The sequence below is a fragment of the Olea europaea genome, chromosome 17 (genome assembly GCF_002742605.1).
Source record: "Olea europaea var. sylvestris chromosome 17, O_europaea_v1, whole genome shotgun sequence".
NCBI lineage: Eukaryota > Viridiplantae > Streptophyta > Magnoliopsida > Lamiales > Oleaceae > Olea > Olea europaea.
In genome coordinates this window covers 15,162,272-15,228,631 of record NC_036253.1, presented here as the reverse complement: position 1 = coordinate 15,228,631, position 66,360 = coordinate 15,162,272, and the positions used below count along the sequence as shown (strand labels likewise).

Here is a 66,360-nt window from a genome sequence, read left to right as displayed (position 1 = left end):
TTGGCAATCCTGGCCTGGGGCCTCTTGGTCTTTGCATCTGTAAATTCTAAAAGAGATAATCAATCATATTCTTTATTTTTAATTATTCTACTTAAAATATCTGCTATCTGATTATCACTACCTTTAATATGTTCAAAATTAATTACTAATCCAGTATTAGTAATTCTATCTATAAAATTTAACCATCTTCTTCTATTACTTCTTTTATTTTCTAATTTCATTTTATTAACAAAACTTACTATTGCTTCACAATCTGTTCTTAAAGTAATTTCTTTTTTAGAAATAATAAACAATTCAAAAGAATCTAATATATAATTAACTGCAAGTAATTCTAAGTCTATGCTACTTATATTACCTTTTTCTTTATAATTTTCAATATTATATCTTACAATTTTTTCACTATCTTTATCTGCATATTTATTGGGTTTTGCAATTAAAATTGCTCCCCATCCTGTTATACTTTCATCTGTTTCTATAATTAAATAATCTGTTTCTAATGGCATAGATAATTTAGGTAAATTTTTTAATTTCTTTTTTACTTTTTGGACTAATTTAATATCTTTTATATTAAAATATCTTTGACCTTTTGGTGAAGTTTTTCCATATAAAGGTCCTGCAATTTTTTCCAAATCTTTAATAAAGGGTCTAGCATAATTAACTAATCCTAAAAATTTTTGTAACTGTTTAAGGTCTTCAAGTTTATCTGGAAAATCTAAAGCTTTCTGAGCTATATGAGGTTGTAATTCTATTTTTCCTTTTCCTATATTTACTCCTAAAAATTCTATATATTCTTTAAATAAAAACATTTTCTTTTTATTTATAATTAAACCATGTCTAATAAATTCTGAAAAAAGAATTTGTAAATGACCTCTATGTTATCGCCTATTTTTACTAAATACTAAAATATCATCTATATAAACTATAATAAATTTATTATGTTTATTAAAAATACTATCCATTTTTCTTTGAAAAATACTAGGGGCATTTTTTAATCCAAATGGCATAACTAACCATTCAAAAAATGTCCTTCTGGGCTAGTGAAGGCTGTCAATTCTATTGAATCTGGGTGCATTTTTACTTGCCAAAAATCGGATTTTAAATCAAACTTACTAAAAATATTACAATCTTGAATCTTATTTATTAAAACTGTCTTATCTGGAATATTATAGACATCATCTATTGTATTATCATTTAATCTTTTATAATTAATTACCATTCTACTTTTTCCTCTAATAATTTCTGAATGTTTTCTAACTATAAAGGCTGCTGTTCTGTGTGGACTTTCTGATTTTTTAATTACTCCTAATTTTAATAAATCTTTTATATGCATATTAAAATCTTCCTGATCTTGGTTTGTAGCTTCAATATTTTTTGTCTTAATAATATATTCTGGATTTTTTATTTTTATTTCACAAAAAATTTATCTTTTTCCCAATATTTTAATATATTTTCTTCTAAAATTTCTAATTTTTCTAGTTTACTAATCATATTTTCTATGTCTTGTTCTGTTACTAACAGATTATATATTTTTTCAATTTCTACAAAATCTAAACATATTTCTTCTTCTTCCTTAAAGCTTTCATAATATTCTTCTAAAAAATTTAAATATAGGAAAAGGAAAAATAGAATTACAATCTCATATAGCTCAGAAAGCTTTAGATTTTCTAGATAAACTTGAAGACCTTAAACAGTTACAAAAAATTTTAGGATTAGTTAATTATGCTAGACCCTTTATTAAAGATTTGGGAAAAATTGCAGGACCTTTATATGGAAAAACTTCACCAAAAGGTCAAAGATATTTTAATATAGAAGATATTAAATTAGTCCAAAAAATAAAAGAGAAATTAAAAGATTTACCTAAATTATCTATGCCATTAGAAACAGATTATTTAATTATAGAAACAGATGGAAGTATAACAGGATATGGAGCAATTTTAATTGCAAAACCCAATAAATATGCAAATAAAGATAGTGAAAAAATTGTAAGATATAATAGTGGAAATTATAAAGAAAAAGGTAATATAAGTAGCATAGACTTAGAATTACTTGCAGTTAATTATGCATTAGATTCTTTTGAATTGTTTATTATTTCTAAAAAAGAAATTACTTTAAGAACAGATTGTGAAGCAATAGTAAGTTTTGTTAATAAAATGAAATTAGAAAATAAAAGAAGTAATAGAAGAAGATGGTTAGATTTTATAGATAGAATTACTAATACTGGATTAGTAATTAATTTTGAACATATTAAAGGTAGTGATAATCAGATAGCAGATATCTTAAGTAGAATAATTAAAAATAAAGAATATAATTGATTATTTGCAGATGCAAAGACCAAGAGGCCCCGGGCCAGGATTGCCAACAATTGGCAGTTCAAGTTCATCATTTCCTCAGACTAATTTAGCACAGACTCATGACAAGTTAAGATTTGGTAACGTAGAATTACTTTGTTTTCCAAACAGTAATATTAGCTTTAAGACATTATCTCATATTTCAGTTACAAAATCAGAAAAATGTATTTTAGATAATCTATGGATTTCTTATAATAAGAATCCTAAAGACCAAAAATATTTTTTAGCATGTTTAAATGCTCTTTCAGAACACTTTAGTCAAGATCATAAAAAATTTAAGTGTTATATTGTTTTACAAGGAAGACTTCCAGAAATTTATCATACCTGGTTAGAAGTTTCAGATTGTATAAAGAATTTTCCAAATCTTCTTTATAAAGGATTTTATTCAATTTCAGAAGCATTAGAAAAATGTAGAAAATTTTTAGGAATTAATTATTTTGTTGCCCCTTTTTTAAAGAATGTTTCAGATCAGCCCTTAGATTATGTTTCTAAATTTTGTGAACATTGTGAATGTATGACTAAGAATTTTAAATGAATCCAATCAGTCTTTACAACAAGAAAAATTAGTTTTACAAAAGAAAATTTCTGAATTAGAACAAGAAATCATTAATTTAAAGATCTCAAATCCAATTGTTCAGACACAAGCAGGTACTATAGAGCCCAAGAATTCTATAGCTAGTCCAGCTCAAACGGAAGCTGGTAAAGACTTATCAAATCCGTTTATGGTTCTGGGCTTACCAAAAGCTCAACGGACTCAGGGGACTGTTGATTCTCCTACTTTTCAATTTAATCAGACTCAACAAGCTGAAAATCCTGTTACAGAAAATAAAAATATTTCTGAAGACCAGACACAGCAGACTGGAAATTCTGCTACTAGACTTATTAGTCCAATGGATCTTAAATAGAAAAGTCCAATTAATTTTCCAGAATCATTTCAATCAGCTCAAGATCCAGAACAGATTTCTCAATCAGATATTAGAAGAATCAAATAAATGTTTGAGAAAATTGAAAAAATACAGCAACAAGTTAAACAAAGTACTACAAAGAAAAAGAAAATACAGATTAAAAAGAAAAATAAAGACAAAAAGAAAATTGAACAAGAAAAAGATTTGGATAATTTTGAAGACAATAATTCAGAAGAAGATGATAATCCAGAAGGATGTACTGACGGAGGAGACTCTTTAGACAGCATTGGCAGACACAATTATGAAACAAGATAAGGATTCATTCAGACATTTGACAAAAAGTTATGGTGATAAACAAGAGTTTGAAGACTTCTGTCCAAGATTTCAAGAAAAAATCAAGAATTATTGTACGAAAAGTAGAATCTTTACTGTTTTCTTTTTGAAAAATTTGTAAAAAATCTTACTGTTTGATAAAGTAAGATTTGATAGCATAGCTTTTTACTGTTTTTTTTTTGACGTTTTGAAAAAAGCAAAGATTCATTGCTTTTGAAAAACGCTTCCTCTCTCTTTTCTCCCATATATAAGGCGACCATTCTTTCATTTGTAAACACATAAGAAAATATATACAATACAAGTTTTGAATTCTCTCAAATATGTTCTAATCTTCTTTCTCTCCCGAAAGGGAAATTCTTAATTGTTCTTATTCTTAGATAGAATAATATCCCACAAAAATATGTTGTTTTAAAAACTATCGATGGATCATTCCGGTAGGTATGCTTTATAGTTCTAAGATATGGTGCTAATAGTTAATATTAGTTCCAGATCTTGTAAGAACAATTTCTGTCCATAAAATTTTTAATTTGTAAAAGTTTTATGATTTTTGTAAAGAATTTTATGCTTCATGCTGGGTATATGATAAGAGCATGTCTTAACTCCAAGTTAAAAGTTTAAACTGTTTTTAAAATAAGTCCTGAGTGACCTCTCAAAGCGTAAAGGCCCAGTGAAGAGGCTAGGAGACGCATAGAAGAGGGAAAGGGATCACTGTTTTAAGAATTCTTGTTAAGGGAGTGCCAGTGGTGTCCTTACAAGAATGGAGTTAGGCCCAAGTTCATATATCTCAGATGGCATGTTTTTAAAAAAAAAAAAAGGATATTATTTTATCAAAAGAAAAAGATATCTCAATTAAAAAAAGTACTGAGTAGGATTTTCATAATTTGTTTTAACAACCACCTACAACAGCCTCCAAATCCTTGAAATTCTAACCTTTTTTAGGGACCCCCCTCTTTTGGTATATATATATATTCTGGATGTTTTTATTTTTATTTCACAAAAAACTTTATCTTTTTCCCGATATTTTAATACATTTTCTCCTAAAATTTCTAATTTTTTAGTTTACTAATCATGTTTTCTATAACTTGTTCTGTTACTAACAAATTATATATTTTTTTATTTAAAAAATATATAGAATTTTTAGGAGTAAATATTGGAAAAGGAAAAATAGAGTTACAACCTCATATAGCTCAAAAAGCTTTAGATTTTCCAGATAAATTTGAAGACCTTAAGCAGTTACAAAAATTTTTAGGATTAGTTAATTATGCTAGACCCTTTATTAAAGATTTAGGAAAAATTGCAGGACCCTTATATGGAAAAACTTCACCAAAATGTCAAAGATATTTTAATATAGAAGATATTAAATTAGTCCAAAAAATAAAATAAAAGTTAAAAGACTTACCTAAATTATCTATGCCATTAGAAACAGACTATTTAATTATAGAAACAGATGGAAGCATAACAGGATGGGGAGCAATTTTAATTGCAAAACCCAATAAATATGCAGATAAGGATAGTGAAAAAATTGTAAGATATAATAGTAGAAACTATAAAGAAAAAAGTAATATAAGTAGTATAGACTTAGAATTACTTGCAGTTAATTATGCATTAGATTCTTTTGAATTATTTATTATTTCTAAAAAAGAAATTACTTTAAGAACAGATTGTGAAGCAATAGTAAGTTTTGTTAATAAAATAAAATTAGAAAATAAAAGAAGTAATAGAAGAAGATGGTTAGATTTTATAGATAGAATTACTAATACTGGATTAGTAATTAATTTTGAACATATTAAAGGTAGTGATAATCAGATAGCAGATATTTTAAGTAGAATAATTAAAAATAAAGAATATAATTGATTATTTGCAGATGCAAAGACCAAGAGGTCCCGGACCAGGATTGCCAACAATTGGCAGTTCAAGTTCATCATTATCTCAGACTAATTTAGCACACACCAATTTTAGCTCCTCAAGAAGCTATAACATATAAAGATTTACATGGAAGAATTAGTCTAAGGTTTGAAAATTATAGTCATATAAATAGAAATAATGATTCTGAAACAGAATATAATAATAATAATAATAATAATAATAATAATAATAATAATAATAATAATAATAATAATGAAGAACAACAAAAAACAGAAGAATTTCTTAATGCAGTAGAAATAGAAATAGAAGACAGAATAATTTATCCTAAAGAATTAGAAATGAAATTATCTCTCACAGAACTCTTAAAATTAGAAGATCACTTGTTTTTAAATAAACAAACAGGAAAAAAAGAATATTTATATTATGATAATTGTAAAAATATAAGAGTAGGAATTAATATAGAGGAAATTGATAATAAAACAGAAATTTCAGATGACAGTAATTACAAAGAATTAACAGATGAAATTATGCAAATTAAAACAGAACCAGAACAATATCAATATTTAGGTGGTCATCCTCCTAGAGTTTTAAACTGGATCTTTTAATAAAAGAGGTTAATAAATTAATTGGAGAAGTAAGTTCTTTAGGAAAAAGAATTTTTAATATTGAGAAAGATATTAATAAAATTTGTGAAAATCTAGATTTTATTAAAGAACAAAATTCAGCTATTTTAAACAAAATTTCTAAAGTAGAAGATAAAGAAAAATTTCCAGATCTTAAGACTACAGAAGCAATAGAAAATATAAATAAAAAATTAAATAATATAGAAAATAAACCAACTCAAGAAATATAAAATCTGTTCTTTTAATTCTGGATATAAATCTTTAGTTACTTGTAAGATAGAAAATAAATAATCTATAGATTTATGTTTTTCAAAAGAAATAAATTCTATACTGTATTCAAAAATCTCTTCTATTTCTTTGTAAAATGTAAAACTATAGGATATTTTTTCTAGATCTACAAGTAAAATTCTAAAAATCATAAAACAAGTAAGAATTTTCTAAAGATTCAAAGAATTATACCTTTTCTAAAATCTGAAGAAATATACTGAAATTACCAGCACATGAACAAAGGCTCTGATACCATGTCTAATAAATTCTGAAAAAAGAATCTGTAAATGACCTCTATGTTCTCACCTATTTTTACTAAATACTAAAATATCATTTATATAAACTATAATAAATTTATTATGCTTACTAAAAATACTATTCATTTTTCTTTGAAAAATACTAGGGGCATTTTTTAATCCAAATGGCATAACTAAACATTCAAAATGTCCTTGTGGGCTAGTGAAGGCTGTCCATTCTATTGAATCTGGGTGCATCTTTACTTGCCAAAAACCAGATTTTAAATCAAACTTACTAAAAATATTACAATTTTGAATCTTATTTATTAAAACTGTCTTATCTGGAATATTATAGGTATCATCTATTGTATTATCATTTAATCTTTTATAATTAATTACCATTCTACTTTTTCCTTTAATAATTTTTGAATGTTTTCTAACTATAAAAGCTGCTGATCTATGTGGACTTTCTGATTTTTTAATTACTCCTAATTTTAATGAATCTTTTATATGCATCTTAAAATCAAGAACCCAATTTTTTAGAGATACTAGAGAAGTATCAATTCAATGTTTAGATGGTCAAGTAAGACAATTATCATTAATATCAGAAGAATCTAAAAAAGAATTTTAGATTTATGCATCTAGGATTAATAGTAATAGGAATTAAATGATTAATGAGAAAAAATTTAGGAAATAAAGTTTTATTAACTATTTATGATGAAAGAATTCAAAATATAGAAAAAAGTATGATAGCTAGTACAGAGGTATCAGATTGTATAAAAAATTTTCCAAACCCTTTATATAAAGGTTTTTATTCAGTTTCAGAAGCATTAGACGAATGCAAAAAGCATTTAGGAATTAATTATTTTATAGACCCTTCATTAAAAAATGTTTCAGATCAGCCATTAGATTTTTCTTCAAATTTTTGTCAACATTGCGAATGCATGACTAGAAATTTTAAAATTTTAAATGAATCAAATCAGAGTTTACAACAAGAAAAATTGGCTTTACAAAAGAAGATTTCTGATCTAGAACAAGAAATTATTAAAATAAAAATTTTAAATTCGGATTTTCAGACAGTTTCAGGCACTATAGAGCCCAAGAAGTCTATAGCTAGTCCAACTCAAACGGTAGCTGGTAAAGACTTAACAAATCCGTTTATTGTTTTGGACTTACCAAAAGTCCAACAGACTCAGGAGGCTGTTGATTCTCTTACTTTTCAATTTAATCAGACTCAACAGGCTGAAAATCCTGTTACAGAAAATAAATTTACTGAAGAACAGACTCAGCAGACTGTAAATTCTGCTACTAGATTAATTAGTCCAATAGATTTAAAACAGAAAAGCCCAATTAATCTTATATCAAAATCATTTCAATCATCACAAGATCCAGAGCAAATTACTCAATCAGATATAAAAAGATTGAAAGAAATGTTTGATAAAATAGAAGAATTACAGCAACAAGTTAAACAAAAGACCTCAAAGAAAAAGAAGTTGCAGATAAAGAAGAAAAACAAAGGCAAAAAGAAAATTGATCTTAAAGAAGATTATGAGGATAATACAGAAGAGGACAATAATTCAGAAGGCTATACTGATGGAGGAGCATCTTTAGACAGCATTGGCCGACACAATTATGAAACAAGATAAGGATTCAAGAAAGATCTGATCATACAAAGAAAGACTTAGCTGGAAAAGAGACACTTGGCAAACTTTCAAAAAGATCAAAAATTATTGTACGAGAGACAAACTTTTTACTGTTTTCTTTGTAACGAATCTTACTGTTTTATAAAGTAAGATTTGATAATTAAACTTTTTACTGTTTTCTTTTTGACGTTTTTGAAAAAGCAAAGATTCTTTGCTTTTGAAAAACGCATTTTCTTTCTTTTTCTTTCCTATATAAGAAGTCATTCTTTCACTTGTAAACACACAGAATAGAGAAAAATAATAAAAGTTCTTTATTTCTTTGAAACATGTTCTAATTTTTTCTCTTTCCCGAAAGGGAAATTCTTAATTGTTTTTATTCTTAGATATGATAATATCCTAAAAAAAAAAAAATATTTATGTTTTTAAACTACTGATGGATCATTCCGGTAGGTATGTTTTATTGTTCTAAGATATGGTACTAATAATCAATATTAGTCCCAGATCTTTAAAGAACAAATGTTATTTATAAGATTTTTTGTTTCTGTAAATTCTTTGTAAAGTTTTATGTTTCATGCTGAGTATATGATAAGAGCATGTCTTAACTCCAAGTTAAAGTTTAAACTGTTTTTAAAATAAGTCCTGAGTGACCCTTCAAAGCGTAAAGGCCTAGTGGAAAGGCTAGTGAAACGCATAGAAAGGAGAAAATGATCACTGTTTTAAGAATTTTTGTTAAGGGAGTGCCAGTGGTGTCCTTGCAATAATGGAGTTAGGTCCAAGTTCATATATCTCAGATGGCATATTTTTTTTTTAATTTCAAATAAAAGTTTAAAAAAAAAGGATATTATCTTATCAAAAGATATTTCAATTAAGAAGAGTACTGAGTAGGATTTTCATAATTTGATTTATAACCTTCTTATAATATATATATATATTTTATATATATATATATTTTTTTTTTTTTTTTTTTTAAATTTAAGAAAAATTACATATTTGTCCTCAAAGTGTAGGATTGAAGTTGGAAGACACAAATTTGGCCCTTGTTTGAGTTCATTCTTGTCAAAAAATGCATTTTCGAATAATGTTTTAATGAAAAATGTGTGGTTAAAAAATAAAGAAAATTATGGATTTACGTATAATATTATTTTATTGAAAAATGTGTAGTTGAAGCGAGGTTAAATCATTGTTGAAAAATGTATTTTAATAGAAAAAATGAGGCTCAAACAAGGGCTCAATAGGATACCATTCAGAGAGCACCGAGGGACAGATCATTGCAAGTATAGTGTAGCACACAGCACTAGATTTTGCAATTCCGTTCTAAATATTGCAACTATGGATTTGGTCTACTGTCATTGACTCTCAGTTGAAATTCCCTTCAGAATCATCTATACAGGCACATCGGTAGGGTAATCTTGCCGGTGTCGTTTAATGGTTTCTCTAAGAGATTTCTCTTGCTCGTGAAGGTTCGATGGGAGATCATCATAGACGTCTGAAAACATTTCTGCAAGCATGGGTTTCTCCATTTTCTCTGCCACTTGAATTGCATTCAGTAGCTGCAAGCAGAACAATACAAGTTTGGAAATTACAATTCATTTCTGAACAATGCTATACATATAACGACAAATTGCACAGATGGGTTCGTAGAATGTCACGTGGCAACATTTCGTTGGATTTGGGACAAAAAACAAAGTTAAATAGCTAATCAGGTGCTGCCATTTCAACATCTGTAAAACTGTCTATGCAATATATCCGTAAAAGTTTCATTTCTGTTCACTTATTAATAATGTCTGGTGCTATTTAATCACTTTTTCAAATGTGTCTATCCAAATATGGAAAGATTTATTAAAAAAAAAAATATGCAGCATTGATATAATATTTGACCTGCTTCCTGATGCTTCCACGAAGCTCGGATTCTTCGTCGTCTGTCCACCAACCGTTTTTGTGAACCCACTTTCGAAATCTAGCTAAGGGGTTCCTCGCTGTTTTCCAGTGTTCGATCTCATCTACGGGCCGATATTTGGTGGAATCATCTGAAGTAGAGTGGTGTCTACTCGATAACTGAGGGCCTAATGATCCAAAAACGTAAGTAGTAGACGACTTAAAATTTTGTATAAAAGTTCCAGATGGATTAAGAGAAACGAACAATTTAACATCGAGAGAACAAAAGGGTTCCAGTTTAACCTCAACTAATACAGGCTTCTGCTCATGTATGACCATTTCCCGAGCTGCACGAATAGTATTATAAATAGCAAGTGCATCATTTCCATCGACCCTTATACTACGAATTCCGTATGCTTGGCCCTTTACGACTACACCATCGCCTGCCAGGTATTAAACGATAAAGTGAAGTCAGAATGGAATAGAAATACACAGCGCACACAAAAATTTTGTGTGGTTCACCCTCGAACGAGCTCAACCATTTATTGCTGCAAGTTTTTCATTATAATGAAGTGTCCTCGTGATCTCACGCCTCTCTCTCAATGACCTCCTCCAAATATTCCTACCATATGGCTTATGGTGGGAATATTAGGATGACATAATATATATATGGACTCTCCTAACTGCAGTCGACAGGATAAATTAACAACATAATTAGACTCCACATAGTACATTAAAAGATACTAAGCATGTGTGCTTTCGATATGCAATTAGTATCTTTCTTATTTGAGGGATGTATATGTCCATAATATATAGTATTCTAAATTTTGTTCTTAATAGTATAGGAGATCGAATGGCGAAATATACATACTTCGAAATTGTTCTGATATAGGGGTGCTAATGGCCCATCCATTGTTGCGGCAGATAAACAAAACCGGAGCTTCCATAACCGCTGCAAAATTTAAACCAGCATGGAAATCTCCCTGTGAAACGAAATATCTAGTTTTAGAATATATCAATTACGACAAAAATAAAAAGCAATGGCAGCTTTTTGTTTCTTTCGTTATTTATAAGATTATAGTCCCTGTTTGTTTCCCATTATTTACTAATTAAAATGAAAAATATGATCGTCATCCATCATATCAAGCCACCATAATTGAAAATCTATCTATTGTGTGGAGCTCGTAACGGCTATATTTTTCATTCTCATTCTTCTATTATGTGGCTCAAACGGGGCCATAGTATCCGTTCTAAATTTTGAAGGAGATTTACCTCACTGGTCCCGCCTTCTCCAGTGAAGGCTACAACACGCCTCCTTTTTATCCATCTTTAGAGAATAAGCAACACCTGCAGCTTGAGGTAGCTGTGTACTGACATGGAAAATCCAACAACAAATTTCTTGGACAATGAAATTCCGAAAATTGCAAAGTTTTAATAGGAAGAAGGAGCTCAAAACCTACGCAATAGGAGACGAAATGGTGAAGAAATTGTGTTTGTTAGAGCCATAATGTATCGGCATTTGCTTGCCTTTCCCATGATCAGCATTGTTGCCGAAACACTGGTTGGCGAATTCTTGCAGGGTGAAACCACGCCATAATAGAATTCCAGGCTCCCGGTACTGCATTGTGTAATAAATGTTTAATATTATCATTAATTTTTCTATAACAGAACCCCGACTTGGAAGATCTCTATGTTGATGTTACAACAAATTACCATTTCCACGTCGGACATTCCCTTATGAAAATGAACGGATTTTAATCAAGTGAGCAAAGTGAAATAAAAAGCAAGCTCCATTGATTACTTTGGAGCAAAACAAAGTTCAGAAACTTAGCGTAATAACTTAACAATACACTGAGTGACTAACCATTGGCATAGAAGACGAAGCACAGAAAATGAAGGTTTTAAGAACTTAAACCAAACGCCACCTTTATTGCATCCCGAGCAAGTCTTACCTGAGGTAATATAACATCGTCTGAAGTGAGAGCAGCTGCTGTCGCAATGTTAATAGCCTCTTCCCCTGTCGAGGTGAGATAGAAGGATATTCTCCCCCGCCTTTGAGCTTCGTAAAAGATGTTATCCATTATCTGAAGTGCAACCATGCTTTTGTACATCTTTACTGCTGTTTCTTTGTCCACCTAGTACATTTTGTATAAAAGTTAAAACTAAGGCGAGCATTGTAACAAAATCTTGTAATGTATGTGTAGATTTGATTCTCTCTTCAAACATGGCTGGTTTTCACTGGAAAAATATTGAGTTATTTGGAAGAGTTAAATACTAAATTTAAGCTATTAGATGTGATCTTTCAACTTGTACTGAATCATTGCATCAATAATATTGATATACTTAAAAGTAGATGGAATTCTATACCTGCTCGAATCTGCTGCCAGCAATTTGGATAGCCATCATCACTGAGGACGCGGTAACACGGTATTCTCTTATCTGCTGCCTCTGATATGAATTTCATCTCGTGAGTGAACGAGACTCGTCCACCGGGAAAATCCAAGGCCTACTTCATCAAATACTAATAAGGAAGTGCAAGAATTTTGACATTGAAATTTTGAAAAGTGGAATCTCTGATTGTGAAACTTCACCAACTTTATGTTTTGATAATTTTGCAGTATGCAGCTAGCAGAAAAATTATAATTAAAGCTAGTTCGTTTTCACTACTACAAGTTGTGGCATGAGCATCACTTACTCGTACGATTCGACAAATGAAGGATGAATGAAGTTTCGTTCGAAAAAGAAAACTTCATTGGTTCTACCTCCTATTTTTTATGTAGAGAATGAATTATTTTCTTGAAGGATCAGAAAAAATAGGTCCGACGAATCCACCTTGAATTTGATAAATGCATTGTTTGTCAAGTATGTGTTCGTGTATGTCCTATAGATTTACCCATTGTTGATTGGAAATTGAAAACAAATATTCGAAAGAAACGATTACTTAATTATAGTATTGATTTTGGAACAAGTTTTTTACTGCTCCACTCCACCAAAATTTATATGTATACATGTTTAAGGAAATTCTCATTATTTAAATAAACACAATATTATAAACAAACAAATTCGTTTAATAAAACACGGTATGTAATGTGTAATTACTAATTACACTGAAATCAAGGTGTATTTCGTAAAATTCTATTTGTTTTAAATATCCCAAGTCTCAGGGCACGATGAGTGTGACTCTCATTCAATAGACTCTTCTACCTAATGGTGGGCCAGCCCTTTGGGCTTTCTCATGTCATCATCAAAAATGAGAAACGACAAGCTAGTGAAAGGGTTGTTCCATTTTATAGTTTTTTATGCTAAAAATAATTAATTAAACCCTTGTTTGAGCCACATTATTGGAATTAAAATGCATTTTTGAATAGTGTATTGATGAAAAATGTGTGGTTAAGAAATAAGAAAAAGTTTTGAATTTGCGTGTAATATTATTTTATAGAAGAATGTGTGGTTGAAATGATTTTAATTCTCTGTTAAAGAATGTTTTTTTTTTTTCTCCTTTAAATGTGGCCCAAGGCCTAAATCACATAATTTTCTAGACTATTGGATTAGTTCAAAAATTTTCTAGACTATTGGATTATAGGTCAAATTCATATATTGGGCCCCTTTCTACCCATCATGCAAAAGTCACCACACTTGTCAGATGGGTCATTCTAGTCCAATCTAATTAACCATTGAAGAGGGCCCCATATGATAAAAAGATGGTGGCATTAATTAGTAATTATTATTATTATTATTTTTGAATTGATAGATGTAGATGATAATTAATAAGCAATAGGTCGGGTCGATTTCAAGTAGTCGATTGGCATGTCATAGACTTTACCCAATTGATCACTCCATTTCAAATATGAGTCAATCTATAACTCAACCTCAAGACTTCGGGCCTATATAGTTGTAAAATCATCCATCAGTGTATCATACATTCTCCCTATTTGGTGGGAATTAACATTAGTTTTTTAATAGACTTTGATAAAAAATTGTGGGTTTGCTGAAATATGTGTTTAAAATTAATTTTTGAATTTTTCTTAAATTAAAATATGAATTTTAGGGCTTTGTTTGCAGTTGGTTGCTCGTTTCAGCAGTAAATGTCTATTTTACCCTTATAAACTATATCAACTAGGCCATAGAATAAAGTTGACATGGAATTCGCCCCCCAGGGCATATCTAAGTTGGCGGAACAATCACATTGGGGGGCTCTGGAACCAAGCGTGGGGAGTTCGATTTCTGGTTGGAGAAGCCAAGTGATGTAATAACCAGAGGAATGGTTGGAGCAGCTTGGTGATGTAATAACCATGGAGGAGGCTTCCTTTGGGGAAGGAGTAAAAGTCATGTGGGAACCTGGGAACCAACAAGGGCACAACCTGCGATTTACCTCCCTGGGGGCCGAAGGTTCAGGGACGAGGATATAGTCTGGCGTAAGTTGGGACACCTCATTAAAAAAAAAAAAAAAAATTGACATGGAATTCGCACAATTCAATGAACCTATTTATTAGATATTTACTACCTTTCCAATCATCCCAGCTACTGTTCGTACCTGAACAAATGTTTTTGACTGACTGTAATAAATAAATCATGAAATAAAATAAGGCATGTTCAAAACCATTATTTCTTCATTAAAATGAAAAATATGATTGTTATCTATCACATCAAATTTTATATTTGATTTTTTATCTCTTGTGTAGAACTTATAACGATTATTTTTTTTTATTCTTATTTTTACAATAACATAGCTCAAATGGGGAGGCTAAATCTTCTTCTAAAGAAATTTTTTTATATTATCTATTCTGTAAAACACTAATTTCCTATAAGAAATTTTAAAATATTAAACAAGAATTTTCTTTCCAAAACTCACATTCAGTTTCAAATGCCTTAGCATGCCACATAATTTACACAAAAAAAAAAATAATAATAATAATTAAAAATTTACCTGGTTTTCATCTTCATGTTCGCCGGCTCTGGTGGATTCCGTCCGCCTCCATTGGCGGTTCAAAGCCGACATCGTGGCGGAATTATCAAGGAATACATATGGGCTTCTGATATTTTCACCACTCAAAGTTCCGAAAGAAGAAGAATTTACATGATTTTCATAAATTTTGTAGGAAAATTCTGAAGGTGCAATTTTTGGCTGTAGAAAATAAGCAATTTTTGGCTTTAGAAAATGAGCAATTTTTCTAGATCTTGATAACCAGATAGCCATGGAGAAAACTATTTTTCCCCCTCAGTGGAATGGCCAAGTGTGAACTGCTACGTATATATAGAACTGGAGTAAATTTAACCAATAATCACTGAACTTTACACTTGATTACTACTTGCTCACTCATCTTTCACAGATTACTAAATGTTCACTCATCTTTTTTCATATAATTACTCATTCACCACTCGTCTCTTCAAATAATTGGACGACTTTTACAGCAAATTTTCGACAACTTCCGACCATAAAGAATGTCAAATTTTGATACCGTTGGAAAGCCCGTGATATCCTCTTCAATTACCACCCAAAATCTCATTATAATTCCAAGGGATTCGATCGAAAAATTGCTTTAAAAGTTGCCCAAAAATTTTGAAAATCTGTCCAAATTTTCAGATTTTTTGGGCAACTTTTAAGGCAATTTTTCGGCAATTTTTGACCATCAAAACTATCGAATTTTGATACCATTGGAAAGCCCACAATGTCCTCTTCAATTACCATCCAAAATTTTCCCATAACTCCAAAGAATTCGATCGGAATAAACCCACAAAATCAGCATCTTGAAAAGGCGAAAATCTGGACAAAGTTCGGGATGCTGACTTTGTGGGTTTATTCCGACCGAATCCTTTGGAGTTATCGGGAAATTTTGGGTGGTAATTGAAGGGAACATTTTGGGCTTTCCAATGGTATCAAAATTAGATAGTTTTGATGGTCGAAAGTTGCCGAAAAATTGCCTTAAAAGTCGCCCAAAAAATTTGAAAATCTGGGCAGATTTTCAGATTTTTTGGGCGACTTTTAAGGCAATTTTTCGATCGAATCCCTTGAAATTATAATGAGATTTTGGATGGTAATTGAAGAGGACATCGTGGGCTTTCCAACGATATCAAAATTCAACATTCTTTGTGATCAGAAGTTGTCGAAAATTTGCCGTAAAAGTAGCCCAATTATTTGAAGAGACGAGTGGTGAATGAGTAATTATATGAAAAGATGAGTGAGCATTCAGTAATATGTGAAAGATGAGTGAACAAGTAGTAATCAAATGTAAAGTTCAGTGATTATTGGTTAAATTTACTCTATAGAACTATTTTGTATGTAAAAGTTCTATTTTTGTGGTCTTTAATAGTTACGGGTGAATAAGTAATTGTTCTACCAAAAATTCATCTCCAAAGGTCAAATCATAATTCGTAATAAATATTTTCGCTATTAAAAAAGTTATTATTTATCGATAAATAAATAATTTATTAATTTAACAATAACCTTCAAGTTTGTTAATTTTGATATTTTTTTCCCCTTTCTAAGGGATTTATCCTATTTCTTTTCTTTCACAGTCTACTTAAGATTAGGTGATTCACTAAGTTTGTACATAAATACTATTCAAATTCCTATATATGTCCGAATCTTTGAAAGAAGTCTTTCAAGATGTGGTATCTTTAAATAATTACATTTTCATAAATTTTAAAAAATATACATGGAATGTATGCAATGAAAAATTTTGGGATGATGTTGGGTTTGATTTGGTTTGAGTACAATGGAAACAATTTAGATGGATATTTTTATAAAATACTAGATTCAATAAATTAAATTTGTCAAAATAAGAAAATATTGTAAATGATCTAGAAGAAGAGACGATATGAATATGACACACAACCAATCCAATTTCTATCCATTATACTCACGGACTCGTCATAGCAAGAGAGGCAAGTTTATAGGTCTCCTTATTTTTGTGAGATGTTACAACCCACCTATAAAGTACTATTGTATTCAAAATAATTAAAACTTTAGCTTCTAACTTACGAAGAAGCAAATTCCAACCTTCTCTGAGTATTGCAACATTGTCAATTGTTAACACCAATCTCATCGGGCTTTTAGCAAACCAATGCCATAGGTCGTTTGGCAAGTTAACATAAACAGATTGATAGATTTGACTGAAATAAAAGTATAAATTATAATGAAATTGTGGGTTATAAAATTTAGTAATCCACCTAGAATTGTTACTTTCGCATAACTTCATGCAATAAAAATATAAAAGTTAGTTTTAAATAATAATTTATTTGCAAATATATTGAAATATGTTATTTTTCCTAATTAAAAAATTATTTGGAAAGTTACTTAATTACTCCTAAGGAAACTTTTTGTGTGTAGCCACACCCACACATGTAAAAACCAAAACAGAGGAGGTGGAAGGCAGGAGCTCTACTAGAAGGTAAGGTGTAAAGATGGAAAACGACTTGTTTGGCACTTTGGCAGATCAGTTGGGGGCTCTTGAACACTGGTCGGTTTAAAGCACAACTTGCGGTTTAACTTATCTGAAACTTGATGGGCCAAGGTGTAGACTCCAGGATTTAGTCACCGTAAGGTGAATACCAAAAAAAAAAAAAACAGAGGAGGGGGATGAGTTCAATTGTGATACGTTTTATCTCATAATGTTTATATCATTGACAACATAAGTGACGTGTTGTGTACTTTGTACACTTCTTCACATTTTATGAATGCATTTTTCCTTTGTTCGACATTTTAACATGTGAAGATTTCAATGTTTTAATCGATTTTAATAATTCTTGAACTTCCAAAATAAATTTAGTTTTAAATCATTCTACTATATGTTGAATTTCACGTGGTAATTTACACTTTATCATTTTATATTCTCGGTTTCCGGTATTCTTTTATGACTTATGAGCAAATAATCCATTCAAACTGAAAATAAGTGCTTTTTTATGATAGGGATAAGATTTATAGGTGTAATGAAAGGACAATAATTGGGTCCATAGGGATGGATCCATGTACCAAAGTAACAATTACGTGTCAGTCTCGTCTTGAAATTGAAATAAATGGGCCCACTCGCCTTTTGTCCTTCATGGATTCTCCTTTAGAAAGCGTCTTAAACAATTTTTTGTCAATAACTTCAGATCAACAAGCCGAATATTCAATCGATTTTACTGAAAAATTAATAGTAATATAGGAAGTAATTTTAAAAAGAAAAGTAAAAAAAGCTATTATTATTATTATTATTATTATTATTTTACCAGACACTGGACTCGAAAGATATGTGGCTAAGTTTATAATTAGTATGAACTCTGCTGCACAACCCAAGATTAAATCCCAAGTTTAAATCCAAGTCAAGGTGACGTGACCTCGACCCTCAATCTTGCAACACATGGGGCTCGCTCATACATAATCAACACATCGGCCTGTCAATGGCCCTGTTTGACCGGCAAATCCCAATTAGTGTAGTGGCAACACCTCTACCTGTCAATGGCCCTGTTTGACTAGCAAATTCCAATTAGTATAGTCAAGTCAGAATGGTTGGGGATGTTAATTTTTACGGTAAGTAAAGATGTTACGCAACGAGTAGTAGTACTATGGGGTCTATTTTTATGTCATTTGAACTACTACTTTTATCTAGGTGGCCGTATTATATGTTCATACTTATTATTCAGTACATTTATCTCGGTTTTCTAGTTAAGACTATCTAAAGCTGGAGTATAACACTTCTTTTTCCATATGTTGCTAGAGATTCTAGTATTTGTTTTCGCTTTGCTCCTCACATACTAATTATCGAAGTACCATTACCTAATGCTACAGCCAACGTATGTTTAAACATCTTTAGAAGTTAAGTAGATGTCCACCGTCCCCTTCTTAACCTAATCTAAAAGCTTATTAATTATTAAAATTTAATCTTCAAACAGTTTTAGTTAGGCAAGATGTATTTTGATACATTTGCACACAAAATAATTATTGGAGTATGGTACTCTGCATTAATTACGCAGCATATATATCCCATGCAAGAATGGTCCAAATAAGCATTAGTATTGGCAGGGGACCAACCAGTCATAGGCCCAGGTATTGTAGCATGTTCGATTTTCGTGATTTGTATGGATTCGTTGTTCTGGAGAGTATGGTGATCGTTAACGTTATTTCAGGAAGTATATTTATTAAGATTTATTATATATATATATATATATACTATATATGATTTATCATCTGAGTTTTGAAGTTTTAAAAAGTTTGTTTCTTAAACATGAAATGGTGAATAGTAGATGCCTGAGATATGTACCATTCCCATAATATTTTCTCCTATATAAATGGCACAATGAGCCTTTATTTTTCTTGGTGTACAGAAAAAAATAGAAAGCAAGTGAAATAAAATAATAATAAATAATAAAAAAACACACTGTAATCCTTCTTTGATCTGGTAAAATCCTAAATCGACAAATGGACATAACTATAGCGAGGATGAACTATTTTATTACTTTTGATTGCTCTGCTTCATAGTATTATTTATCCCGATGAGCAAAATTAAGTGTTTAATCCGTATTAAAGTTGGACGTGTGATTTTCAAATGCAGTATGATGAAATGTTAATAACTTGTTATTCTTTTCACCTAAACTAAATTGCTCGTAAATTAATTTAAATTTTTTATCATTCAAACTTTTCAACTAAAATGATCATTTTTAATGAATTATCATATAAGCTATAAATAGATTGGAATGGAAATCTAACTAATGTCTATTGCTAGGGGCGGCCAACCCACTCCACATTAGACGGTTCCAAAATCGAACTACAAGTTGAGAAAAAAAAATAAATAAATAAAAAATTGCACATTTTTTTACACTAAAAAATTGGACTGACATCTCAAAACAGCAATTAATTTCAGACAAGAATGGAACCTCGGCATTGAATATCTCGAAACAGCTTTCAAGTATAAAAATACAATTTGACGATATTTCTCTGCTGCAAGTATCTAACAGTTGCCATTAAGAAGGTTTCCAGACTTCCAGTAGAATTGAGACTACTGTTAAGGAAAAATCCCTGCAGCTTATTTACAAAAAATTGATCACTATGCAATCAAATAATAAACACATCGGCAACAAGAGTGAAACAATACCTTGGATTCTGTTGCTTGATTCAGGACTCCAAACAAAATTCTATGGGGGGTTGCCTATTTTTAATGGACCTCGCCAAAGGAGGGATTGGCGAATGACTTGTGCAAAGAGAGAGAATCGAGATGCCTTATCTCTGAAGGTGGTGGGATGTACAGCCTTGGCTATAGACTAAATATCAGAAACATGTAAAGAAAACATTTTTTTGTAATTGATTATACCAGATATCGTCAGTATATGAACCCTAACCTCTTGAGCCCGACCACCGCCTTCAACCCCGACCTTGGCATCACCTAAAACCACCAAAACCAGATCGGGTGTAAGAGGTCGGGGTACTCAGCTATCTAGATAACTTCCATACGTAACCTATGGAAGCTCTAATCCTACCTTGAACACAATCCCTATCTTCTTAGACTCCCTCTTTGACTCAAATAATGATTCGAATACGAAGTGAAACACCAACTCCTTTTCCTACGAGGAGAAGGATTGTGGCAGGATCAGTCCTCCTAGGACTCAGCCACTAACACCTATAAATACACAACTTGTGCTCATTCCAAAGGTACGTTCTTCATTATTATCTTCAATTTATAGCTTTACGCATAAAATTCTCTGTCTGACTTAAGCATCGGAGGGGCGACGAGCACACACCTTGTTTCCTTTGTTTCAGGTACTAGAAGACGCTGTTCGTGTTTCATCCCAGCCATCGAGCTCGAGATTTTAAGGTGATATTTTTTGGTAGAATTATTGGCGCCGTCTGTGGGAATCTTCGCTACCAAAAGCCATGGTCAATACACGTTCAGGTCTTCCTCCAGCAAGCTCATCCGTCCCGGATAACCCCCCACCTCCTGAAGGACACCATATTCCTCAAGAAGAGTCGTCGGAGATGCCAGCACCTCCTCAAGCTGCTGTTTCCGCCGGAGCTTTTGAGGAACTCCGTCAGCAGGTGGTTGCATTGACCCAACTGCTAAGTCAGAGAAATTCACATCCATCTCACACCCCAACACCTGAAGGTGGCTTTATGGCAGATGCCCGAACTCGAGTTCATCATGCAACCCATGATGACGGGGGGGTTGGAACCTCAGGGGTACCACAAGTTGCATCAGGTTCAAGGTCCGTTACAATAGACTCCGCCGAACTTGCAAGAATTATTCAAGAAGGGATAGCAGCGGGTATGCAACAAAATACTCGAGCAGCAACAGGTTTCACCCCCAATACACCATTCACTCCGGAAGTCCTCTCGTACCCCATTCCCGATAGGTTCAAGTATCCTCGGATAAAGGAGTACGATGGGACAACCGACCCCATCAACCATCTCAATGTATACACGGACATCATGAACTTACAGGTTGCACCAGATGCGGTAATGTGCAAGGCATTCCCTCAAACCCTCACGAATGCGGCTAGAGATTGGTTTTCCACATTAGAACCAAACTCCATCACCTCCTTTTCAGATTTGGCTGACAAGTTCTCCGCTTTCTTTGCGAGCAGCAAAAGAATCAGAAAGACAGCTGCATCGCTCATGCAGATGCGTCAAGGACCCAACGAAACACTGCGCAGTTTCATGACCAGGTTCAACAAAGAAAGGCTTTAGATCCCCGACCTACATATTACAGCTGCAGTCTCAGCTCTGACTTACGCCATTAAGTGCGAAGCGTTCAAAATGTCCTTGTCTAAAACCCCGTCGAAGTCAGTGACCGAGCTACTCATACGGGCTGAGAAATACATCAATATGGAAGAAACCATGGCCCCAAAAAGGGAAGTTACCTCATCAGGAAGGTTGGATCAGAAAAGGCCACATGAGTCCAGCTTAAGACAAGAGACATCTAAGGTTAAACCAAGGAAGGATCCACCTTCAACGGCTTTTACCCACCGTACACTTCGAGGTCCAACATCTGATGGAAATCAAGGACTCTAGGGAACTGAAATGGCCTCCCCGATGACGGTCTCCCCCCGATACTCGTGATAAGAGCAAATACTGTGATTTCCACAGAGATCACGGCCATACTACGGAAGATTGTCTAGCCTTAAAGCTGGAAATCGAAGCTCTTATAAGAAGAGGATTTTTGAGCTCTTACATTAACAATGACAAATGCCCGAGGAATAACTAGAATGGGGGAAAAGGCCCAGAGGATCGGGGAAACAAGCAACCAACTGCAGGCACTATCAATATCATTGTCGAAGGAACAGCCTCGGGAGGAGACTCTAGCAATGGGCGAAAACGGTATGCTAGACAGCCACCGATCACTTCAAGACCAGATCTTGGTCGTACAAAGGACATCAATTTCGGGATGGATGACTTGGAAGGCATAGCATTTTCCCATAATGATGCCCTTGTCATATCGGCCATCATCGCCAACTTTGAAGTCAAGAGAATTCTGGTAGATAACGGAAGTGCAGAAAACGTACTGTCTCACGAAGCTTTTGTTCAAATGGGGATCTCGTCAGAACAACTAAAGCCAGTAAAAACACCCCTGCAAGGGTTTGGAGGTGGGGTCATCACCCAGAAGGTATCATCGGATTACCCTTAACATTGGGAACCGAAGGTAAGCAGGTAACTCAGATCACTACCTTTGAAGTTGTCCGTACGTCGATGGCTTACAACGCCATATTGGGAAGACCAATGCTCAACAGAATTCGAGCTATTGTCTCAACTTTTTACCTGGCTATGAAATTCCCTACTCCTAATGGCACCGGGGTAGTGCGAGGCAACCAAACGGTGGCCCGACAGTGTTATGTGACCAGCGTTCGAAAAATAAAAAATGACATCATGCAAGTCACGGAGCTCGATCTCGAGCATGAAAATTACGGAAGGTTAGCTCCTGTAGAAGGATTGGAGGAGGTCGAGATCGAGCCCGGAAGAAAAGTGACAGTTGGTCGAGGGTTAGATGCGGAGATCATGGCTGAACTTTTAAGCTGTCTCTCCCGGAACATTGATGTGTTCGCTTGGAATGTCGAGGACATGCCTGGAATTGACCCAGATGTTGCAGTACATAGACTTAACGTGAACCCGAAAGCAAGACCTATGAAGCAAAGGAAGAGGCCATTTACACCGGAAAGATGAGAAGTCATAAAAGAGGAGATTACCAAACTCCTTAATGTTCAGTTCGTTCGAGAGGTACAATACCCCGAATGGCTTGCCAATGTGGTTCTTATCAAGAAAGCTAATGGAAAGTGGCGAGTTTGCATTGACTTCACAGATCTGAATAAAGCATGCCCCAAAGACAGTTATCCCCTGCCCAGAATTGATAATCTCGTGGATAGCACGTCAGGTCATATGCTGTACAGCTTCTTGGATGCTTTCTCGGGGTATCACCAAATCCTTATGGCAAAAGAAGATCAAGAGAAAACCTCGTAAATCCTGATAAAATTCAAGCTCTGATAAATATGGAGGCCCCTAAATGCAAAAGGGAAATTCAGAAGTTGACAAGTCGCATAGCAGCACTAAACAGGTTTGTTTCCCGGGCAGCTGACAAGTGCTCCCCCTTTTTCAAACTACTTAGGGGAAATAAAGGGTTCGACTGGAACGAGGAATGCAACCTAGCCTTTCAGGAGCTTAAACAGACATTATCAACACCTCCAATCCTTACTAAACCCGAACCCGGTGACACGCTGCTATTATACTTGGCAGTTTCTCAGAACGCAGTAAGCGGTGTCTTGGTAAAGGAAAAAGGAAGAGTTCAACAACCTATCTAATATGTTAGTAAAGTACTCCTTGATGCAGAAACACGATACACACTTGCAAAACAGCTCGCCCTAGCTTTAGTAGTGGCTGCAAGAAAGCTACGGCCATACTTCCAGTCACATCCAATTGTTGTGCTCACCAACCAACCTCTCAGACATATACTTCAGAAGCCGAACGTCTCAGGGAGACTGCTGAAATGGGAAATTGAACTAGGCGAATTTGACATAGAATTCAAGCCACGACCTGCAATCAAGGCCCAAGCTTTGGCCGACTTCATAGTAGAGCTCACTCCGAGATCCTCAGAAACACCGGCCGGGAGCCCGAACTCGACCTCAGGAGTATGGAAAATATTTGTTGACGGAGCATCCAATAGCTCGAGCTCGGGGGCCGGCATTATTATCACAAGTCCGGACAAGATTACGGAGATACAATGCGCTCTCAGGTTTGAGTTCCAGGCTACCAATAACGAAGCAGAGTACGAAGCCGTTGTAATTGCCCTAGAGCTAGCGAAAAATCTTGAGTGAGAGCACGTCAAAGTTTTCAATGACTCACAACTAGTGGTCGGGCAAATCGAGGGGTCTTTTGAAAGAAAGGAGGAAAAAATGAGCCTATATTGTTTGAAAGCACATGACCTCCAGAGGTAGTTCATAAGTTGTGAAATTCTGAAGGTAGCCAGAGCCGAAAATGCCAAAGCCGATGTGTTATCCAGACTCGTCTTCATGGGTGTTGACGGGCTCGATGGAACCGTCCACATCAAGATGGTTGCAGAACCAAGTATAGCCCAGAAACCCAGTATCATGGACATCGACCATGAGCCCTCCTGGATGGATCCAATAGTTGATTACATAAGTAATGGCAACACTCCTGCAGACCCTCGGCTTGCCCGAAGCATTCGGTATAGAGCTGCTAGATATTGCATGATCGAAGGAGTCCTGTTCCGCAGAAGTCTTACACTCCCTTATCTAAGGTGTCTCAGACCCTCCGAGTCCCTTCAGGCAATGACTAAAGTTCATGAAGGTATTTGTGGAAATCACCAAGGAGCCCGAGCTCTGGCACATAAGTTGATAAGGTATGGATACTACTGGCCAACTCTGAAGAAAGATGCCACAGATTACGTCCGGAGGTGCGACAAGTGCCAAAGGTTTGGCAACATCATACATACTCCTGCTGAGGAACTGACATCCATTCACTACTCAACTCCCTTCGAGCAATGGGGAGTTGATATTCTTAGGCCTTTTCCCTTGGCCCGAGGACAATTAAAATTTGTAGCTGTGGCAGTGGAGTATTTTACTAAGTGGGTAGAAGCCGAACCTCTAGCAACAATTTCAGAACCGAAGCTCAGATCATTTATATGGAAATCCGTCATATGCAGATTCGGGATACCAAAAGTCCTCATCACAGATAATGGAAGATAATTTGACAATCCCCAATTCAAGAACTTCTGCACCAGCAGTGGGATTGATCATCGCCTGACCTCGGTCGAACATCCACAAAGTAATGGGCTAGCCGAAGTAACTAATCGGATCATATTGCAAGACCTCCGAACAAGGATAGGGGACGCTAAAGGTGACTGGCCTGACATGCTGCCTTCGATACTGTGGGCATATAGGACTTCACACAAGACAGCAACTGGTGAAACGCCATTCATGCTAGCTTTTGGACTTGAGGCTACCATTCCAGTTGAGGTTAGCCTCCCCACAATAAGAAAGCTCGAGACAAATAAGGAGACATAGACTACCGAACATCTCGACCTACTTGAGGAGGTAAGGGAGCAAGCTTCCCTCAGGACTGCAAGTTACCAAAACAGAACGGCGAAGCACTTCAACAAGCAGGTCAAGAACAGAAGATTTAGAGCCGGCGATCTTGTCCTAAGGAAAGCAGAAGCCGCCGGGCATCAACCAGGGAAACTTGGGCCAACATGGGAAGGACCTTATGAGGTCATAAGAAAACTTAAAGGGGGAGCTTATAGCCTTAGAGATACATCAGGGAATCCACTCCCAAGGCCATGGAACGCCAACAATCTAAAAGTATATTACAAGTAATTAGCTATAGCTATTAATTTTTCCTTTAGGGCTTGCATGCCCGCTTCATGTTTTCTTAGTTTCGTTTTTACTTTTCGGGCTCTAATGCCCAGTTAGCTCATGTTCAAATAAGCTCGGGTATGCAACACCCTTGAGCCTTTTACATAACACAAGTTTTTTATGATATTGATCCCCATTAAATTAGCATAAGGCCGTGCCCCGCGCATGCAGCTAATACTTTTACTAAATTAGCATAAGGTCGTGCCCCGCGCATTCAGCTGATACTTCTACTAAATTAGCGTAAGGTCGTGCCCCGCGCATGCAGCTGATACTTCTACTAAATTAGCGTAAGGCCGTTCCCCATGCATGCAGCTGATACTTTTACTAAATTAGCATAAGGCCGTACCCCGCACATGCAGGTAATATCTTTACTAAAATTGGTGTTAACCCATACCACACAAGACTTCAAGCTAAGGTAGGTCGAGCATATTAGCCCGACCTCATCGATCCCAGACTGGCGTTAAACGAATAAATCTTTAGCTCGAGGTCGTGTCATAGTACGTACCATTATCCCCGACCTTAAAAAGATCCCAGAATGCTTTGCAATGCATAAATCTTAAGATCGAGGTCGGGTCGATATCAATATAGTTTCCCCCAATGCTACCAAACTTAGGTGTTACCCTAAAATCCTTGATATGAACTATAACACTAGTGCACGATCTTGTTCCCCCCAAAGGTACACCACCGAGTTTAGATGTTAGGATCTTCCCTTGCACGATCTTGTTCCCCTAAATGTTACACCATCGAACTTATATATCAAGAACTAAACACTAGTGCACGATCTTATTCCCCCAATGGTACACCACCGAACTTAAATATTGGGGTCAACCCCCGACATGAACAAAAGTTCGACATTAGTGCGCAATCTAATTTCTCCCTAAGGTACATCACTGAACTCAAAAGAACACCCGAAATACTCTACGCGAATTCAAAATTACAATACAATATCAACACATGATCTGAATGATAAAACGCATGAACTGATGAAAGACAGAGGCCCACTTCGGGCAATAAACTTTTGCATATATTAAAAAGCCAAAGTACATGAGCCCAGATCGGGCAGAAAACATCAGCAAAAAAAAATTATTACAAAACTTGGGGTCGGGGAAGGTCTAGTCTAGGTCGATGTGCTCACTATCCCCTCCATTGTCGGGGGTTCCAGCATCGTCATCCTCATCATCCCCATCACCCTCGGAGGAGGATAGCTCGAGGTCCTTAGCGAACTCGTTCACATTCTTTAGCTCCTCCACTATAGGCCTCAAATCTTCAGGGAGCTTCGTCCTAAGGAACGACCGAGCTAGTCGCAAGCCATAGTAGTACGAGCCTGACCCATACTGACCCAGGAGAGTCTTGAACTCATCAGACTTCTTGAAGTCATCAATGGCCTGAGCTCGGGTTTCAGCTTGAACCTTCGCGAGCTCAGCCTCAAAAGAGCTGCGTGAGTGAATGAGCTCAAGCTTTGCTTCCTCTGCTTCGCCCTTAGCAAACTCGACCTCGTCCTTTGCCTTCCTAAGGTCCACCTTGGCCGCCTCCAGGGCCTTTTCCAGCTCTTTTGCCCTCTTGAACGCCACCTCGCTCTTGACTTCGAGCACTTCGAGCTCGGCTATGCGATCTGAAGAATTCAAACCCTTGAGCCCAAGACCTCGAGCAACACTTAATGTCTGCAACTACATGTATAAAGGTCGACGTGAGTACAAATTACGAAATCGATTAGGGCTACACCAGCATTCATATTAAAAACGTACCTTCAGTGTAAGGAGCTCTAGAGTCCGAACTCCCTCGTTCATATCGACCTCCTTCTCATATTTTTCAACTATGCCCTGAATAAGAGCACATTCGGCGTACTCCTCGAGCGACTTCATTGGCATATGGTCGTCATCATCGGCTAAGAGGTCCGACCCATAACAAGGGGTTCGAGTTCGGACTTGTGGTTGAGGGGTTGGATGCTTCGAAGGGGTCGGGTTTTGTGAGCTCTGCCCCAAGTCCACCATGGTCGGACGGGTGGCCTCCCTTGCCCGCTTCTTCCCTTTAAACGAAGCCGTAGTCGAGGCTTTTGATTTCGGGCCCTTGGCCTTCTTATGAACGTTCTCCAATAGGGCTGATGGATCGAAAGACATCTCGAATTCTACAAACAAAAACATAAAGGCATTAGCTCGAATTATAGGTCGATGATTATCCATGAAATATCAAATAATGCATAAAAAGAAAAATCGTACCCTCGAGGCCTTTCACGTTAGCAAGGTCGAGGGTGTCGTCCTCAAGCAAGAAATCAATCTTGTCTGCAAGGGGGTCGTGATTCACTAACCTCAACCTATCTCTCTCTAAAACCTCAAAATAGGCCTGACCTTCGTTAAACCTATCTTTGTCAGGGATCTCCCACCTCGAGCTAAATGGATGATCGAGGTCTTGAGGTTTCACAAAAAAAACGCTCATTCCAACCTCTAAGTGAGCTCGGGGTATCAGGAGTTCTAAACCCCCCCTTGTTGATAAATAGACAAAACAATTATACCCCGGGGAAAACTTTATATCAAACACCATTCGAAGTAGGTCGACCCTAGGCTCAACCTCGAGACATCTACATAATATGAAGAAATACACTAATAACCTCCAACCGTTCGGGGCTAGTTGACCTGGACACAGGAAGTACGAGGTCAGAAAATGAATGAAAAACGGGTGAAGAGGCCACCTAAGCCCGGCCTTAAGAGCATCCCTAAAAAAGGTCATCTCCCCCTCTCAAGCTCCTAACACGGTCTCAGTTGGCCCTGGGGCTCTAATATCACAAATTGGCATAACCCCAAACTCTCTAGCTATTTTAATAATTACATGTTCTTTATACTTAGTCAGTTCCTTGGGGTAGGTCAGGACGTCGTTATGGGAGTTAATGGGGATAGCCATAGGTATAATGGACGTATTTACATCTTCAGGCCTATCACTATGGTTCGAGTCCCTGGGAGCCTGACTACTGTCACTACTACTTGACCCTGTGCTGCCACTACTCGACATTATGCTATAATCAAATAAAACAACTTAAGGGCTCGAACTCTTACCTCTGTGGATAGTCGCTCACAAACCCTACTAATCCCCGAACTCGAGCTCGATTTACTGGGAGTTGAGAGGTAAAAGTAAAAAAATGAGAGTGAAAATTGGATATTTATAGGGGACTGAGGAATACCAACGGTCGTGCAATCTCACCCCTTGGACCAAGACACGTGGCGAGAATCTAAGGTCGTGCTCTAACATGACACGTGGCGGCCATCTGAGATCGTCACTGACATCCCATCCAACACTCGACACATGGAGAAACATCTGGACGTTCGCTCCTCTACATCTTCACTCGTAGACCAGAATGAAACGGCCTCTACGACCTCGATGCACGGGGGCCTGTGATTATACCAGATATCGTCAGTATATGAACCCCGACCTCTTGAGCCCGACCACCGCCTTCAACCCCGACCTTGGCATCACCTAAAACGACCAAAACCAGATCGGGTGTATGAGGTCGGGGTACTAAGCTGACTAGATAACTTCCATACGTAACCTATGGAAACTCTAATCCTACCTCGAACACAATCCCTATCTTCTTAGACTCCCTCTTTGACTCAAATAATGATTCGAATACGAAGTGAAACACCAACCCCTTTTCCTACGAGGAGAAGGATTGTGGCAGGATCAGTCCTCCTAGGACTCAGCCACTAACACCTATAAATACACAACCTGTACTCATTCCAAAGGTACGTTCTTCATTATTATCTTCAGTTTATAGCCTCACGCATAAAATTCCCTGTCTGACTTAAGCATCGAAGGGGCGACGAGCACACACCTCGTTGCCTTTGTTTCAGGTACTAGAAGATGCTGTTCGTGTTTCATCCCAGCCATCGAGCTCGAGATTTTCAAGTGATATTTTTTGGTAGAATCAGTAATAATGTATTTTCCATGACATTTCAACATTATCTATATTGTTGGCCAGCATATTCAAGTTACATATATCCTAATCATTAAGGCAAATAACAAATAAAATCTTATCATTTTGTCAAGAATACAGCCTAAAGCAATTGGTCTTATGTATCTCAAGGACCACAGCATTTCACTGTTTCATTTAATGTTCTACGGCATGCCAGAGAAGGTTAGTAACTGCTATCTTTTTTGTCTTGACCATCTATTTACTTACTCATTTGTTCTCAAAGTTGCTAATGGTACATAAGAAAATGCACTAACATTAATTTAGTTCATTATTTCTTGATTTTGGCTTTGATAAGTGGAGCAAGATTTACCAGTTTGAGTGCTAAGATTGAGTTGCGCTCTATCTTTACCGAGCTAAAGCGTACTTAAAACAACTTTTAGCTCCATTGCCACTTCCTCCATTTTTGGTGTCTCCCCAGATGTGTCGTAAGCACCTCTCTGCAAGCATAGCAACGTGTTTCAGCTGCTCAATATTAGCCTCGCTGACCAAACGAGGTGGAAGAATTTCAGGTAGGCGATCTTCTCTGATTGCAGAAAAAAATAGTCCGCTTCTCGAAAATTTATCACCGTATCTCCTGTCAATAGCTCTGCGAGTACAACTCCAAAACTATATACATCACTTTCTTCTGTCAACTTCTTCCATGTATTTAACTTTTCAGTATTCCAGTAGCCATATGTATCCGACCATTCACTGAGTAAAGGCAATGAACCTTTTACGTTGTAAACAGAATTTAGTACTATGCTCAAGCTTGTGATGTCTCCATGAGCAACCCCACAGTTAGAATGCAAGAATGCAACAGATCTAGTCGTGTCAAAGGCTATCTGGAGAAGACGGTCCCATGAAAGAAAATTTACTTGATCACGAATAGAATTGTAAACGTCTTACCAGCGAAAAGCTCGTAAACTAGAAACGGGTCTGGTGTCTCCAAACAACAACCAATCAACCGTACCACATTCCTGTACTTTACGCGAGAAATTTTGATCAATTTACTAATGAAATTATGAATGTAGATCGAATCAACTGTTCTATACCTCAGTATAAAGAAAAGTTTGTTCTTTCCATTGTCTGGTAATGTTCCTTCGTATACCATGGGTTTATAGTATCTATCTCCGGTAACTACTGTAGTTTCATCGTAGTTGTTTGTTGCCCTTTTGAGATCTTCTGCTGTAAAAATTTCAAGTCCTTCCAAACCAGATAGCATTTTTTGTAAAATTAACCCACCATTTTCCATGAAATACTTGTGTCTTAGTTTAATGACTTTATTTTTCTTGCTTACCCAAAATATCCAAGAACTTCCAACAGCAGGAAAAATGAGACCTGTTGGAAAAGTGGAAATTTTTTGGTAAATCCTTCTTCACTGTCAACATAGTTTCGAATCATCATGTCCTCTAAACATATCAAATAGATCCTAAATATTATCAAAATTATGTTCCTTTCTATTAATTAAGTGCGAGCACAAAAACTAAACAGCTTACCAGAAGCAATATACATCAAGTTAGGGATCTTAGTTTGATGTTTGGGATGACAACCCGTGCCATCTTTCCTTCCATCATCTTCAAACCCCGTTGGGCAAGAACATAAATAGCTTCCCAGCGTATTTATGCAGGTTCCTTCGCAAGGTGTTGAAATGCACTCATCAATATCTGGAACGAAGCCCAATCTATTTGTAAGCACATAGTAACAACAAATATACCGATAACAAAACAAAATTGTGCAAAAATTATTATTACCATGACAACCATCGACGAGATAAGGATTCCCTTCAAATCCTGTTGAACAACTGCAATGATAACCGAGTCCATTGCTTGAATCAATGCATTGGCTATGCATAGCTCCACAAGCAGAGGTTGAAAGGTTTTTTTGAGCCACTTGGCATGTGACATTTCCTATCGACCAGTCGAGCACAACTGGAACAGTCTTCTGCTTCTGTAAGTCCTTGAGATCCAAAGACGAGAACTTAAAAGCCTCTGCTTCAACCACAAAAGCATAGCCACATGGATTGAAAGTTTCCACCCTAGAGTGATTTTGAAAACTTGTAATATCAATCGAAAAGTCCTTAAGTCCCTTAGAAATCGAAGACTGACAGCAACCAATGCCAGAACAGGATCCATTAACCACGTCTTTGATATCACCACACAAAGATACACATCCGACACTCCTTTGCTTCCATTTATCGGAGCTTTGAAGATATGCATGAGTGTCACACCCAATGACAGTGAACTCGTTTTGTGTACTTGAAATATGGAATTCGGATAAGGCGAGCTCTGAGATGCTGCCATTGACTGGGGAGCCAGATTTGTCATAACAATCACTAGCCACTGAAGCTGCAATGCTCATTTGGCCAAGAAGTGATATGTCAATAACTTCAATTTCGCCCAAGTTTAGATATGGCTTGGGAGGGTTGTAACTTTCGTTGCAAGTAATAAAGAAGGATTCATCAAGACTGCAATTTGGACCAAAGCCAAATGGAAAGGGGACATCGATATCTCCACATCTGGTTTGACAACCTGAAATGCCCCAGCGCTGCAATGCTAATTCGGTCATTGTTTACATTAACATTGCCCCAAGCAACATGATTAGCAAAATTCTTGAATGAGAAATCATGGTTTTTAAAGTGAGAAATGATTTTTCCGAGGGAATGTTTTTCAGTTGCCTTTTTGATTATGTAAGAAGTCCCATTTATCTCGTCAATTATATAGAGGATCTGATGAAGACAAATATTGACTTCTGTAAGTTGATTTAGACATCAGAAAGGAAAAGGAAAATTACTGGCGGGGAATTTGCACCCCATTTTTGTAGAAATTACAATAAATGAATTTGTAGCATTGGCTAAAACAAGAAAATAGACCGAATGGCTAAGGGAGCTTCTTTATGAAATTCCTTTAGGTACAAAGGATATTTCTTAAATGGACTATGCTAGTCTATCAGAGTCATTTGCACAAACCCTGGCCAGACTATGAGAGGGTGGGCATTTTTTTGTCCTTAAAAAATGGGTGTGGATCCCCTTGTTTGAGAGATATTCCGGCCAGGGTCTATGCAAATGACCCTGGCAGACTATCATTTTCCTTCCAGGAAACTAAGCACTTGTTTGATACATTCTAAAATTTTAATACATTTTCTCTCTTCTTTTCAACCATATATTCTTCAATAAAATAATATTACATGTAAATAAAAAAAATCCTTTTTTTTAATCGAGTAATGCTATTTAGCCCCATTGGGACTACATAGCATTACTCTTTTTAACTACACATTTTTTTTCAAAAACTATTATTTCAAAATACATTTTACCCGAATTTTTCATTATAATGATTGTCAAACAGTCTTTTTTTTTTGTGATAATACCAGTTCTTTTTTTTTTCCCACTCTAACCACGGTTTTAAAAAAAAAGGAGGATTAATTCAAAGGGATTTGGTTACATTTGATGAAAATAATACCATTTGAATCAAAGACATGGGCCAATCCCCATGCCACATCCGGCTTCTCGCTTATAATCACTAAAACCTAAAAGATCAAAAGATGCTAACACTGAATATTGAGTAAATCATCAAATTTGGTACCATATGGAACTTGAATATTCAAGTGTGACATTGACGGTATTGTCAAAAGAAACGACGGGTTCAAAGCTTAAAACTATTTACGATTTTAGTAATACTTTCCCTTGTTTACAATAAGGTAAGATTATTATTTTATGCATAAAAATCGTTTATAATCTAAATTTACTGTATAATGTGCTCCCAAGCTACCCCCTGTGCATAAGGCGCACGAAATTGGCTTTCTTGCCATCAAAAGGTGTCTTGTCCTTTCATGTTGTAGTGATCATTCACTACGTATGGGTTTAAATTAATAGAAAATAGCAATGCTATTAAAATACCGATCTAATTGACATTAAATGATAGACGCTATTTAAATTAATCACATAATACAACATTTAATTGAGTCTATCACATTACAGTATGACATTCAGATTGGTGTTTTCACACCATTGATGTTATACATCATTATTCTTTTTTGGAAATTCATTTGTGCTTTTACAATCTGAATGAAGGTTCAGAGAATTTGCCAAGGCCATTTGCTTGAAGTACCTAAAGCATCTCTATCTAATAGAGGGAGAGCAAATAGCATTTTTAAGACGACGTATTTTCTTTATTCACGCCAAGACCAGTTATTTTCTTCTTTCTTTTCTTGTTGCAACAAAGTTTCTTGGTGAATTGTTTTTCATTTTCTCAACGTCCTGTGAAGATTCTCAAAATAAATCTTATTTAATAACTAATGGTTCGAGGACTCCAACGAGACTCATTTAAACAATTTAAATGGATTTCTAATGAGCTAATTTTGGTAATTTAGTACAACATGTGTGACCCCTAAAGCGGTGGAATTCGCCTGTAACACGAGCTCACATATTTTACTTCGAGTTCTGCAACTCACAAGCTAGTTTTGGCTTCAAAGTGAGGTCATTCATAAATCTTTATTGGATCGAGAACTAGACTGTTGATCAAGACTTGGCTGGAATTGATTTCGAGTCGTAGGATTGTCTTCGAAAACCTTCTAAAATCTTGAACTAGATTTTTCATCAAGACTTGCTTCCTCTTGAGAAGGATTGATCATTAGAGCTCTATTGTCTTGTAATTTGTTTTCCAAATCTATTGTCCAACTCGAGAAACCCATTTCCGCATGCTATACATTGTAAACGGTGAATGTTAGGCAATTTGTTGTCAAATGACCTCCCCGAGCTATAATGTTACCCGGTTTTATTTTTTAGTCGGCTTAGCTAAATGACTGAACGAAAATTTAGCACCACAATCGAGATGATACGACCCAAAGGTTAATTAGGCCACTCGAAGCAACCTATATAATTTAGTGTTGCTTGTGGCCCAATCCACTTTCTTGGATGACCATAATTGAAAGAGATTACTTGCGAGCCCATTTACTTACTTATTGGGCCTCTACATTGAACCATCTAATAACCTAGCTACACTTACCATATTTGGGCCATTATTACTTGATAAAATGGGTTTCTTTCTATCTTGGTGAGAGACGTCCTCTGCCTCTCTCTATTCGGCCGGTTTCTACGAGATTCCTTCTACTCATTCTGCCTTCTTTTGATTTCTACATATAGTGGTGATAATATATGAGATATAGTGCACCTTTGTGGTCTCCCAAGTGAATTATCTCATTGGCACCCGGAAGTGGAAGCTTGGTTATTGTCTTAGGTCGTTGGTGTCAGGTTGTAGTGTTAGAAGTTGAAAGAAATTGAGCCTAGACAAGCTTTGGTGCTCAATATACCTTCAACATCTCGTATCAGAGCTTGGGCTATCATAATCTTGCAAAAAATAAGATCAAAAATTGGAAGAAATAGGCAATTTCTTCAATCTAACCGAATCTGAAAACTTCAATCACTCTCAAATCAAACCTTCGTTCGTCCAACGGAGGTCGGACCCACAACCAGCAGTTCGAGGTACCCCCTGTGAGACGGCGCGTGGCGGAGGCGACGGCGACGCGTGGAGGACCTCTATCATGATTTTTTCTTGCCATTTCATTTATTTTAATCTCCTGAACGTACTGATATGTTTGGTTTAGTGTTTTAGGTTGCACAGGAAAATTTGGACGATTTTTCCACTGACCTCAATCTGCATTTGTAGTTGATTGGAATTGGCATATTTGCTTAATCTTTATGGCAAATAGTTGTGGCCCTAAAGCAGCAAATTCGCATCTCTCCACTTTATGGATTCAGATAGGTCTGCTCTGGTAAATTGACTAAAACTTTTACATTATGGCACTAGAAAATCATCTTGTGGGTTGATCATTAGGATTGGGGTGGCATTGCTTGGCAACCAATGCTTGTGCTAGAAATTAGGATTACTTGCTTTTAACTGATTGATTGAGTGCCTGTTTTTGGTTAAATCAGTGTTTAGTTCTTAGTGATATAATTGCTGTGAAACTGGTTATTTGTTGGACGTATATTTTGTTGCATTGTTACTTCCGCTGCTTAATAATTCTATTAGAATTATTGAGACCTTACCCGTTCGAACATTCCCATGATCTAAGACCGCGAGTCTTACGAAATCCTGGGAATCTGGAACAGAGTATACTGCCTGTGACCCTAGGACTACTTTGTATGGTTTGATTGTGTTTACGTATTTTTTAGCTATTCTGTGAAAATGACAACTTACAATTTTGATTTGGGGATTTTAACGGTAAAGGTGATTTTTCAATCTAACAACAAAAAATGAAGGGTATTTTAGTCCAACAAAAAGTTTCAAAAGCTATTGAAAGCAATTTTTCAACTGATTTAAAAAAAAACAAAAGGAAGAAACCGATGAGCTCGCTTATAACTCAATCATTTTACACTAATCTGACGCTATTTTAAGAATGGTGAGTAAACTGAAAACCAGCAAAGAATTTTGGAAAAAATTGGAAGACCTGTAATTACTCAAGTCTACACCGAATAAACTTTACCTACTAGAAAATTTTTTCAGTTTTAAAATGGATCCTTCAAAAAATCTCGATGACAATTTAGACGTGTTTAACAAACTAGTGCAAGATATCGTTAATTGTGATGAGGCTGTGTCCAAAACCTATAAGGCCATAATCTTGCTCAATTCTATTCCCGACTCTTATAAGAAAGTTAAAAATGTTATTAAGTATGGTAGGAATACGTTGACACCTGAAATTGTCATAGATTCTCTTAGGAGTAAAGAAATGGATATTAGGGCTGAAAAACATGATAAAAGAAGTGGTGAGTTACATATAATATAGGGTAGAACTTAGTTTAGGCAAAACAGTCATGATGGATGCCAAAGTGGTGGCGAGTCGAGTAGTAATGGATGGAAGAAGAAGGGCAAGGGTAGATCTAGATCAAAATCTAGGACTAAAGCTAGAAAATGCTATGGCTGTGGAAACACGGGGCATTTTATAAAGGATTGTTATAAGGAGATGGGTAAGCTAAAGGTCAAGGAGAGAGATGAGATCAATGCGTTATCCTCTACTTCCAATATAGATAACGGTGAGATCTATATGATTACAAGTCTCGTTGCATACATTGATGAATTGAATCTAACTGCTAATTCCTGCATGCATGAGCGCATGCTTGATTCTGGTGTATTTTTTCATGTGACATCTGAAAAGAATTGGTTTGATAACTTGCATGAATCTAATGCTGGGCATGTTGTGCTATGTGATAACTTTGTCTATACGATTGCTGCAATAGTGACATAAATATAAAATTTGACACAAGCTTCGTGTACAAAGGACGTTTGATATATTCCTGAATTGTTTAGGAATTTGATTTCAGTACGGAGACTTGAAAAAGATGATTTCACTGATAAAATTGGAAATGGTATGCTAAAAATAATTAAGGGTGCATTAGTTTCTATTAAGGGAACAGAGAAAAATGACATTTACATCACTACTGGAGAAGTGATTAGAGGTTTCAACTCTTCTATCTCTTCTGCCAAAGTTGATCACACATACACATGACATAATAGGCTTGCACATGTAAGCATTAAGGACTTAAGCTACTTAATGAAAAATGTGCATTTGGTAATGACTGTGTGTGATTTGTCATTCTATGATCACTGTGTGCTTGGTAAGCATCATAAAACATCGTTCTGCACTAGTGTTCATAAAGCTAAAGGCATACTTGAATATGTGGATTCTGATCTATAGGGTCCTCCTAGTAATCCCACATCAGATGAGAATAGGTATTTCCTATCTATTATCGATGACTATACTAGGAAAGTGTGGGTCTATCTATTGAAAGATAAATCTGAGACTTTTCCTAACTTTAATAACTAGAAGAGACAAATAGAAAATCAAACTGGCAAAAGGATCAAATTTAACGGCCCAGAATTTTGCAACACTGAATTTGATTGTATGTGTAAAGAAAACTGCATAACAAAACATAAGACAGTTCCTTACACTCCCCAACAAAACAGTGCAGCGGAAAGGATGAATAAGACCATACTTGATAAAGTACGTTGCATGATGTTAAGTTCTGGTGTCCCTAAATCGTTTTGGGGTAAAACTGTTATGACTACTTGTTATTTGATTAATTTGACTCCATCTGCTGCATTAAATGGTACTCCGCATGAGAGGTGGTTTGGTAAATTGAGTGATTACTCTATACTTAAAACTTTTTGCTGTGCTGCATTTTCTCATCAGAGTGAGGGAAAGCTTGAACCTAGAGCTAGAAAGTACGTCTTTCTAGAATACCCCAAGGGTGTTAAGGGTTATAGGTTATAGGATAGAAGCCAAAATGGAGTTAAGATCATCGTGAGTAAAGATGTCACATTTAACAAGGGTGAGATGCCTTGTCTTAAAGGGGAAACCGAACCTGTGAGTAAAACTGAACTAAGTGAAGAGAGATCAGTTTAAGGTTGAGTTAAGAAAACTTAGCACATCTGCCCCTACTACTCCAAATGAGCTGGAGATTCAGGTTCAGGAACCTGAGATAAAGAATAATAACGAACTAGTGATAGAAAAGCATCCTAAGGAAGAAAATCCTTTAGCTAATTACAATTTAATTAGGGATAGAAAGAGGAGAGAAACGAGAGAACCTAGGAGATTCAGATTTGAATCTGAGTTAGCTTTCACCCATGCTAGTGACGAAAAACTAGTTGATAGGGAACCAAAAACCTTTGAAGAGGCGATAGGTAGTGATCAATCTAAGGAGTGGCTTAAGGCGATGAAAGAAGAGATGAGTTCTCTAGAGAAGTATCAGACTTGGGAGCTCGTACCTAGACCTAAGAATAAATCGATCGTCGATTGCAAATGGATTTTTAAGGTTAAAGAAGGTACCAGTAGCTCGGAACCCTTAAAGTTTAAGGTTAAGTTAGTGGCTAAGGGTTACATACAGAAGGAGGGCGTTGATTATACTGAAATTTTCTCACCACTTGTTAAGTACACTATTATTAGGGTCATGCTTGTATTGGTTGCGTATTTTGACCGAGAACTTAAATAACTTGATGTAAAAACTACATTTTTACATGGTGAGCTTGACTAACAAATCTTTATAAATCAACCAAAAGATTTTATGGACAAGTCAAAACTTAATTATGTGTGCTTTCTAAAAAGATCCATGTATAGCTTAAAACAGTCATCTAGACAGTGGTACAAGAGGTTTAATTCCTTTGTACTCACTATAGGGTTCCAAAGAAATAAATTTGATCACTGTTTGTATTTTTAACACAACGAAACTGATAATAATTATTTGTTTTTGTTGCTCTATGTGGACGACATGCTTTTGATTTGTTCATTACTTAAGTGGATAAACAATATAAAAGCAAAGCTAAGTGGAGAATTTGATATGAAAGACCTAGGTAAGATTAAGAGAATTCTAGACATGGAAATAGAAAGAGATGGTCAAATTCTGTTATGTTTTTGCATCAATCTCCTTATATATCTAAGGTGTTGAAGAAATTTAATATGAGTAATTGCAAACCTGTCACGTTGCCTCTTGCTAATTATTTTATTTTATCTAAAGAATATCCTTACAATAAACATGAAGTAGAATTCCGTAATCTAATGTGATTAGTTCCATAATATATTTGATGGTTTACACTAGACCGGATTTAGATTTTGCTGTTAGTACTCTCAGTAGGTACATGTCTCATCCGGGTCCTGGACATTGGGAAGTATTAAAGTGCGGGTGACGTAGGTCTAAAGTTTAGTGCTAATAAGAAATGTGAGAAATTGAAGGGCTTTGTAGATGCTGATTATGTGGGAGAGAGGGATGGTAAAAAATCGACTTCCTTTTACATGTTTACCTTATCTAATTCTTGTATTAGTTGGAAATCACAATTACAACACATTGTTGCACTATCCACTACAGAGTCAGAATATATTGTCACCACTGAAGCAATTAAAGATGCCCTATGGCTTAAAGATTTACTTCATGAACTATATGTCTTGAATGATTATGTTGTAGTGTATTCAGATAGCCAATCGTCTATAAATTTATGCAAGAACCTTGTTTTTTCTCGAACACACTAAACACATTGATGTTAGACTACACTTTATTAGAAATATAATATCTCAAGAGGTGATACGACTTGAAAAGTTCCACACACAATACAACCCTTCAGCTATGGGCACGAAAGTGCTGCCACTGGTAAAGTTTAGAAACTGCAAAGTGTTCGCTAAAATCCTACACTGCAAGTGCACGGATTGTCGATCTCTCGAGAAATGTATACTTTAAATTACACAACTTTAATTAATTTAATTTTAACAATAAAAATAAACACATACACAATTAAAACTATGATTTTGGAATAAGGAAATTAACTAAAAACCTACAAAATAAGAAAATATAAAAATTTTGAGAATTTCGAAAGTAAACGTGGTTAGAATTCATGATTTCGCTTAATCGTAGCTCAATTAATTTCTCCACATGCCAAATAACAAATTACTCACATTGTACAAATTACTCATTTACAATGTTAGATCTGATTTTTCAATTTTAATTAATTCTCTCTCTCAAGCGAAATTAACCATATTGATTGATTTAACCTACTATATCTCTATGTCGATTAAAACCAAACAATTACATTAAATATTCGTGAAAATAACTCATTGGGTCACCCAGGGCTAGAAATATATCTTTATCCTCTACACAAACCTAGGATTTTCTACTATTTGGTCTAAAATGCACAATATTCTCTCGGACGATGTCCAAATCACTAAACATAATCATTCATTGGCCACATAAATGAAAATACAATAAATACAACAGTAAAAACACATAAAAATAAATAACTTAACATTAAAGAGCAAATATCAAAATTAATTAAAAGTTGGGTTAAATTAATACCATAAATCCCAACACAATAAACTAGCCCATTTTATATAATTGATAAAAGGAGAATGTTTTACGCAATCCATTACAAATATGGCAAAATAATTGAGAAAATATGAAGTTATAGATATAACCCTTTTGAAACTTGGCTATGACTTTCTCAAACATTTATCCAAAACCTTAGATAAATTCTCCTTGTGCTCTTAATTTCACTTCCAAAATGTCAAGAAAAATGGAAAGAAAGAGGAGAGAAAAAGAAGAAGAAAATGAAAGAAAATGAAAGAAAAGTAAAAGAAAAATGAAAGAGGAAGAAAACCCAGCCAAAGAAACCCTAGAATTGACTAACAAAATGGTATTTAAATGGCCAAAAATCGTCTAAGAAAAAATTGTGAAAGAACTCCCGAAATTTACGCGAAATAGATAAAATTCACCCAATCGGAAGGCGACTCGCGCGCGCCATTAGAGGCTTTTGGCCTCGGGAGATCACAAAGAGCCTCCCGCGCGAGCGCCATAGTAAGCCTGTGTGCGAGCGCGGGCTTCCTTTATTTCTTTTTCCAACTTAGTCCTCCATTTAATTGCACACAATGCCCCTCAACATTGATAATGTACAATCTGATCCTCAAATTTTGATTTCCATATCACTTTTGGCCTCCAAAATTACTACCCCAGTTCCTTAAACTTTCGGCACTTTTTGCATTTTGGTCCCCAACTTCACAATTTTGTACGCTTTTGCTCCCTTTTCACTTCCTTTTGCCTTGTTATCTTACCTTTTGGGGTTAATGACCTACAAAAACCAAAATTACCCAGTCATGAGTCGATATCCGCTCCTTTAATCAAGATACAGTTTTCAATATATATGTAAAATTATTTATTTTTTTAGAATATGTGGTTGAAAAAATGAATTTTTGATAAATTGGGGTTCAAACAAGGGCTTAATATAGATACGAGCCTATAGTCATTCAAAATTTCTTGATAGTTTCGTACTTTTTTTAGTTACTAGTGTGGATAATGTGCGTTGCACGTTGGTTGCTTAATGCTGAAAATAAATGCACGTAAAATTTGGAGAAATTCATTCAAAAATATGAAATCTATTCATGAATTAGTTCAAATGAATTTACTTGTTATCTATTTTCTTTGTATATTTTTTGATTCTTCATATGAACATCTACTATTAATTTTATTGAACTTTTTGGTCATGAATGTATTCTTAACTAAATATAAGCAATGATTTGATGATTACCTATCATTCAACAATGGCAAAGTGTTGTCAGTCAACAATTCTTTCTTAAAATTCTTCTCATAGTTCTACAAGCCAAAGACGCTTAGTATGGATTTTGTTTTCGAATAGTTCATATCTTCAGTTGGTGATTGTGGAAACTTCCATCCTAGCTGCATCAACCAATATTTAAATTTTCAGAACATTTGAAAATGGAGATATTCAAGAAGAAATATATATTATTACGATCATCTAAAAAGAAATCCACTATCCTTCTCAAGACCTTATTTCCATGTCAAAAGTTGGTACAAGATCAAGATCATTAACAGAAGTTTTCAAAATGAAGCAATTTTTTTTACAAGATTTAGCATGTTTCCATCCTAGATTATATTTAGCAAACTTGGGAGGGATAAATTCAATTAAAAGTGAGGATTTCCCCACTTAACAATCACCTGAAAAAGTTTGCGTTAAACGAGCGCAAAGAAAAGACCAGAAGTAATTGCATTTGCTGCCTCATTTGGCCCACACAAGAACTTCTAACTTACACTTTACTGGATGAAATGCAAGAAAACACTCTCTTCAAATTTGACTCTGGATCTTTTTCTTCAAATTTTACTCTGACTCTCTCTCTTCAAACTATCTCACAATACATAAAATGGAGAAAAAAAAAAGTGAGCAACATGCTATTAAATTATAAATTTAACCCCTTTTCAATACCCAGACTGGTGGTGATTTTATAAGGAGGTAGTAAGTATTAATTGGAAACTATGTTACCAATGTGATAGGAAAAATGCTTTTTGTATGAAAATTTGATTGGATATAGAATTGTGAAAACCTATAAAGCAAAATTCACTAAATGGGACCATGTATCGCTGAGATATCTTCTAGTTAATGTCATTAAAGGTAGCTTTTAAGAATCTCAGGCGTTCATCAAATTATATATAATATAAACACGACTGACTATCTGCAGTTAGTGTATAGCAAAAGAACTATATGGCCATCAGAAGATAGAAATGTTGAAATGAAGAAAATGAAACACTTACAAGTATGCCGCCCCAACCCAAAGTGAAAAATAATACTAAGTAATACAATCAAAACTTAAATAAGTAAAATTGTAATGTATCTTTGCTTTGAAAAGGTTGCAAAGAGCCAAGGGATATTTAACAAGGTTGAAGAAAGTGCTTAGTTAATTTTCAATTTGCACTGTGTTCGAAAGAATGAAAAATAAGTTCAAATTAATATATTATTGAGTTTTCTCAGTTAATATTGACAATAGGTACATGTAAAACATATTCAATGTAGAAAAAGGATTTTCAAATTACCCATATAATGAACAGCGGGCACTAAGGAATTTAAACAAAATCACTTTAAAAACTTCGATTTGTAACAACATACTAACCATAGAAATATCATTTTTCCACATCTTCTTTGTTACGTCCTCTTTCAAACATTCTAATGCATCCCTAAACTTCTTCAAAAAAACATATCCCTCCAATGAAGGCACCTCCCTCAGTTTAGCCTAAACTAAAGAATCTGACAACTTATTGAGTCATCAATTCTCATCCAATTGAAATGAAATGATAGAAGGAACAGAAACTGAGTTCCTATCTATTTAGCAACTATCTAGATTAAACGATGATCTAGACAGGGACATTTGACAGTTAAAAGGAACTGATTTTTGCATATTTAATTTTAGAACTTCTATAACAATATAAATAAAAATTCATTAAGACCTCTGCGAACAATTCTACAGCAGTAGATAAATTTTTCTCGAATTTGCTCAAGTTACGAATTGAAAGCCTCTTCCGCTGCTCCATTAGCTAGTTCATTTCTTCAACCACCACCTCGTGAGGCTAAATTGTTGCGATGTAGAGGAGCTCCTCGTATTCAAAGGGGAAAATGAGTCCACTTATTTTAAAAATGATCCAAAAGAATATACAGCGTAAAAAATAAAATAATGAATGCGTTGATAAAACGACAAATAAGCCATAATAATACTGGAAGGAGACGGGATTACCTTTATTCTTCCTCTTAGCTCATGAAAATTCCATAGGAATTTGGGTAAAAATCTCAAGATTACATCCCTAAAATTCAAAAGGAAAAAAAGGTGAATTCATATTGCAGAAAATTGGAAATTCATGCCCCTCTTGAACAAGCAAACAACCATATGATACTAAAAAAATAAATTAAGTACATTTTAGCCAAAAAAAAAAAACATAATATTTACCTCAATTTCGATCTTAGTTGTTGAACTATCATTTCCTCTATATTCTTGGAATCATCACCAAGAAGCCCACTCTCCTAAACAATGTCCTATATTCTAAGGAAAATTAATCATGTACAATACAATAATTTCTTACAACCACGCTAACAACCAACGCAACAACGCTAAAATGAGGGAAAAAGAATAGTGACCTCGAAAATAGTCTTTGGATTTTGATGCATCAATATTTAAATGATCAGTCATAGCTAATTGTAAGAAAATCAACTGAGTCTTTAGAATCCACTAATTCTAATTTCATAGAAAATGACCTTTAAATTTCAAGCTGCTATAATTCCCTACACAAAAGTTTAAAAAAAATTAAATGTAATATAGACAATCAAAATTATATTCACAAAATATGAGTTTTGACCATCAATATCAACTGCATCAACGTTAAAACTATATTCACAAAATATGAGCTTTGACCATCAATATCAACTGCATCAACGTTAAAACTATATTCACAACATCAACATTAAAACTATATTCACAAAATATGAGCTTTGACCATCAATATCAACTGCATCAACGTTAAAACTATATTCACAAAATATGAGCTTTGATCATCAACCTATCTTCCTTTTCCCTCTATGTCCATATTAAATTATAATCTCCCTTAAATTCTATAAATATTTAATAAAGAATTAATTTGCCAAACTGATTGGTAATATGATATAGCCCACCCACCGTTAGTCTATTATATCCACGAGAAAAATATGTTAAGAGAATTAAAAAGGGCAAATTTGCAGGGCATGAAACCAAAGAAAAAACTATTAATTCATCCCAAGCATTCCATCAAATTAAGCAACTAAATCCTACCAAGAAATAGTTTTTATTTAACCAAATGAAATCATTAAAAAATAAAAATTTGTGTGTTAAAAGAATCTAATTTGAAGAGGAAAATGGAAAAATAGGATGTAAGTAGATTTTTCTGCACTATGTAAGGATGGTTGTGTGAGAAAGAAAAAAAATCTGTTTCAGGAAGCATATTGATAAGTGTGTTTTTACACACTTATTTAGCACTTTTTGGGACTTTATTATTGATAAAATTGAGTAGATTTCTATTTATAATTGTGTAATTGTTACTTTTGTAGGCTAAAACCCCGGAAAGAAGTATAACGAGCAAAAAGAGAAGGAAAAGGACTTGAAGTGCAATTATGGAAGGGCCTAAATGTAATAAAAGTCAAATTTTGAGGACTAAATTGCACTAAATGAAAGTTGAAGGATCTAATCTGCAATTTCGAGATTTTTTGGTCAATATTTTTATTATTTTATCCTTATTTTATTCTAGATATTTTTAGGATATTTATGTTGTGTCTAATAATATCTTTTTTATATATATATTATATTTTATCCTAGATATTTTTGGGATATTTATGTGTCTAATAATATCTTTTTTTTATATTATATTTTATACATATTCCATATATATACTAATATAACTTGGTAGGTAAAAAAAATTCCCCAAACTCTTTCACTTTTCTCTCTATCTCTCTTGGTCTCTCTCTCTCTCTCTTTTTCTTCTTTTAGTTTTATTTTCTTTTGTTAATTTTAGTTTTATTTTGGGAATCAAGTGGATATAGCAAGGAGATCATTAAGGAAAGTCTGAAGAATACATTGAAGGAATTACAATTCGTATTTAAAAGGGTTTTATCTCAACTTTTATATTCCTTTCATTTAGTTCTTCATGTTTGTAATGATATGTTTATGAGATTCTCTTTGTTATTTTGTTAGAATGATGAACTAAACAAGTTTATGTTGGAATTCATGTATTAGCTTAACATATTTTCATTAATATCGTGTTATATGTTGTTAGATATGCATTTGTTATCAAAATATTGGTGTATTAATTATCATGTTTAATATTACTACATTTATTTGACGCCAATAGAAGTTGTGGTTAGGTAGTTGCGTAATTATTGAAAAATAGTATGGACCGAAATAATTAATACCATAGGTTTGTATGGTTTTGACTATACGCATTTAGGTATCCAGACATGTATACCTACCCTATGTGACCCGTTGAGTTATTTTCACAAAAATTGAATGCAGTTGTTTGGTTTAGAACGACATAGAAATATGTTAATGCCAAGCAATTAGGGTTGATATCGCTCGACAGAGGTTATTGACTAATTTTGAAAAATCGGGTCTAACCACATAGTTTGGTAATTTACATCAACGCATAATTGGCTTGAAAAGGGTTAAGCGAAATTATAAATTCCAACATCTTTTAAAATCAAAATTTTCCACTTTTTAAGTATTATTTAAGTATTTTAAATCAAAATCGAGTTTTCGCCTTTTTATATTTTTTAAAATCGAACTTTTAAATGTGTGTATCTTTTTCGTTAATTTGAAACAAATACACTCGTAATTGAAAACAACACTCTCTGAGGGATCGACTGGAACTTAAAAGGTCCATTATACTACTTGATCGCGACCCGTGCACTTGTGGCGTGCCATTTAATACCGATCACATATAATTAAAAAATAGATAAATATTTTTTGTTGCTCCGTGCAGTAGCTCCATGCACCGCACGAAGCTAAAAAATTAAAAAAATAGATAAATATTTTTTGTTGCTCCGTGTAGTAGCTCCATGCACCGCACGAAGCTATTTTTAGCTCCATGCAATGTGTTTTATTTTTTTTTTTGTTTGCCTAAAAAAAATGTTGTTATTATTATTTTTTTAATTTTTTTTTTTGCTTTTTGTTAAAAAAATGTTTTTATTCGCCGTCAAGTTTTCACTTGTTAAAAAAAATTTCCACCATCCTAAAACACAAGTGAAAAATGAAATATATGAAAAAAAAGAGAGATTTTAAACTTTAAAATGAAGTGGGAGAAGAGCACAGACCTGATATCCGACTAATTACTCCAGCGTCACTATTCCCATCGGTTGATTCATTATCATCTGGAAGTTATCTTCGAACAAAATTAATACCATGCCGTATAAGCACGGTAATCAAATGAAAACTTAAGAAAAGTGAAGATTAACTCAAAAGAACAAAAAATTGAGAAAACATACTTACATACAAATTAGAGAGATTCAACTGCTCGTCTTGATTGTCTGTTGTCTAAAATGGTCTATGAATGAGCTTGGTCACAGGTGTTATAATTTTGGCCGGAATTGGAGCAATAACAACTTCTATGAACTCTTTACAAGAAAGAGAGAAAGAAATTTGATAAATCAATTTACAGTAAGAAAGAAATTTCAATTCACCATCTTGTTTAATTTTTATCATCTTAATACATTTTTTTGTGAACAAGATTGCCACCATCTTATTTAATTTATACAAATCAAATTACAAGATCTAAGAAAATATGTATACAAAATGTCACTTCATCGAGTATTGTTGCTTTAGATAAAACTAAAGTCTTTAAACTTTTATTTGCCTAAATTTAAAAAAAATAATAATAATAATAATAAGTGAGGGGAGCAGCAGCTTCGTGCACACACGGAGCTTTAAGCTATAAAAGCTCCGCGTGCGCACGAAGTAGCAACAATTTTTTTATTTTTTATTTTTGCCTAAAAAAATGTTTTTATTATTTTTTTTTTCTGCTTTTTGTTAAAAAAATGTTTTTATGCTCCGTCAAAAAAGGTTCATCCATATTTAATTAGACAATTAAACTCTTATCAATTATTAGGGACAATGGTTTTGAGGGAGTCTTGTTTAATTTTTATCAACTTAATACATTTTTTTGTGAACAAGATTGCCACCAACTTATTTAATTTATACAAATCAAATTACAAGATCTGAGAAAATATGTATACAAAATGCCATTTCATCAAGTATTCTTGCTTTAGATAAAACTAAAGTCTTCAAACTTTTATTTACCTCCTAGTGCAAGCTATTATCCATACAAAAACATATAAAAATTTTAGAAAAAATGATGATTAACTCAAGAGAAAAATTGAAAAGCAGAATTCAAAAAAATAGAAAACAAATGGTTATTTGAAAATACAATGAAATATACTCACATAAAAATTACAAAGATTCTGATTTAAAATGTTTGCTGATGATACGTGACCATGGAACTGCTCGTCTTTAGCTGTATAAACAATCTGTAATGGAGTTTGGCCACGGGTGTTGCAATTTTGGACAGAATCGGATGGAAATATGACCGTGCGTACAAATAAGTTTTTGGGTTGATCAATCTTGGACGAAATTTGATGGAGATATGGCCGTGTACAAATAAGTTTTTGGGTCAGGGTTTCATCAGATTTTGGAGGTATGAGATTATGGAGTGGGATGAGAAGATGTTTGAACTGACGGTTGTGTGAAGTAATGAAAGAATGGAAGGGGAAAAAAAGGAAGACGATGGAAAATTGCGGCACGTGTCCAGCCAATATTTCGCTCTTTTATATATGTACGACAATGTTAGACAGAATTGGATGGAGATATAGCCGTGCGTACAAATAAGCTTTTGGGCCAGGATTTTATCAGCTTTTGGAGGTGTGGGAGGATAAGGAGATGTTTAAGCTGATGATTGCATGAAGTAATGAAAGAATGAAAGGGGAAAAAAGGAAGACGATGGGAAATTATGACACGTGTCCAACCAATGTTTCACTCTTTTTTGGACAGAATTGGATGGAGATATTGCCGTGCATACAAATAAGCTTTTGGGTTAGGATTTCATCTGATTTTGGAGGTATGAGATTGTGGAGTGGGATGGGGAAATGTTTGAGCTTATGTTTGCGTGAAGTAATGAAAGAATGAAAGGAGAAAAAAAAGGAAGAAGCTGAGAAATTGCGACACGTGTCCAGTCAATGTTTCGCTCTTTTATATATGTAGGATATGATACTTGAGAATCTTGTTTCTTTAAATATAATGTTCTTCGTCTCCGAATCATCGTTATGTGACATGGGTGAAATGATAATAAGGTGTTTGGTAGGGATTAAAATTAAAATGTGTGGTTGAAAAGTTGTGAGACACATGAAAGATGTGGTTAATATTGATTATTTGACTTTGATTTAGATTAAAATCTGATCTCTTCTAAACAGCTCTAAATTTGTGGATATGAAACTTCATTAGTTATATCATATAATGTTACATCACATGATTTTAGTCCCCAGTTGAATAAATAAAAGAGTAATGCTATTTTTAGGTCATGCTTACCCTTAGACAATGGTATGGTAACCGTCACACTCTCTTTTAATTTGGCATGTAGCTTAAAATCATTAGAGAATTTGGTTGTTGACCTCAAATCCGATCGATTAAGTGGCCAACAAATCTCGACCATCTCCTTGTCACTTAGGCATCACCTGCGTATCGGAAAACCATTAGGTGCGAAGGTTAAAATTCCACATAAAGATCGACAACCATTTGCAATCTGATGGTCAAATCAATTGTCAAAACAAGAAAGTAAACGAGTGCAATAGAGATAAGCGAGTGACTTGACTATGGTTTAGATAACTTAGCTTTTGAGAGCAACGACTCACATATATAGAGGCGGCATGTAGGTCAGGATGAGCCATTGAATTGGGCCGTATGAATTAATTTGGCTCGATCAAATTGACAATATCGATGCCCAACTAGTTAACATGGGTCCTAATTTGCCGCGTGTACACCATGTAATTTATTGATATAGCAATCATCCTCCAAATCCAAGTTGTACATTTTATGTGTGGGCTGGAAAGGATTAGTTGTAAACAAGGAAATGCCTACAAATTGCCTCTAAAATATAAGTCAATCCCAAAATAGAAGACTTCAGAATTGCCTATGAAATATGAGGTGAACCCAAATAGGTGTGGCTTTCCCAGTGACCTAAAAAATATAGTCGACTTCAAATAGCCTCAGTTACGAAATGCCTTTGAAGATAACACCTCGAGATCTCATAAAATTTTGATAGCATCTCCCTTATCTTCCATGGGGGACGCAAATATTTGAAATTATTGGAGGTACAATCAAACTTATTAAAAAGTTACTAAAAAAATATGTATTCTACAAAAATAAATGCACATGATCACTATCACAAATTCACAAATATCATATATATGATAAATTACAATTCCCAAAAAATTCCAAATAATCTCACATATTTGATAAATAACAATTTTCAAGGAATTCTCAAATTAAATATCACAAATGACAAAATAATCTCAACTCCCACTCTCTCAATTGTCTCTCAGTTGTACTGTCATAGCCGTAACTATATTCTAATAAAAAAAACCCGACTACCGTTACTGCTCAATTCTGATTTTTTCCTCTAAAACATTTTTAAAAAATGGGTCCTGAAGCTGGTGGATCACTTGACTCACTAGGACCATGAGTAGGTCCGCCAATGCCTGTCTTGTAGACTAAATCAACCTCAAATACAACATAATATCTCTAATGCACGCCACCAGGGCATATCTCCCAATGGCAAAGGGGAGGGCGGATAGGGCTCAGCGCGGCAGTGTGCAGAGTTCGATTCCTCGTAAGGTGGAATTGACTTTGTTGCAAGCGGGAGTTACCATATGGGTTAACAGCCTTGGCTTATCCATATGCTCTCCACCCTGGCTCCTGGGAGGCACATCCTGCGATTTACCTCCTCCACGATGGCCCAGGATAAGGTCGGTGGGGGCCCTTAAGGTTGGGGTTCAACTTTTTTTTTTTAATATCTCTAATGCACATATAAAGACTAATCGGAGACCTTCTTCCCTTCAAATACCCCTGAAGATAGAGTATATTATGACATATCAATCTTTTTTCAATCTCTGTCAGAAAAGTAGCTTAAAGTAATACATAAATCATGAAAGACGTGACGAGCCCGTCCAGTTGTATGCACATGACCATGTATCGCTATATGAAAAGAGTAATGACAATAATAAAAATAGGAGTACATCAATGCATGCTCACAGCAAACTCTATGCTAGTAGATATAGTAAGATGCTCGAAGATTATCAATATCACATCAATTCTCCAAGTATGAATTGTACTATTTATACGAGTTGGACTTGTAAAAATGTATAAATATAGCGTGAATTTTAATTTTCTTGCCTGGATTATGTAAGCGAGTTCTCGTTCAGCAATTGGTACTCTTGTCTAAGCAAAGTCAAATAATCAAATCAAATAAGTTAATGGAGGTGGGCCTTAATAAGTTGACTCTATCATTGGGTATTCAAATCAAATAGAGTTGGCTTATGCAAGTTAAAGAAGGCACGTCCATTTGGGTTCTTACGTTAGCTCCCTTGTCGAGGCTACATAAAATTCCCAAATGGGTTAATAGAGGTGGACCTCAATAGATCCCTATCTCCCTTATTGGATTTTTGAATAAAATAGAATTTACATTTCTAGGTCAAAGGAGGCGAGCCCCTTCTATAAGACTATATAAGATTCCAAACAAGATAGTGTAGGTAGACCTCACTAAGTCCCTAGCTTCCTCGTCGGGTCTTCGAATCAAATAGAGTTAGCCCGTGAGAATCTAGTGAGGTAAGATGCCCTTCGAGTTTTTAGCTTGGCTCCTTTGTTGAGACTTTAGTAATATGATCATATCAAATAGTGAGGTATTTGTGAAACAATCATCTTACAAGGTGAGGCACATGTAATAAGAAATCTCTGACCCCGCGCTAGTATCAAAGAGCAGGGACTCATGGGCTCGACTTTAACAGTATGATAATTACGATCCGATCTTAAAGTGCAAGGATATATGTATTCACATTTAATAATAAGAATTTTACAAAATGTTAGAAAGAGGAACAATCATCTTGCGAAGAAGAAATAATTGGTTCGACGAGCAATTATCCTATGAGGCTGAGAAATCTCATGAAGCAAGATATCTTGTTAATTGTGAAATAACCGGAACAATTATCTAAGAGGTCAAACATATCGCGAGACAAGGAGTAAAAGAATCATCCATTGAGGTCGAGAATAGATTTCGGATCACCTTATGAAGCGAAGAATACGTATAATAAGTGAAACGATAATCTGTCGAGGCAAGGCATCTTGTGAAGCGAGAAATAAAAAGAGCAATTATCTAGCGTGACGAGGCATCTCATGAAGCAAGGATTGGATAGAAAAATCATCGTACGAGGTGAGATATATCAAGTGAGGAATATGTGAAAAAATTATCTCACCAGTCAGGGAATAAGTGGAACAATCATCTTACAATGCATGGAATGAGTAGAACAATAGGAAATTTTCACAATAGGGCCACACTCGAAATTTAGGGTCCGTTTAATTGCAAAAATGGAATATGGATGGAAAAAAAACGAATTTCAGAAAATTAAATTGTCTAGAACTTGTTTTATTAGAAATTGTCAATTAATGTGTTTGATTGGTATAATTTTTCACTTGAAAAATGTAAAAATTTTGGATCTTTTGGTGTTCGTTTGGCTTTGTTTTCCATGAAAATTATCAATTAAAGGGATAATTTTTTTTACAATTGTGGATGGAATTTGTTCCCATTGCTAAAAATAAAATTAAAAAGAAAAATGAAAACTGAAAAACCCAATTCCCACCAAAAATGATTTTCCTTAAAAAGCAAGAAAAAATGTCATGTGAGCCTTCCGTGGAAAACCAATTTCTTAGAACTTTTGACTATCAAACGACCCAAAATGATGGAAAATGGAATTTTCCATGAAAAATGGAACCAATCAAACAACCTTAATATCAAACCTATTGGGCCCATTTTAATCTCAATAGTACGAATAAAACTGGACGTCCAGGGGCCTGGACGTCCAGGCACCTATTTGGCGCCCCCTTATTGGGGGGTCGTCTGACAGTGACAGGCGACCCCCCAATAGGGGGGCGCCAAATAGGCCCCTGGACGTCCAGCACGTCCCCAATAGTACTGACAGCCCAACTAAAAAAAATAGAAATAAAAATATTACTTTTCCGCACCACTATATTTTATTATTATTTTTTAATAATCTAAGCATGAAATTATGACCTTCCACCTTGGTCGGATAATTATTTTGGCCGCCATAAAGCTTGATGGTCTCAAAAAAATTGAAATATGATTCATATTTACAACATCATAATTTTTGAAATTCTTGTGTCGTGAATACGCCCGATATCTGAAGAAGCCAAGAGAACCGTATACAGTTAAAATAATAATGTAATTTCTATAATATGTGATTTAACATATTGTTTGATTAAATCGATCAACAAGTTATTGTTAAAAAAAAATATTCAATCTGAAACAATATTTACCAATAATTTAACATATTTCCTTCAATCACTTTTATTGCGCAAAAATTATAATCAATATCTATAATTAATGATTATGTATCATCATTTGGAGACGTTGCTATGATTATTTTATTTTATCGCATTGAAGGTGTTTGACAATTTTTTACAAGAGGAATTTATCAAAATGTCACTTTTTTTGAAAATACACAAAAAACTTTGATGTGCACACAATTTGTACAAAAATGTCACTTTCTTGTTGTCAAATATTTAAATTACCCTTAATTTGACCTTTTTGGAGCATTTAATGCTCCTTCATGATTGTTTTTCAAAATAATTAATGTTGTGATTTGATTGTTTAATTTGTATATTATAATAATTGAATTTATGAATCTTATATTGTAAAATACGATTTTAGTTAATAAAAAATGAATATAAAATCCTTCAAAACCCTAGTTAACATTAAAAAACAAATTTCTTGTCAAAGAAACCCTTATTTCATTCATCTTCTTCATCCATTTTCTTCTTCCTCAAAAAGACATTACTTCATCCATCTTCTTCATCTATCTTGAAAGGTCAGTTATTACGAATTGTTTATATTTCTATGTAATAGCTTACTTTTTTTAGAATGTTAAAAACAACATGGTAATCACTACTATTAATCATGATGGTCTTGTTTTTTTAATATTTTTGAAGGAAAAACATACCAAAAATATTTTGAAAAATGTGAAGTATTCCATATTTAATGAAGCATTCAGTCATTTATTTCTGGAAATAGGTTCTGATGTTGTAGTTGTTGTAGTTGAGAAATGATTATAAGCATTAATGCTACCAAACACATTTGAAGCTTCCCGACAGTTCCGACACTTGAACTGTCGAACTTGACATTTCGAAACTGTCGGGATCGACATTTGAACTGTTATACCCGACATTTATAAACTATCGGGATAGATAACTAAACTGTCGAATTGGACAGTTAAAAATTCTTGACACCCTTCATTTGACCTTGTTGTATTGCATAGGTTTAAATATTGGAACGTGTCACTTCCATGCTATTATATAGTGGACATTTTGATTGCGCATAATTCTTATCGTTGCAATCCCAACATTTCAGGTATGAATAATAATTTGAGATTCATCGTGTCGCACGGGAGAAAGTTTGATCATGTGAATGACGAATGGAAGTGGACAGGGGACAAAACCACTTCCATTTTAGTGCCGAACAGTATTAAACTACCGGGGCTATTGTTACGGTTGAACGAAAAACTTGGCATTTTCGATCCACGCACAAAAATGGAATTGAAGTTCAAAGTTCTGAACATGAATATACTGCCAGCCGAAATACTCGAAGATGAAAACGTAAATTGGTACATATCAGTTCATAAGGAAATTGTCCTCTGCGTTACGACTTTGGAAATCGGTTTGCCAAGTGTTGAAATGGAGAGGAATACAAATTATAGCCAACAATTGTTCGCCGCAGCGGAAGATCACCAAACCGTACAGGACGACGAGCTCAATCATTAGCACAGTGTCCCAAACAATAATGCAGCGGATGTTCCAATTTTCGATGTTGGGACTGCACCATTAGATGAGATGTTGGATGATCCCTTACATGGTACAAATACTGGTAACATTGCTGACGTTGACGAAGAACTATTATCACATTCCAAAAGTTTGGATACATGCGACTGGATTTCCACTGTGAATACGTCGGATCTTACCGAAAGGTAAATATTTTTTACCAAAAAAGAGTTGTACTCAAGAATTCGTCTACTTGCTTTGCGAGAGAAGTTTCAATTTCAGGTTAGCAGGTCAAGCCTAAAAATGTTAACCGTTGTATCCACGGACGATAATTGCAAGTGGATATTACGTGCTTCGAGTGTCAAGCAGTCTGCCATCTTCATGATCAGCAAATTCAACAATGTGCACACATGTTCCATAGATTATCGCCGTAATGCACATCGACATGCCACTAGTTCCGTAATTGCCGAGCAGATTATGGGGAAATTGGATAATACGTACGGATTGTATGATCCTACCGCTATTGCTCGTGACATGGAACGTGAGTTTGGTGTGAAAATTAGTTACCATCAAGCACGTAGGGGAAAGGTCGCTGCTTTACATATGCTACATTGTACACCGGGTGATAGCTTTCAAAAACTTTCTTCCTACTGTCACGTCCTAGGAGAGAGTAACCCGGGGACAGTAACATACATCGAAGTAGATTCTCGTAACAGGTTTCACTACCTTTTCCTAGCTTTCGGTGCAAGCATTCGGGGTTACCTGCACTACGTGAGGCCCGTTATTTATGTTGATGGCAGTCACTTGAAAGGTCCGTACAAAGGTACCCTTCTACTGACAACTGCCGAAAGGAATAGATCATGGATGTGATTTTTATCAAATTTGAAAGATCTTATAGGTGACTCGGACGAATTGGTGTTTGTTTCCGACAAGAAAAATAGTATTGAAAACGTCATTGCCCACCTATTTCCTCAAGCTCACCACGGGTGCTGTGTCTGGCATATGAATTTAATCTAGCAGTACAACAACGCAAATTCAATATTTCTATTCAAAAGAGCCACAAGAACTTACCGGACCAAAGAGTTTGAAACACTTATGGGACAGTTTCGTAGGGTAAGTGCAAGAGCGTACGGGTACATGGAGCGAGTAGGTTTCCCATTTTGGTCACGAGCACTATTTGTTGGCCAACAGTACAACATTTTGACCAACAACAACGCAGAATCTTTAAATTCAATGTTGAGACATGCCTGTTCGATACCGATCACGTGCTTAGTGGAACACATTCGGCATACTATGCAAAATTAGTTTTATGAACGTCGAGCAAGTGCAACCACATGCAGTACCGTTCTGTCACCAAAGATGGAGAATGAGTTACGGACGACATTCGAAGCAGGTACTAGGCTGAGAGCACATGGCTTGACAAATAACTTAACACAAGTTGGAATATCCAACGACATTGACATTGTAGACTTCTCCGAAAATACGTGCACTTGTTGTGAGTTCCAACTGAATCGTATGCTGTGCGTTCACGCAACCCATGCTGCTTGCTTGAGAGGTAAGTTATTGTACAATCTCTGCTCACCGTATTACACATTCGAGTACTGGAAGGGTGCCTATGGAGAAGCTATATATCATATTTTACGTGAAGTGGATTGGAATGTTCCAGTCGAAATTATAGGTACTCCTATTATGCCCCCCAGTGTACATCGTCTTCCAGGTAGACCACCCATACGACGTAAGCGATCCAGACACGAGTGTACCCACGGCTCAGGAAATGCACTCGCTGGGTGGACTTGGTCATAACCGGACCACATGTTCGAACCACACTATACCACGTCCGATGTAAGCAGCATTTTGCATGTGAGTGGTTGAAGTTGTAAGTGAAGTGTTCCCCCGATGTCGTTTGTTTATGACAATGTAAATATTGTATTACTATTTTCATTCTCTTACGCATAAACATTACTCTTTCTTATGTTCACAATTACAGTACGCAAATAGGCACAACGTACTGCATAACAGCCTCGAACCAAAAGAAAATTTTGTTGTGCGTAATATTGTTGCCATTGTTGACACATGTAAATTGAATGTACGGAATACGAAACGTTCAACCATTATACATGTTTCCTTTCAAATGCATATTACAAACACATAACTTTTTGCGCATAACACTGTCCGCATTGTTCATAAAGTACGTTGACTGTACACATGAGGTTGTGTTCGTTCACCCAAAATACATGTCATATGAATATGTATGCTACATACATAGAAAATTTGCCAGTAAACCCCGACAGTTCACCTGTCGTTCTCGACAGATGGTGCCTGCTATTCTCGACAGTTGTTCGATGCTCCGCTTAACAAAATACACATAACTTACCCACGAGAGTTTACTACATGCTACAGAATTGGTACATATGTAACAAAATTCATCCCTTACAAAAAAGTACTATACATAGATACGTAGAAACCCACACACGCAACGAAGTCGGACTCTTCACTCAGAGCTAACACTTGAACCTTCTTTCCCACCGTAATTATCCGAACTGATGACAATTACCTCGGGCGATGGAACGCAACCCTGTCCCTCATCCTTGTGACGTTCAACTTCATCTGCATCCATAAATGGGACAACCCATTCAAGCACATTTGTCGGAGACTCACCTGTATCACTTGCAACTTCGTCCAGGTTCGGAAATGGAATAACGGTGATGGCTCTCCTACCACCATTCGAACTCACTTCCTCATTGTCCGAAGAAATTACTATGAGACATAGCGGGATTGAACCAGGTGTCGACAAAGGCTCCTCAACTACCAGCGGTGAATTGCTTCCCGTGGATGATGCCATTGTTTTCATATGAAGAAACAGACTTCAAATACTGTGATACGTTCCTGCTACAAGATGCCTCACAAAGAGTCTCATATATCCCACTTAAAGAGTGCAAGCCATGCTTTATACTGAAGGTATTTGAGGACATTTAAAGCAATTTAACAACCAACCACCATTTCATTTCTACTTAACACTTGATTGACCATTAGTGTGATGGTTAAGGGTGTAAATGTACTTTAATGCAGTCCATAAATGGTGAGAATTATGAGTAAATTGTACCTATGTGCAAGACCTGCAATGCCTACATAGGTAGCTGGATTGACAATCAATTTTGAAGTTAAATTACTTTACTGAATTTTTGTAGTCCTTAGTCATAATTGAATACAGTTTTGTAAATTCTAAATCATATGAATTGCATTAAAAATTGATAAAATTAATGTCTCTGCCAATGAAGATGAACATTGGGTGACACAACATGCCATTTCTCAAATAAACTTTAATTTGTACGAACAAGCAAATTTATACTAAAACGCATGTTGAAATAAACATACACCGGTTTTAATGTTGGGGCCAACGTAGCAAACGAATTATTTATACTACGGTAATGCGAATTTGACAATAATCGTTGTCCTCGATCCTTCGACCACGCTCCATTACACACAAAATCATTACATACCATGATTCATTTCTGCAGGTATAACACCTCCAACTCCAATAAAATTAAAGTACAAAATACTACTACTTCACCAAGTAGCATGAACATCAATTTAACTAGGGTACAAACAAATGTCATGTCTCAATGTCCGTTCCACTTAACCATATCCCAACATGGAATTTAAGTAATCTCATTACCCCCTTGAGATTATTAACCACATCATATGGAATAGGAGTAATAGTCTCCACAGTTGCACCTTCACGCATGAACCTAGGTTTGATCTCTTTGGCTGTTTTTTGGTGCTAATCACTACACCTGTTGATTTAGCCTTAACCTTCATTTTGTTTGTACTCTTCATCATTTTGCAAAAATTCGTCATCGACATGATGAACTCAAAAATCAGCCCTCCGAATGAATTTGCTGCCTACCTGCATCAGGTGTCTGCTACAATGAAATGACACAACAGAGAATGCTCGTAACTATCCATCCAATCAACATAAAAACCAAAAAAATTACTTACCCATGGAGTACGAAACGTGCATGCAATCTATTCATTTTAATTGTGATGTTGATCTACCATTTCACATTTCATGAACAATACATGCATTATTTTGTCAATGCATACACACAAAATAGACCGACAACACCATCTCATGCTTGCACTAAACATTTAATATCGCAAAACGATATGTACTCTACATAAGACAATTCAACGTGAAGCATATTTTATGAACAATACATGCATTATTACATCAACGCGTACACACAAAATTGATCGGCAATACCATCCCATGCTTGCACTAAACATTTATTATCATAAAATGATATGTACTCTACATAAGACAGTTTAACGTGTAGCAAATGGCTTAGCAAACGTATCCGTCCATAAAACAAACCAAATTAAAAGCATGTCCTCGTTATGAAGAATGTATCTACTACTACAACACACATTACCAAACAACTTGAATTCACTTATTTCTTTACTCTCTTTGCCCTTCCCCTTGTGTATGGAGTCCGGGTAGGTGGTGCAGGACGTCGAACACGAGTCAATCGCCGCTTGTTTGTGCTGCCCACATTGCCTCCCTTTTCTGGTACGGTCACCTGTGTCGGCAACTCTGTGGCAGTGCCCATATAAACAATTTCAGCATTTTTGTGAAACAATTATGTGTGAAGGAGGCCACATATTTGTGGAATCAGATTATTCAAGGAAAATAGGCACGTACTGTCCACCTCCGTGATGTCATGGGTCGATGGGCCTTCTTCGTTCTCGTCGCTAGGGAGGGTGGGGACGGTCTCTCCTGGGTCTAATTGAAAGCAAATTGGGTGAAATAGACAAACACAAGATATGAATTATCATTTGCGTAGGGGAAAATGATTGGTAATAGAATCTAAATCACAGAAGTTGGAAAAAATTACACATGTACCGTTCACCTCCTACATGTCACCCTCCTCTACATGGTCGTCGTCCTGTGGGCTCCGTTCCTCTCCGCCTTCCCCGTCTTCTTGGAAGACAAAGAAAATATTAATGAAGGAGTGAATTTGAATATATATGCATATGACGAGATGATATGACAGAAGTTGAAAAAAATTACGCACGTACCATTCACCTCCTGCATTTCACCCTCGTCCGCATGGTCGTAGTCGTGTCAGCTCTGTTCGTCGCTACCTTCCTCGGCTACTCGAAAACAAAGAAAAAATAATTAAACGAGTGAAATTGAATATATTTGCATGTAACAAGATAAGATGACATAAAATACAAAAATTACGCACATACCGTTCACCTTGTGTATTTCCTCCTCCTCTGCCTCGTCGTCATCATGTGGGCTTCGTTCGTCTTTGCTTTTCCCGTCTAGTTGGAAAACAAAAAAAATTACTTGTCTACTTTGAAACTGAATACAGTTGCATATCACGAGATGAGATGACATCAAATACGAATATGTGTTACACATAACTAATCGACGTACCATTCACCTCCAAGTTCCCGGTAGGCGAAGGACAGCCACCGTCATCTAGGCACAGGTCCATGTCTCCTCCATCTACATCTAAGTGATTTAACAATTTAAAAAATACATTTGTAAGCAAACACATAGGAAAAATTGCACAGCTCTGCAGACAAGTTGTAAGTGGAAGTTACAGTAACATAAACTCATACCTTCGTGGGGGTTGTCCCAAATATTTGGCTCATTCACGACTGAAACTGCAGCGGAAGTGGAGGTGCCACCGGATGGGGGCACCAAGGTAGATATGAAGTCCCTCAGTCTGGCAAACTCCTCGTTCACGTGCTGCATGATTTCAAGTTTCACGGTTCGCAACCTCATCTCGAAGAGGATGCGTTGGTCATACAACATGCCTTCCACGTCGTCCCTCGTTACAGTCGGTCCACAACGAGTACCCTATACCCCAGATGTGGACGGGGCAACCATTGGAGTGGGTAATGCACCCGACTGCCATCTCGAGGCATCCTCGTCATCCTCGGTGTCACCAGCACCGGTCTCGTTAGAAGCGTCGCGATCGCTGTCTCCACTGTCATCAGCCTTAGACCCATCGTCCCCATTGCCCTCCAGTGTCTGACGATCAACGCTCGCGGATGTCTCATCGTCCTCGGCCCCTGCACCGGACTCGTCATCATGCCCGTCACCCACAGCGCTACCCTCATGTCCCCCACTGGCTGGTGCCACCTCATGGAACTGTGGCCCGACAACACTCCTAGCGTGGTCGTCCAAAAATTGCACCGGACGGTCGGGGAACGACACCAAACTGGCGATGTATGGCAGTGTGGCGTACACGTGCAGCTGTAGAAATAGGGGAGAACATATAGTTAAAATATATTGCATACTATTCCCAAGAAAACAAAATAATTGAAAGACAAATGAAAAATGTCCACGACCTGTACGTCCCTGAAGAACGCATCGTACGTACGCTGCTGCGGTTGTTTGGTAGAGGTCCAGCACAAAAGTCGGGGTGAACGTTCACCCATCTGCTCACCGAAGCGTTCGTCGAGTTTGGGCATGGCCTCATATGCCCAAATCTGTCCAGACGATAACAAAAAAAATTGTCGCATTAATATCCATGCAAACACTGTGGAGACATGGTCTAATACTGACAAACAAAACACATAAACATAATGCTGTTCTTACCTGCATGATGATTGAAAATTCGTGAATTGTGTAACTAACGTCCTTCTCGTTTTTCGTCTTTACATCACTCATTTTACGTGCCTAAGTACCCCGGAATCCCTTCAACAAACGCCTATACCCCACTTTGGCCCAGGGGTATAAAAAAATAGCTCCAAGTCGTCCACGAGGGCAAGCGTATCCTCATCAATGCGGACATTGTTGTCCGGGGCAGTGACAACTCCTTCCATAATTAGAGCAAGCCCAAGCTTATATCTATCTGCCTGGGGTGTCGATGCCCGGACAAAGGCCTTCTTCAACTGGGCACACAAAATCTTCTCCAGCGATTTGAAATACATTTCCTTCATCCTCCTCTTCTCCAATGTCTTTGTGTACCGACCGGCCTCCGGAAACAACCCAGCATGCAGTCCAGTGACGATAGCATACTCCTACAGTCCAAATCGGGTTAGGTGGCCCTGCACGTTGAACACAACTCGTGGGACTTATCGCAACGGATCCCTCGGCACACCAGTGCCTAGATTAGCTGAGCAGAAAATTGGATCTCTGGAACGTCAGTGAGAAACCCAAGGCAGGAGTTGCGAAAGTCAGCCCATAGTCGGTCGTCCAAGTTATCCATCACTGTTTTAATGTACTTCAAGTTGCTCTATTGCGAAATATGCGCGGACAACCGTACATTCTCGGGCACCCAAAATTGAAATTCCATAATTTCTGCAGATGAAACGATAATGGTCAGACCATAATTTAACAGCAAATGAATATTACAAATTACAAGCTTACTTCCGTAGAGCATACAACCACATGAATCGGAACAAGTAATACGAGAAATGTATAAGAACAGATCATCTACCCAAACTTGCAGTAAACATTTATTATGGCTAATTGTCTATGCAATCTTCAACAAAAAAAATGTTACCAAAATTTTTTTGTAATGTGCAAAAATACGTGTGGTAATGAGATATGAATGTTTGACAGACATGTTGTCTCTCGACGCACGTGCAGTGTCGTCAATGCCCACAGTCATGTATCGAGACACTGTCACTGAAGCCTGTGTCGACAGATGACTGCACTCTATCTTACAGTGGCATCTGTCATCTGTCGAGAATGCCTGTAGCTAATTGTCGGGATTTACCCAATTGTCGAGAATAACAGCAACCAAATATCGAGAACGACAGTTTTCAACATAAATATGGCATACATATGCATGGTGCCCCAACCCACAAACTTGGTACATAAAGCAGAAAACCAGGCTTCCGAAAATTCAAAAAACGCTTTAAAACTTAGATGTTACGTATGCATGGTGCCCTATATCAAAATGTAGAACATGTCAAAATTCGGTCATCCCAAAAATCACAATGAAGATGAAAACGTAGATGTTAATTCTACAATGTCATTTGATAGCCAGCCATGCAAACAGGTACGAATGTAAACACATCGAAGCAACTAAGTAAAAAAGGACCGTTAGAGTAGAAGGCAAGCAAACAAGACTAGTTTTTCCTTTATAACTACATCGAAAACACCAAATCATGCAACTGCTTACTGAGTAATCTAAGAGATATGCAAAGCAGCAAGTTGTTTTGTGAATTTCTTGTGCGAGATAAGTTCAATACATATTCGTACTTCACAAAAACAAGAGAGAAGAAAGTGCTTTCACCACGTCTAGTTGTAGCAGTTGCAAAGAGCTATGGACAGATACGTCTCTTTTTTTCCTCGACACTCCACAAAGTTTGGTTCTGCAACAAGAGAAACAAATGTTGCGCATAAAAAACGTATTGAAGAGGAGCATACATTGAAGTTGCCACATTTCTTGAATATCAATCTCCAAATATTTTAATTATTAAGCATTATAAACTGAAAGTGTATATTAAGTATAACCAAAAGTAATATTAAAGCTAATTTCTAATGGTCAAATCCCTTATCCTGTTCAATCCCCAAAATTTGATCTTATAGATCAAACTAAAATTCAAACATAGCGGACTACAATAGCACAATGACAATCTTTAAGCTTGGCATTCCAAAGAAAGCATAAAATAAGTGCAACCGCAAATAAACGTGTCATATGAAGTTCAAGTTATATCATTTCCAAAGCCTACATCAAAATAATTATAAGTATCCCACTATCAACATTGTTTTATTTTCTCTTCTTGCTTGAGGCAAGCAAAAGAAGGCAGAAGAGATTGAACGGTGATACAGAAATTAATCACCTTATGTACAGTAACTACATGTATTAGTCAGCTAACAAGCGCAAATGACGTACAATTGCACTTGATTTATATTACCGAAAGAGGGTAATCCTAGCCAACATGTGCAAATACATTAGCTAGAACATGAGCAGTGTATATAAACTCTAATTCCACACTAGAATCCGAATACAAGACTAACATAGAGAGCACTTCATTTCTCATCAACTTTTGAAGTTCGAATGCTCAGACGATTTCGAATATTGCTATCCTCTTAAACGTGCTTGATAATGAGTCGTGGTGCATGTAAAACACACTTAATAAGAAGTCAAACAGTCGTGGTGCATTTTGTGGTTGGCATGTTCTATTACAGGAAGTGCTTTCAAATGTCTTACTCCTTAAAAATGTTGGAATCGATCTACTCGTAATTGTAATTTTTCTTTCAAATTTTTTTTTTTTTTTTGCTTTCTTCAGTGCTATAATACGACTAACGAATAACAGTACTACACATAGAAAACGTCCAAATATCCTCATTATCCCAAAGTTCACCTAGAAATTTGTAGATAAAGATTGTGAGCTCATTTGAAAACGATTTAGTCTTCTCTAATTATAATTAAATTACGTGTAATGGACTTAAAACCGCTCAATTGAAATGTAATGAGGTTAGTCGGGCATCTCCATAATGAAAATACAATGAAGAAAAGTAGAATTATTGTTTTGGTCTAGACGCGACAATTGTGTACATACCAGAATTAATTGTCCACTTTGTCATCACAAGGATTACCATTAATCTTTTTAATAACTTCATGGACTGGAAGTCTTTTTGCCGTATAAATTAAGGAACAAGAAAATATTTCAAATTTAATTTATTAAACAATTTTAAATTGCTGATTTCATTAATCATATTCATTAGACATGGCAATAGATTTAGAATTGGATATCAATTATATTCATTTCTCTTGAGCTTTAACTTTAATAAGTTACTAATGTATTCAAAAATAAGCATTTCACTTCAGTAGGTAAGTTTTCAACATCATACATGGAACTTCATCGAAAGTAGGCATATATAAATATTGTAAGTTAAAAAATTAAGTTTTGTACAAATTTAGGGCATGTTTGAGCCACATTATTCCAAAAAATGTATTCTTAAACAGTGATTTGACATTATCTCAACCACACATTCTTCAATAAAATTATATTACACGCAAATCAAAAACTTTTCCTCATTTTTTAATCACACATTTCTCATCAATACACTATTCAATAATGCATTATTACCAAAATAATGTGGTTCAAATACCCCCTTAATATATGTTGTACGTATATTCTTTTTTTCTTCTTCTGACAGTAGTCAAACTTAGCATGTAAACTGAATTGTAAATATGCTCTATATTTTGTGGTTGATAGGCAGTCAGGGTACATTTCAAATAGACTCAACAAAAACTCAAATAGAACATGCCAACATTGCAAGATACCCAAATAAAACAAGATAAAGTTCAGTGCGTTAGTAAGTCTTTGACAAAATACATAAACCTCTGGCATCCGTAATTATTAAATATGCGACTGAAAGTAGCTATTGCGAAAATGATAACTTTGCTTATGTATAAGATGATACATTTCAGCTTTTGTTTTTCTAATTCCCACAAAATCCATGTCAATAAATCGTGATGTACAAGCAGCAAAGTTCGATTCATAATATGCATGTAATAGAGATAATAGAAAATCTACTTCTACATAAATGTATTCACTTTGTAATTTTTGTAATACTTGAAAATCTCAACAATAGAAAATTGTTGCTTTGTCTTCAATTGAGACATAGTATATTGATGTTATTGGTGCAATAAAAAAGGGTGTTTGGTTAAGGAAGTTGCACGAATTTGGTTTTATACATAAAGAATTTCTTCTGTATTCTGAAAGTCTTTGTTATATATTTAATTAGTAGAAATCATGTTGTACATAATACATCTAAACATGTTGATATTAGATTTCATTATTAGAGATGTTATTTCACAAATGATTGTTAAATTCAAAAAGATTTCTCATCATTTCATCCTGCAGATATTGGTAAGGAAGTGTTGCCTTTGAGTAATATAAATTCTTGGATTGCTTGAGTTTGTTCAATATTAATTCTTGTTCATGATGAGGAATTGATGTTGACCAAAGCAGAACCTATTTCACTGGGAATTGGGACTATTGTACCAAGGTTGAGATTGTTGAGATACGTTAAACTGATTAATTGATTTTGTCAACTAAACTCGCATTTTCAATTGAAGTTGGACATCTTGGAAACAAGTTTTTTCTAAATAAATGGATTTGTTGAAATGCTACCATGTATCACCTTCTATACCGTTGGATCTAGAGACGTTATGGTGTTTCTATTGTACTCAACCTTTGCCTGATTAATTAGGGAAGTGAAATCGAATGGTTGCATTCTGTTCTCTATGAAAACTAAAAATCTCTCTCTCTATCTCTCATAGTTTCAAATTTTCTTCATCTTCATCCTCTCAATTTTCTTCTTTTTGAGTGATCAGTATCAACTTCAGGAAAGTTGGACAAAATTACTGATTCCAGTTGCACGTTCTTGATTTAAATCGAGTGGACTTCTATATTTGAAATGTATTTTCACTAAGAAATATATAATCTGAAACAATATTATGCCTCAAGGGCCATGGATGAACGAATAGAGGATCATACAAGTTACGAACACATGCACAATCACATGAATATTCACCAAGATCTGCAATTATTTCATGCATCATTGCAACATATTCTTTTAGCATTCACA

General features: G+C 35.4%; 4 protein-coding genes, 2 long non-coding RNA genes and 1 pseudogene across 7 annotated transcripts in view; 3 read left to right on the top strand and 4 right to left on the bottom strand.

The window, feature by feature from the left end:
• Window positions 1–4,189, top strand: part of LOC111365290 (ras-related protein RABC1-like) — a 22,194-nt gene extending 18,005 nt beyond the window's left edge. The window contains exon 7 of the mRNA XM_022985735.1: window positions 2,323–4,189. Within this exon, the coding sequence (XP_022841503.1) occupies window positions 2,323–2,883 (561 nt within the window). The 3' untranslated portion in view covers window positions 2,884–4,189. The remainder of the gene's footprint in view (window positions 1–2,322) is intronic.
• A 5,204-nt stretch (window positions 4,190–9,393) lies between these two features.
• Window positions 9,394–12,602, bottom strand: LOC111365288 (annotated as a pseudogene).
• A 923-nt stretch (window positions 12,603–13,525) lies between these two features.
• Window positions 13,526–15,327, bottom strand: LOC111365289. Its single transcript, XM_022985734.1, has 2 exons — window positions 15,024–15,327; window positions 13,526–14,472 (listed from the first exon to the last, which is right to left on the bottom strand). The coding sequence occupies exons 1-2, from the start codon at window positions 15,291–15,293 to the stop codon at window positions 14,278–14,280; spliced, it is 465 nt and encodes a 154-aa protein (XP_022841502.1). The 5' UTR covers window positions 15,294–15,327; the 3' UTR covers window positions 13,526–14,277.
• Window positions 15,328–19,873: 4,546 nt separating this feature from the next.
• On the bottom strand, window positions 19,874–20,248 carry LOC111365287. The gene is made up of 2 exons (XR_002697399.1): window positions 20,170–20,248; window positions 19,874–20,093 (listed from the first exon to the last, which is right to left on the bottom strand). It is a non-coding gene; the product is annotated as an uncharacterized LOC111365287 (long non-coding RNA).
• Window positions 20,249–20,300: 52 nt separating this feature from the next.
• Window positions 20,301–29,907, top strand: LOC111365286. The gene is made up of 3 exons (XR_002697398.1): window positions 20,301–20,371; window positions 24,405–24,406; window positions 29,845–29,907. It is a non-coding gene; the product is annotated as an uncharacterized LOC111365286 (long non-coding RNA).
• On the bottom strand, window positions 29,844–32,684 carry LOC111365284 (wall-associated receptor kinase 2-like). 2 transcript variants are annotated; one of them, XM_022985732.1, is made up of 3 exons: window positions 31,619–32,684; window positions 31,364–31,531; window positions 29,844–31,205 (listed from the first exon to the last, which is right to left on the bottom strand). In XM_022985732.1, the coding sequence occupies exons 1-3, from the start codon at window positions 32,430–32,432 to the stop codon at window positions 30,739–30,741; spliced, it is 1,449 nt and encodes a 482-aa protein (XP_022841500.1). In that variant the 5' UTR covers window positions 32,433–32,684; the 3' UTR covers window positions 29,844–30,738. The 2 variants fall into 2 exon arrangements, with proteins under 2 accessions (XP_022841500.1, XP_022841499.1); XM_022985731.1 differs by having other exon boundaries at window positions 31,364–32,684.
• Window positions 32,685–56,144: 23,460 nt separating this feature from the next.
• On the top strand, window positions 56,145–56,588 carry LOC111365670. Its single transcript, XM_022986209.1, has one exon. It carries the CDS (start codon window positions 56,145–56,147, stop codon window positions 56,586–56,588), a length of 444 nt encoding a protein of 147 aa, XP_022841977.1.
• Window positions 56,589–66,360: the final 9,772 nt, after the last annotated feature.

What these genes read in the sequence shown, in the direction of transcription:
- LOC111365289 (XM_022985734.1), bottom strand. Translation starts at nt 15,293, where the DNA reads ATGGCTATCTGGTTATCAAGATCTAGAAAAATTGCTCATTTTCTAAAG. An exon ending in AACATGAAGATGAAAACCAG is followed by an intron (nt 14,473 to 15,023) that starts GTAAATTTTTAA and finishes TTCGGCCCCCAG; the next exon opens with GGAGGTAAATCGCAGGTTGT.
- LOC111365284 (XM_022985731.1), bottom strand. Translation starts at nt 32,432, where the DNA reads ATGACCGAATTAGCATTGCAGCGCTGGGGCATTTCAGGTTGTCAAACC. An exon ending in CTTGATGTATATTGCTTCTG is followed by an intron (nt 31,206 to 31,363) that starts GTAAGCTGTTTA and finishes CTTTTCCAACAG; the next exon opens with GTCTCATTTTTCCTGCTGTT.
- LOC111365670 (XM_022986209.1), top strand. Translation starts at nt 56,145, where the DNA reads ATGGAGAATGAGTTACGGACGACATTCGAAGCAGGTACTAGGCTGAGA.